At 47.7% G+C, this 70900-nt stretch overlaps 1 protein-coding gene across 2 annotated transcripts; it reads left to right on the top strand.

Moving 5' to 3' along the window:
- Positions 1-11761: 11761 nt before the first annotated feature.
- RFT1 (RFT1 homolog) lies at positions 11762-56420 on the top strand. 2 transcript variants are annotated; one of them, XR_450383.2, is made up of 14 exons: positions 11762-11887; positions 15519-15604; positions 17709-17825; positions 19259-19448; positions 20024-20125; positions 23530-23667; positions 30942-31020; positions 36162-36212; positions 36929-37059; positions 38224-38368; positions 43743-43848; positions 48751-49000; positions 49329-49613; positions 56339-56420. XR_450383.2 is itself a non-coding variant. In XM_007174777.2 (13 exons), exons 1-13 carry the CDS (start codon positions 11825-11827, stop codon positions 49494-49496), a joined length of 1626 nt encoding a protein of 541 aa, XP_007174839.2. In that variant the 5' UTR covers positions 11762-11824; the 3' UTR covers positions 49497-50674. The 2 variants fall into 2 exon arrangements, 1 of the variants encoding a protein (XP_007174839.2); XM_007174777.2 differs by lacking the exon at positions 56339-56420 and having other exon boundaries at positions 49329-50674.
- Positions 56421-70900: the final 14480 nt, after the last annotated feature.

Here is a 70900-nt window from a genome sequence, read left to right on the forward strand (position 1 = left end):
CAAAGAGGAAGATTAAAAAATATTACTCTCAAGAAAAAAAAAAAAAAAGAATTGGACTAGGGGAGTGGTTGAGGCCTCCTGGACTGTGGCACTTGTGACAGCTCCACCTGCCCCTAGAAGGTCACTTAGAAAATAGGTCTGGAGACCCAGCTGGGAGGAGCTGGCTCGCCTACCCTGGCCTCAGCTCCGATGTCACTCTGCAGAGGCCCTCCCTGACCACTCTGTTGAAGTAGGCCTCAGGATCACATCACCCTACTTTTCTGACTTCAAGGCACTTTTCAGGATGTGGAATTATCTTATCAACTTGGCTATTGGTTTACAGTCTACCTTTCCACCCTGGAGGAAAGCTTCTTGCGGCAGGGTCCTGGTCTGTATCTTAGAGACCAGTTTGATGCGTAGCTCTCAACAGGTACTCAGTAAACATTTGCTGGATGAATGGACCACAGAGGCAGAAGGTGTGTCTTGGTGGAGGCACAAGAAGACCACTGGACACAGAGGCGAAGGCCTGAGTCCCAAGCCCAGCTCTGCCCCCACCAGCTGTGTGACCCTGGGCTCCAGTTTCCCCATATGTACCATGAAGTCTTTGGGGAGAGGGGCTCCAAGTCCCTTTGGTTTCTGACATTCTGTGCCTCTGAGAGGTCCACAGAGCAGCCACTCTAGGAAGCTTCATTGGCTCCCAGGTAACAGGGAGTCCCCATGACAAATGCAGCCGGGTCTATTTTGAAATATGTTCTTGAACTGTCTGTGTCTGGGCTTTGAGTGACTAAGCCCAGAGAATTCTACCTTCCCTCGGGGCCACCACCATTAATAAGTGACCTGGGGCACCGACCGCAAGCACATGCACATGCACAAACTCATTTGCAAGGCAGAAATAGAGACACAGATGTAGAGAACAAACGTATGGACACCAAGGGGGGAAAGTGGCGGGGGGTGGGTGGTGGTGGGATGAATTGGGAGATTGGGATTGACATGTATACACTAATATGTATAAAATGGATAACTAATAAGAACCTGCTCTATAAAAAATAAATAAAATAAACAAACAAAAAAAACCATACACACAGACACACTCACTATCACACCTGCTTGTACACACTCACATATACTTGCTCACATGTTCACACCACGCGACACAGGTGAACACACACATGTGTACTCACATGTTCTCAGACACACACACAGATGCTTACACAATCACACATACACTCTGGTATGAACACATACAGGCAGTCACACACATTTGCACTCCTACACGCTCATACTCATTTGTACACTGTCACATGCACTCACTTGCACTCGCTTACACTTGCATGTAGACTCGCAATGCTTACATACTCATGTACGTGCTTGCACGTGCTCACAGACTTTGCCTGATACACAGGTGCACTCAGACACTCAACCTGCATCCACACACTCACAGATACACTCACACACATTCACACATACCCACTTCCATACCCACGTTTACTATCACACATGCTCAGTCATGCTTAAAGTCAGTCACGCACACATGCACACACTCACACACACACACACTCACACATGCACACATACCATTCTGTTGTACAAGCCCAACCCCCACCCATCTGCAGCTTGCCCCTCCAGAATCGCCCAGGCCTGGCCCCATCTGATGGCTGCTCTCTGCTCTCTTTTCCCTCTTGGTTCGATTTATTTTTCTTAGCCACAATGAGCATATTTGGAGAAGGATCTATTTTCACCCTATCTGGAAACGTACTTCCTTTCAGCCATGAGCTCGGCAGACCAGTGAGAAGGCGCCTGGCTGCCGTGGCACGGGCTGGGAGGGGTGAGGAGAAGCCGGGATGGAGACCAGAAAGTCCCAGAGACCAGACAGCTTCCTAGGATGGGGCTGCTGCAACCCCTCCTGGGGCTGCTGCCTCTGAAATTCTTTTTTGGGTAACCCTGAAATCAGGACAGCTCCTTCCCATAGAGGTAGCTGTGACTGGGAGAGTCTGGCTTGCCCCTTTCCTCCTTTCATATGACGTGGGGGTTCCACTGGCTCCTTATCACCTCTCTTTTCTAGGAGGAGTCGAGCGTTTGTAGATCATCTCGTCCCTCTCGTCCCAGATAACAAAAAAGTAACATGCGTTATATTGAGTGAACATTTCCTCTCCCCCAACCTGTGTAAACCCCTTTGCATGCATCATTTCATTTCAGCTTCAGAAGCACCTCAAGAGATTGCGTTGTTAGTCTTCCATTTCACAGATGAGAAAACTGAGGCTCAGAGACATCAAGGGACATGCCTAAAGCACACAGCCGTGTGGGGCAGAGTAGGCTCTTCTGTCTTCCTATTGCTCAGGCTCCAGCAGCCTCACTATCCCTAGCATTCACCCTGCAGAGCTGCCTGGAGATGACCAGGGACTGTGTGGGGGCCCTGGCTGGGTGGCCATGGGTTTAAATTGGGATTCCCTGAGGGTGCTTACCCAGAGGGTGCCTCCTCTGTTGGTGACCTGGGTGGCTGCCACATATCAGTCACACCGGTGTCAGGTGTGGCAGGGCAGCCTGTGGGCAAGGCAGGCCCCTGGGAGGGTGCATGGCACAGACAGCCTCTGAAACCTGAGGCCCTTGTCCAGTCTGTGCCTCCTCCCCTCTTGGATCAGAGTCCCTTCTATCGCACACATGCTCCAGTGTGACAGCTCTGGGAGGCAGAGCAAGGCAAGTCTTCATGTCCCAAGCAGAGTCCATGGCTCTGTGTGCCCCTTCCCATCCCAGTAAGTCAGCACACAGGAGGCGCTCCGTAAATGTTAGCTAAAATAAAAAGAATTTTTAAATGGCAAAGGATTTGAAGAGACATGTCTCCAAAAAAGATATACAAATAGCCAATAAGCACATGAAAAGATGCTCAACATCATTAGTCATTACGGAAATGCAAATCAAAACCACAATGAGATATCATTTCACACCCATGAGGATGGCTGTGATCAAAAACATGGACAATAATATGTATTGGTGAGGATGTGGGGAAATTGGAACCCTCATACACTGCCAGTGGGAATGTAAAATACTACAGCCACAGTGGAAAACAGGGTTACCACAAGACCCCAGCAATCCCACTCCTAGGTACATAACCAAGAGAACTGAAAACATGTCCACACAAATATCTGTACACAAATGTTCATAGCAGCATTACTCATAATAACCAAAAAGTGGAAACAACTCAAATGTTCATCAGCTAATGAATGGATAAACAAAATGTGATATACCCATAAAATGGAATACTATTCAGCCATAAAAAGGAATGAAGCAATGATACCTGCGACAACATGGATGACTCTACAAAACATTAATGCTAAGTGAAAGATTCTGGGTGCAAAATACCCCATTCTATATGATTCCATTTATAGGAAACGTCCAGAATAGGCAAATACAAAGAGACACAAAGTAGATGAGTCATTGCCAGGAGCTGAGGAGAAGGGGAAAAGGGGAGTGTCTGCTAATGAGTATGGAGTTTCTTTTGGGAGTGATGAAAATATTCTGGAATTAGACAGTGGTGATGGTTGGAGAACGCCCTCCAAGCGTGAATATGCTAACACCCACTGAATTGTACACCTTATTTTTTATTTTTATTTTTTAATATTATGATGTTGTATTTTATTTTGTTATTATTTTTTAAATTTGTATTGAAATAGAGTTGATTTACAATTAAGTTGTACACTTTAAAAGGGGTGAATTTTATGGTACAGAATTATGAAGATAAGTTATCTATTTTAAATTTTATTTATTTATTTATTTTCGGCTGTGTTGGGTCTTCGTTTCTGTGCAAGGACTTTCTCTAGTTGCGGCAAGTGGGGGCCACTCTTCATCACGGTGCGCGGGTCTCTCACTATCGCGGCCTTAAAATTAATTTAAGAAAAATGAGTGTAAGAAAAAAAAAGTCAAAATAATCTCTATGTGGGTGGAGGATGCAGGTCCAAATATTAAATGATTTTCCAAGGTCACAGGGAGAAACGATGTCAGCTCTATTGATGCAAATACAATGAAAATAACACTAATAGCTCCTATTCGTTGAGCATGCTCAGTCTATGTGCCTGGCAGTATGGAAGCCTCTGCATGCATTGTCTCATTTAACTCTCACCATAGCCCATGTGGCAGGTATTATTATTATCCCCATTTTACAGATGAGGAAACAGAGGCTTGGAGAAACGAAGTGTCTTACCTAAAAGACACTTGAACTTAGATCAGTCCATCTCCAAATGGTTGAGGAAAATGATTCTGTGAGACCTATTTTTTTAAAAATTGTTATTGCCTGTTTTGGTTTTTACAAGATACTTGCGTCCTCAATGCAAGAAAAAAGACACAAATGCAAGTTGGTGGTGCTGCTGCCGCTAGCAGGCTGTCAGGTCCAGGAAGGGCCTGCCCTGGTACCCGACTCCACTCTGGTCCCCAGGCTCGACCCCCACCTTCTTCATGAGCAGGTCCTGGCAAGTAGCCTTCGAGAAAACAGGCCCGGGAGAGCCTGGGGGCAACTCTCCATGCTGGACTGTTGTTCCATAGGGCGGCAAACACACCATGTGCTCAGGCTAGCGGCCTCCACTGGCTCTGGCCCAAATTCTTTGGGGTTTTGGATAAACAAAGTCTGCCCCGTTTCACCTCTATGTGACCCTTCTACGTGTGTAGCCCTGGGTCCCAAGAGCCAGGCCCCAGGGACAGCCCCTTCCTACCTAGCATGTGAGAAGAAGCCCTGGGTGTTTATGCCAGGTCCAGGCCAGGGGCAGGAATGTGCCAGGGGTGGGAATGTGCCAGGGGCATTTCCTCCCTGGGAGCTTTGTGAATTGCTGAGAAGCAGCTTGCAGAAAATGGTAAAGGGGGGCCTTTGAGGTCTGACAGTCTGAGCTCAATCCCAGCTCTGCTACCTATTGGCTGGGTAACCCTGAGCAAGTCAGTTTACTTTTCTAAACTTCAGTTTCTTCCTCTGTAAAATGGGGATAATAACTCAGATGATTATTATATAACTATTATAAGCCCACCATGTAAAATTTTGTTTTAAATAAATTTATTTATTTATTTATTTATTTTTGGCTGCGTTGGGTCTTCATTGCTGCATGCGGGCTTTCTCTAGTTGCGGCGAGCGGGGGCTACTCTCCACTGCAGTGCGTGGGCTTCTCATTGCGGTGGCTTCTCTTGCTGGGGAGCATGGGCTCCAGGTGTGCGGGCTTCAGTAGTTGTGGCACGTGGGCTCTAGAGCGCAGGCTCAGTAGTTGTGGCTCACAGGCTTAGCTGCTCCACGGCATGTGGGATCTTCCCGGACCAGGGCTCGAACCCGTGTCCCTTGCATTCGCAGGCGGTTTCTTAACCACTTTGCCACCAGGGAAGTCCCCCCACCATGTAAGATTGATGAGAGGGTTAATTGAGGTGATGCATGAAAAGTGGAGGCCTGACTCACAATGTTAACCATTTTTACACTTATGGGGGCCATGGACCCAGAATCAGAAAGTCCAGAGGCTGACTCCCTGAGGCAGCCTACATATGTGTATACCTGCGTGCACACACACCTTCATGTCCCCACACGTTCACTGGCTGCGTGCACTGCACGTGATCTTACATTCACATTTTCACATCCGTGCTCATACATAAACTCACAAGCATGTATGCATTCACGTGTGTGCGCACATACTCCCACACACAGACTTTGTCTGAAGGCAGATCCTGGCAAATAGACCTGCACACACATACAGATGCACGCTCACCTCCCCCCATGCATGTGAACACATGTGCCTGAATTTGTATTCATTCACGCATGCATGTCCACATCCATGAACTTGCTGTTCTTCTCAGGGCTACCAGCCCGGCACTGGCCACAGACCAGTGGGGGAGGACCTCCTGCACTCTAGGGCAGTCAAAGGCACTTCCTGGGTCCTCCAATGGGCTTGGCAAGTTTCCTCCTCTGTGTTCTCTCTGCCTGCATGTCCCTCTGTCTGACCAAGCCCTCTCTCCCTTCAAGGTGCAGCTCAAAAACGGTCCCTGCGGGAAAGCTTCCCTGATGCCCCCGCCAGAGAGCTCTGACCCCGACCCTGAGCTTCCCTTGCCTGTTTTTTTCCACCTCAGCCTGCCTGGTATCACAGTCGTGTTCTCTTGGAGAGGGACCCTGAGCTCTGAGAGGGCAGCGATTGTGACTCATTCACCCTTACCTTCCCTCCTAATGCCCAGCACAGGGTGGTGGCTCTGGAATAGACATTGTGTTGATATGAACTAGGCTGATGAGTGGACACTGCAGTATCTCTGCACAAATCAAAGCCCACAGGAGCCAGCAAGGCCAGGGCCCTGCGGCTGCTCACCCCCAACCCCTGGGCAGACCCTGGGACCCAGGGGCTGCACTGTGCACCCTTCCTGATACAAAATTTCCCCAAGGCCCTCGCGCAGGCACCGCCTCCAGTCCCTGCTGCCCTGACCACTGAACTGTGGCCCAATCCTGAGAGCAAGACCCCCTGATGCCTGGATGGGCCTGGGGGCAGATCTCAGGACTCAGTTTGCTTGCTTTAAGCAGACAGAATTTCCCAGCCCACTGAAAGAGGTAGATTTTCCAAGGTGCCTGAAGATCTGCCCTCAGGCTGTCCTTCTCAGAGCTTGGTCCACTGTGTCAGAACCACCCAGAGTGCAGGTTAATGCATATTCCTAGGCCCACCCCAGCCTTCCTAAATCAGAACTGCTGAAGTGGAGCCAAAAAATCAGCACTAACAATAAACAACCTGGTTTAGTCCTGGTTAAGGGTCTGAGAGTCACACTGCCCTGTGCAAATTCTGGCACCGTCATTTACTAGCCCTCAGGCAAGTCCCTTAACCCGCTAAGCCTCAGTCTCCTGGTCTGTAAAATGGGGATAATAATGGTGCCTACGTTGTGGGGCTGCTGTGGGAGTAAAATGAGATCATGAAAGTGAAGCGTGCAGCATAGTGCCTACACGGGCTCAGCAAATGTGGACTACTAGTAGCACAGCCAAATTCTCATGCCCGGGGACTTGTGAGTAAGGGACAGAGTCTTGAGTTTCTCTTGCAGGGGGGCATTGGTGGAGGTCCTCTGGGCAGCAGGAAGCCTTGGCAGGGCAGAGCTAGTGGCTGGTGTATAGGACCATGCCCAGCTCTTCTGCCTCCTCCCAGCTGAGGTCCAAGGTCCTGCTTCCCATATCTTCCATCCTGCCTCCCCACCCGCCAGCCACCTCCCTCCCTGCCCTGATGCCCCAGGAGTCTAACTGGCTTGGCAACAGCCCTGGCACTCCCTCCAGCTTTGTAATAAAATAGCCAGCTCAGGTCAGCTTTCCCTGGAAGGGAGGCTACCTGCCATGGAGAGCAGGGGGCGAGGGGGGCAGGGAAGCCCAGAGAAACAGCTCCTTCAATGACCACCAGTGATAGTCTAGTGTTCTCCCAGGGGTCACTTGCTCTCCAAACCAGGCAACCCCCAGGAAAGAACTCTTCTTATCATCATTAATCATTTTGTGTCTTGCCATGGGCTAATAAAACTCTTCCACCATTAAAATATTTTTTAAACTGAACTTAAAATTTCATTTATGTATGCATTCATTCATTCAATATTGAAATGCCCACTGCTTGTCAGGCACCGGGGCTCAATGGTGATCACCAGGATTGGCAAACTTTTTCTTTAAAAGGCCAGATAGTAAATATTTTCAGTTTTTCAGGCCAAACTATTCTGCTGTTCTAGTAAGACAGTAGCTATAGACAACAAGTAAACAAATGGATGGATGTGGTTGTGTTCCAGTAAAACTTTATTTGTGGGGAGGGGCAAGATAGGGGTGGAGATTAAGAGGTACAAACTACTATGTATGAAATAAATAAGCTACAAGGTTATATTAGAAAACAGGGAATATAGCCAATATTTTATAATAATTGTAAGTGGAATATAACCTTTAAAAATTGTGAATCACTATGTTGTACACCTGAAATTTACATAATGTCGTACATCAACAACTGTACTTCAATTTAAAAAAATAATAATTTGAAAATACAGTGGAAATGTACAATATGATTCCAATTTTCTTTTTTATTTTATAAAATTTATTTATTTAATTTATTTATTTTTGGCTGTGTTGGGTCTTTGCTGCGCGCAGGCTTTCTCTAGTTGCGGTGAGTGGGGGCTACTCTCCACTGCAGTGCGCGGGCTTCTCATTGCGGAGGCTTCTCTTGTTGTGGAGCATGGGCTCTAGGCGTGCGGGCCTCCATAGTTGTGGCACGAGGGCTCAGTAGTTGTGGCACATGGGCTCAGTTGCTCCACGGCATGTGGGATCTTCCTGGACCAGGGCTCGAACCCGTGTCCCCTGCATTGGCAGGTAGATTCTTAATCACTGCACCACCAGGGAAGCCCTGATTCCAATTTTCTAATTAAAAAAACCTTTGCTGTGGACCCTGAAATCTGAATTTCATGTAATTTTCATGTGTCATGAAATAGTCTTCTTTTGATTTTTTTCCCAACCTTTTAAAATTATAAAAATTATCCTTAGCTTGCAGGTGGTTTAAAACAGGCAATAGCCAGTGGGTCACAGCTCACCAGCCTGTGCTTAGCCCTCCACACAGGAGTGTGGCACACAGGAGTGTGCCAGGCCCTGTTGGTGCCAATACCTCTAACAGAGGCAAGGCCTTTGGAGAGGCTCAGCACAGAGGCAGGGGACAACTTCAAGCCCACTGCAGTTCAACCTCTGCAGCTCTCCCAGAGTCCTCATCTGTAATATCTACCTCATGAGCCGTTGAGAGGATGAAGGGGTTAGTACATGCATGTGCAGTGCTCACACGAGCACCTGACATGGAGTCAGTGGTCGGTGCTCACTGATTCTCATTACCGTTCCTTCTGTCCCACACACCCGTGCACCCAGCACGGCTCGGGCACAAAGTGTCTGCTCAATCTCTCCTTGCTAAATCCTACCCTCCAGAATGAGAGAAAAGGGCCCCTAACTCCCTGCCCAGAAGCCCCTTGGGGTCTGTACCCTGGACTCTGGGGAGGCTTTGCATCTTGGACTTAGCTTGGAGCATTTCCCTTTGGCTTCTTTGCCCCCAGTGAAACGATTCCCTAGTCACTCCCAGACCAGCCCACCTGGATGCCTAGGGTTAGAGTATGTTGACGTGAAGAGCTCTTGGTGACTTCCCTGGTGGTCCAGTGGTTAAGACTCCGTGATTCCAATGCGGGAGCGTGGGTTCGATCCCTGGTCGGGAAACTAAGATCCCACATGCCATGCAGAGCAGACAAAAAAAAAGAGCTCTTGGCTGTTTGCACTCCAAGGAGGAGCTGTGGAGGAGGCAGCTGCTTGGCCGGGGAAAGAGGGAGCCAGAGCCCACCTCACCTGCCAGCCCAAGGTCCATGGGGGTGGGCAGGCAGCCCAGGTCAAGGCCTTGGGCATCTCGGCCCACAGGCTGAATACCTCGACCCTCCAGCATTTTGCTCTCCTCCCCAAGTGGTTGCCTAATTTGCTTTGCCTTCCGGAACAGCACCCCTCCCTCCCCGTCTAAAAGCCTCTATTACCTTATCTTATTTCATTCTTTCATAGCACTTATCACTATGTGAAATTTTATTATTTATTTACTAGGGTTTTTTTTTTTTTTTCGATCTTCCTTCCACTAGAATTTAAGCTCCTGAAGGGCCAGACTTTTGTCTACTATAATCCTTACGATTGCCATCACAGGGCAGATAATATCCCCTATTTAATAGCTGAGCATATAGCGGTCACCTGGTTAGTGAGTAGCAGAATGAGGATTCAGGGTCAGGCCTGTCTGATAGTCAAAAGCTTACATTCTGAGCCCCTGCCATAAGACAGAATTTGATTAATCTGGCAAGATGGGAGTGGGGGACGTGCATAGGCCTTGAACCCCATAGTCTGTTTCCAGCAGTAGTAGCAGCAATAATAGGTCAGGAAGCATTCACGGGTGTCCTGGGGACTTTCTCTGCCACTGCTGCAGGAGGCAAAGCCAAATGGACTTCATTCCTGCCTCATTGGAACTCATGGGATGTTTAGACATAGCCTAGTCTCTTCACTGCAAAGCAGACTGTGCTAAGAGCTATAAAGGGTTACAAAGTGCTTTACAGGTGCTGTCTTTTTTTTTTTTAATAAATTTATTTATTTGTTTTTATTTTTGGCTGTGTTGGGTCTTCGTTGCTGTGCGCAGGCTTTCTCTAGTTGCGGCGAGCGGGGGCTACTCTTCGTTGCGGTGCGCGGGCCTCTCACTGTCGTGGCTTCTCTTGTTGCAGAGCACAGGTTCCAGGCGCGCGGGCTTCAGTAGTTGTGGCAGGCGGGCTCAGTAGTTGTGGCTCGTGGGCTCTAGAGCGCAGGCTCAGTAGTTGTGGCTTAGTTGCTCTACAGCATGTGAGATCCTCCCAGGCCAGGGATCAAACCCGTGTACCCTGCATTGGCAGGTGGATTCCTAACCACTGCACCACCAGGGAAGCCCTACAGGCGCTGCCTTTATCTGCTTAGGCTGCCATAATAGAATACCATAGGCTGGGTGGCTTAAACAACAGGAATTTATTTCTTGCAGTCCTGAAGGCTGGGAAGTCCAAGATAAAGTGGCCGATTCAGTTCTTAGTGAGAGCCCTCTTCCTGGTTTGCAGCCAGCTGCCTTCTTGCTGTATCCTCACATGGCAGGGAGAGAGTTCATCTCTCTGGTCTCTTCTTGTAAGGTCACTAACCCCATTCTTGAGGGCTCCACTCTCGTGACCTAATTACCTCCCAAAGGTCCCACCTCCAATTACCACCACGTTGGAAATTAGGGCTTCAACATATGAATTTGGGGAGGACACAAACATTCAGTCTTTAGCAGGTGCTGTTATACTCTCAAGTCAGAACACTGGGGCCTGGGAGGGTAGGCAGTGCCATTTGGAAAGGAAGGCACTTTGGGCAGAGTTGGCAGCAGAGCAAAGGCCAATTTGGGCCTTGTTGAGGAAATGTAAGGGATCCAAATGGCGAGAGCCTAGAATGTGTTGTGAAAGGGCAGTGAGAGTGTGAAAGGTGGTTGAAAGGTAGGTTGGGGTCAAATCACCGAGTGCCTAAAAGAGATAGATGGAGCTTCCTATGGCCCGCATAGTAGATGATAGGAGCATGGACAGAACAACAGCCGACTGTGTCGGGCACTTTACATTTTATGAAGCACTTTCCTACCATTCTTCTGCTCTGTCCTCACAATTGGTGGCATGCAGACAAGTGAGGCAAGTTTAGGATCAGGAGCCTGGGGTCCACTCCACCCAGGCACAAGTTATGTATATATGAACAAGTCACTTCACGTCTCCACGTCTCACCTTACTCATCTCTGACAACAGGTCCCAATTTTCAACGCTTGAGAAAGGATTACACAAAACCACGCATATGAAGATGCTGTATTCAATTTCTGGTCCTCAGTTCTTTCGTTGTAAAATTGGGACAATCCTGTCTACTCTAATTCAGGGGACCGTGTCCGTGATTTTGTAAGCGAAGGCCAAATGGCAAAAATCTTATTACGGAGGCCAGTGAATAGTTTGTTCCTTTTGACAGATGAGGCCAGGGAAGTTAGTGTTTCTTGGTTGGTGGGCTGGGAGCCTCAGAGAAGGGGCTTTGGCTACTTTAACAGCGCCTCTTAGTATGGTCACAGTATTTAACTTATTTGGAGCAGGGAGGCATACGCACAGAAAGCACACGTTCTCTCAAACGGCAGAGGCGATGCGGCGCAACCACGCTGACTCATCCGAACCCGGTCCACTTAAAGGGCCAGATCTTCCCGTGCCCCGCCTCCGCTGTACAAAATCGCCAATCAGCGAACGAGCCGCTCCGTGACGCTATCTTCTTGCGACAAAGCCGGCCGTCTGAGGCGTTTACTGGTGATGGACCCCGGGCGCTGAGGCTATGCGCCCCCGGGAGGTGCTGGGCCAGGCGGCCCGGCTGGCCTCTTCTGGTCTCCTCCTGCAGGTACTCTGCCGGGCCGGCCCCAGCCCGTTCCGCAGCCGGGTTTCACGGGGAGGTGGCCCTGGGGCCCTTGAGAGCCCATCCCGGGGCAGACCCAGCCCTGGCGTGAACCCCGCTACTACGGAGGGGTTCCGCTAGAGGCGGTGGCTGCGGCGGCGGCCGAGAGGGAACACCTGGACCCGGAGCTGGGAGCCTGCGTTCAGAATCCTGGCTGGGAAACTGCAAACAAACCACTTTCCTTTTGAGCATTATCTATCCCATATGGCAGTAGGGGAGGGTTAGATCAGGTGGCAGGGGTGCCTCTGGTGCTCTAGAATCTCATATTTTTTTAAGGCAAGGGTTTATTTTTTCCATGTCCCACTCCTTACCCTCAAACACTTTTTTTTTTAAATTTATTTATTTATTTTTATTTATGGCTGTGTTGGGTCTTCGTTTCTGTGCGGGGGCTTTCTCTAGTTGTGGCAAGCGGGGGCCACTCCTCATCGCCGTGCGCGGGCCTCTCACTATCGCGGCCTCTCTTGTTTCGGAGCACAGGCTCCAGATGCGCAGGCTCAGTAATTGTGGCCCACGGGCCCAGTTGCTCCGCGGCATGTGGGATCTTCCCAGACCAGAGCTCGAACCCGTGTCCCCTGCATTGGCAGGCAGACTCTCAACCACTACGCCACCAGGGAAGCCCCCTCAAACACTTTTTTCAAACTCTGACTCCCACTGAGTTCAGAAAGACAATATGGCATGGCGAAGAACAGGGACCTGGGCTCAGACAGGCCTGGACTGGAATCTTGGTTCTACCATGTCCTTGTTGCATGACCCAGGACAAGTGAATTCACTTGCTAAGCCTCAGCTCCTCCTCAGAAAATGGGGGTAATAATAGTACCTAGCTCATAAGGTTGCTGTGAGGCTAGGTTGGGGTTATTCAGATAATTGCACTTAACAGTAGTATGCTCTGGCTCTTAGTATGCACTCTTCCTTAAGGCAGTGTGACCTTGGACAAGTCACTTTCCCTTCTTGGCCCTAATTTTCACGTCAGATATGGTGCATGCCAGTTGATCCAAATGGTATTGTAAAGATTCTTTTAACCCTAGAACCTGGTCATTCTAAGTCACGTGGCTCAATTTCTCTATGTCTCACTCTCGACCCAGTCAATCCTTCCTCACAAAAGTCCTGAGTCTACCTTTCCCCTTGTTTTAGAGAGGCAGCATTTCACATAGAGGTTAGGAGAAAGCACCAGGCAGACTAGGGCTCAAGTTTGGGCCTTGCCACTTGCTAGATGCCTGCACTTGGGGAAAATCTCTTGACTTCTACAATCATCAGTTTTCCTCATCTTAAACGAGAACAATAATGCAGCCTCATGTCATTAGGGAGATTAGATGAAATGCCTAAGTGCCTGGCATATTATAAGTACTTAATAAATGTTAGCTAGTTTTATTATGGTAATATGAATTTTTAAAATGGTCACTGTAGGGGTGAAATGAGCCAATCTATGTAAGGCATGTAGAAGAATTCCTTGCACAAGATATGCACTTAATAAACATTAGCTAGTCATCTAACCCTAAATTAGATGAACCCTAAGTTACCTAGTTGTGTTTTTTTTTCTATTTCACAACATTAATAACTGTTTGAATTCAGTGCTTTAGCCACAGTGTTGATTGTTCAACCTTTGATGATACCTTACTACTGAGATTAGCTTCATTAAAAGAAAACAAGTCATAGCAGAAAACACACTAGACTAGGAGTCGGGTGGCCTTACCCATAAGGTCAAGCTGGGTCATTTGCTTGCCATGTGGGCAAATCCCTTTGCTCTGAGTTTACTTGCTTCCCTCCCGTGCATTCACCCAGTTGCTTTTAGGGGTCAGGTAATTAACAGATGTGAAAGAGCTTTTTTTTTTTTTAAACTGTTAAGTCCTTTACAAACGTTGCTAATAAGGGCCACTATACGGAGCAAATACTGGGGAGTGTGAGCAACCTCATAGCTTCATTAGCTCAAACCTTTATTCAAACCAATTAGGAGATATGGATATAGCCTAAGACATTAAGTTTCTTAGTGATAACTTTGAAGTTAACATAAATGTGTGCATGTGGTTTTTTTTTTTAAATAGCTACAATCTTTAGGTTTCTTGGAGTGTTTTAATTCAGTCTTGTGTGCTTTCTCAAATTACAATGCAGACACTTGAGGTAGCTTTGCAATTACATTGTGTTCTGAAAGAATTTAAGAGCTTATTCTCTGTAACTCTGAGCCAGCCATAGTGTATTAATGCCTTTCATTTGTATGCATTTTTCAAAAATGCTTTCACTTCCACGATGTCTTTTGATCCTTGTCATCAACTCTCTGTGATAGGTAGCCTCACTTGACAGGGATGAAAATTGAGGCTTACAGAAATTAGAAGATGATGGGTTTAGCTAAATGGTGAGTTGAGACTCTCAGCTGAGTACTTTTTCCATTAAGATCTGCATGAATTGGTTTCAAATCTAAAATGAATACAGAATTTGGTGTCTATGTATGTACCCGCATGTTTCTAAGGAGAAGCTACCAAGCTTTCATCAGACTTTCAAAAGATCACCTTTGACACCATAAAGGTTAACACTGTGATACCTTGTCTTTGGAGACCTTGCTGCTCTGTGACACTTCAGGGACAGTGTTAGACTGCAGTCTCCCTTTTTGGTCATACCTTCTCCCGGAGATTTTCAGACCACTGTGGTCCATTGGCATAGTTTGAATTTTCCAGATTGCAACTGTTCATGTGTAACTCTGAGAGTGCTTGACACAGAAGTGATCTGTCATTTGCTCTGGAGTGCCCTTGAGTTACATCTGTGTTGCTGCCAGGATGCAGAGGGGGTGTCACTTAGTGGGGCTTGCACCCCAGCCATCATCCCCATTTGGCAACCTCACTTAATTGCAACCTGTTTTTCTCTGTCTCATGGGAAGAATTCTTTGTTCAGGTGGTTTTCTTGAATTCACAGGCTTGAAAGTCTCAGGATATATCCTTTTCAAATGGCAATAGCTGGACTCTGTTTTCCTTTCCCCTCTATTGTATAATCTTATTGTAGTTTTTTGAAAGGCATTTCAGTTCCTCTCTGGAAAGTGGCAAATATTCAGTAAATAAACATAGCCTTTTCTGTTTTCTAATTGAGAAACCGAAGTTCAAAGATATTTAACGTCATTGTTGGATCCTTAGATATTACTAGGCAGAGAAGGAGAAATTAGATTCCGTGATTCCTGGTAAATCTGCTATATTCTGCAGACTCCCACTTGCTAAGCGTGTGCTCTTTCTAAACAGGCTGGAGGGAAGGCCAGTGTGAAGCACTAACTAGAATTCCCTTTCTGCTCCCTAGAGTGCCTGACTGAACTTGAAGAAATTCAGTGAATCTGTCAGGGCCTCCCTCTTCTCATCAGTAAATTAGGGAGACTTCCACACGCCTTCTTGGGTTCTTTGACCGTTGCACGAGAGTGCCGAGAGACCCCAAGGAATGAGATTTCAGAAGCAGTGCAGACAGGTTGAGCATTTTAAAGAGAATCTCTCTGGTAAAGCTGCTGTATGTCGTTACATTAAGAAGAGCAGCCATCTTGTGTTCATTTCAGCAAAGTAAACCTTCCCAATATAATTTATTCTTATGTATTTTTTCTCTTTTTCTGTAGGTGTTGTTTCGATTGATCACCTTTGTCTTAAATGCATTTATTCTTCGCTTCCTGTCAAAGGAAATCGTTGGCATAGTGAATGTCAGGTAAGAAGGGGTGTACCCTGGCATTGTCCACAATTCACATCCCTAGTCTGGTTTTCTTCAAACTGTGTACCTGTGTGTCACCCTTGGATTTTAGAAGCATGGACCTTTACCAGAAGCAGAGTGTTTCAGCCGTGGGCTGAAGAGAAGCGTTAGGCGATGTTGCTTTTAATGGACCCATGGTGTGTTTTCCATTAGGAGCCTCGAAATACACATTTCTCTGCCCGCTCTTCCGCTGTGCCTTAGAACCCAGGAGAGGAGTGGGAGTAATTCACTGCAAACTCCAACTCAGGTATAATCCTGTGTTCTCGTCCTGCTGACAACAAAGGAAGCAGGAATTCTGCAGATCGTGAGGATGTGCTTTGTAATTGCAGGGCTGGAACAGCCACCTTCCTTCCCTCCTCAGTGAATTTTATAATTGGAAAGTGGCAGTGGGATGAGAGCTGAGTCCTTGTCATTAGTTCCTTGGAGGCTCTTAGAAAGCCAACTTGCTTTGTCTTTTAGACTGTGTTTCTTCTACTCTCCTCCTGTCTGTTCAAGGACACCCACACATATTCTGTCTTCACAAATGACACAAAAGTATATGAAGTGATGTGAGTGCTCAGTATAGCTCAGCTTCCCAGGTGTGTCTTCATGTCCTAGTAAACAAGACATTATGTTCCAGACAGCATTTCACATCTAATATTTACCGAACATATGCTCTTGGCTCTGTTCTCAGAGCTTAGAGAAGGGTCTCAAACTTTGATGGGCAAAGGAATCATCTGGAGAGCGTTGCAATTGGTAGGACTGAGGAGGTGCCCGGGAATCTGCACTTTGACAAGTTTTTCAGGTGATTTTGAAATAGGGACCATACTTTAAGAAATGCTCTTTTTGGGACTTCCTTGGTGGCACAGTGGTTAAGAATTCGCCTGCCAATGCAGGGGACACAGGTTCGATCCCTGGTCTGGGAAGTTTCCACGTGCCACGGAGCAACGAAGCCCATGCGCCACAACTACTGAGCCTGTGCTCTAGAGCCCATGCGCCACAACTACTGAGCCTGCGCTCTAGAGCCTGCAAGCCACAACTACTGAGCCTGCGTGCCACAACTACTGAAGCCCGCCTGCCCTAGAGCCTGTGCTCCACAGCAAGAGAAGCCCCTGCAATGAGAAGCCCGCGCACCACAACGAAGAGTAGCCCCTGCTCGCCACAACTAGAGGAAGCCTGCACGCAGCAACGAAGACCCAACGCAGCCAAAAATAAATAAATAAATAAATTTATTAAAAAAAATAAGAAATGCTCTTGTAACAGCAGGAAGGAAGAGGGCCAAGGCCTCTTAGGTACTCAGACTTTAAAGCAGTTTGGGCCTCTCCCCACTGGCTTCCCCCAGATTTGCAGATCCCTGCATTGACAGCCCTTGTCTGGCCTGTCCACTTGCTTAAGGTATAGTTCAGTCTCATTGGGACAGAAGCACTGGGTCACAGAATGGTCCCTGGACAACCTCAGGTACCTTAGCCCTGGGCCATCCTCCTTCTGGCTTCATCCAATCAACTGCCTGTTGAGGAAGGGGAACTGTAGCTACTCTTTGCTAAGGTGCAGGAGGGTCCACCTAGGTAAGCCCGCCAGGGGGAACGTGGGCAAGCCTTGCCTATCTGGGTTGCAGCAGCCCCAGTAGTGGTTGCCAGCCTCATTGCCTGTGTTGAGATTCTCCACTCAATAGAGCCTCAGCTTCTTTCATAGGGGTCATTAGGTCACCAGTCTCAGGGTGGCCAAGAGGCCCTCTTGCTGTGTGGGGTCATATCTTGTCCTTTTTTCCTCCTTATGGTCAGAGCCGCATCTCTGTATAGACACAAAAGGCTGCAGGCTTTGGGGGCCTCTGTGGCAGTTTCTGTCCTAGGCATAACTCTCTGTAGGCACATGCTCATATGTCCCTTGTTTGGTTCCTAACTCTCCTACTGTATGGATCAGATTAGCTGGGGAGGGGGCTTCTGTAAGAAACCATTGCCCCCCGCCAATCACCACCAGTGATTTATGACCAAGACTTTTCCTCCTCCCGATTGCTGGCAAAATCCCAGAAGTTGTCTCTATGAAAAAACTAGATGTCATGCTGATTTCTGCTTTTCCTTTACAGGCTAACACTGCTTTACTCTACCACCATCTTCCTGGCCAGAGAGGCCTTCCGCAGAGCATGTCTGAGTGGCAGCACCCGGCGGGACTGGAGCCAGACCCTCAACCTCCTGTGGCTAACGTGAGTTGTGCTTTGGCCAGAGACGGTTTCACGGAGGCAAGTGTGATAAGTGTGAGAAATTAAACAGCAACACTTGCCTAAAGCTGAATAGTTTCCAGCTTGGGTTTTGCAGTGGGCTTCTGGGCCCTTGGTGTGGGACAGGAAGGGGAGAACATCTGTGTGAAGGAGCATCCCTGGCTGTTTTCTCTCTGGATGGCCAGGAGCCAGGAGGAAGCTCCGGGTAGGGGTTTCTGTGCCACGTTTCTAACCCCACTTCTACCCCCTTTGGAGGCTGTTTCTGCTATTTTGATTCCCACTGGGCCTGTGCCATCTTTCTTATTCCTAACCTTTTTCCTTAGAGTGTTTTCTGCGCTTTTAACAGCCACTTATTATTTTTTGAAAGCCTTTTTAGGGTTTCTTTGTATCTCTCCTCAATTTTGTTATGTTGATTTCAGTTCTGAGCCTTTTAGAATATTCTTGAGGACCAAGTACATCAGCTAAAAATTGTAATGGCTTTTCTGCAGTTCGATCCCTGCCGGGAGGGCTAGTGATTAAAATGGTTTCCCAGTCCTGCCCTTGCATAACTCCTTATTACCTCATGGAGATAGATGACTGTCGTAAGGGCTGGTAGGTGTTTATTTTATTAGAGGAATGACTGTTAGCCACCCAGTCATATTGAAGTGCTCTCTGGTCACACCTGAAGGGATACTGTGCACTGGACTACCAGTTACTTGAGGTACAAGGACCAGCTGTATACCGTCCTTCAGTTATTCTAGTGCAAACAGCAGGCACTTCTGGGAGTTTTACTTACGAGTCATTGTAACACAGTGGATAGGAGTGCAGACTTTGGAGTTAGATCAGGATTGGGTCCTACTTCTGCCCTGAATAGCTGTCTATGACCTTGGCCAAATTACCCAATACTTGTCAGCCTTAGTTTCCTTATCTTTTAATTAATTAATTAATTAATTAATTAATTTTTGGCTGTGTTGGGTCTTCGTTTCTGTGCGAGGGCTTTCTCTAGTTGCGGCAAGCGGGGGCCACTCTTCATCGCGGTGCGCGGGCCTCTCACTGTCGCGGCCTCTCTTGTTGCGGAGCACAGGCTCCAGACGCGCAGGCTCAGTAGTTGTGGCTCATGGGCCCAGTTGCTCCACGGCATGTGGGATCTTCCCAGACCAGGGCTCGAGCCCATGTCCTCTGCATTGGCAGGCAGATTCTCAACCACTGTGCCACCAGGGAAGCCCCCTCATCTTTTAAATGGGGGTAATGACAGAGTATCATTGTGAGGAATCAGTGAGATAAAGGGGGTGAATCATATGCCTGGCACGTAGTAAGTGCCTGAATAAGTGGTAGCTATTTTTATTATGACTATATTTCTTTTCTGTTCAATGTTACTATTTTAATATATTTTTATTTTTATATTTAGCATATTAAGAGACATTTTTTCCCTTTTCTAGAGTCCCTTTGGGTGTGTTTTGGTCTGTGTTCCTGGGCTGGGCCTGGCTACAGTTGCTCGCAGTGCCCGATCCTGACGTCATCCCCCACTATGGAACTGGAGTGGTGTTGTTTGGGTTCTCGGCAGTGGTGGAACTTCTGGGAGAGCCCTTCCGGGTCTTGGCACAAGCACATATGTTTGTCAAGCTCAAGGTCAGTGTGCCTTCTGCTGTGAATGAGAAATGAGAAGAATAGGAGAAAGAGTGGTTTTTAAAAAATGCTTTTATAGGAGAGAATGGTCTTTTCAGATTTGCATCTAAAAAAATATTTGGAAAAAGGTAACATGATCAGTTCAGTTCATTCACTTGAGATTTGTCAGATGGGTTTGGTTGAAGTTTACCTCTGCTACACTATTAATGAAGAACAGGTTTTGTTAATAGGGAAGTTATTAGTGTAAATAAGAATTTAAAAGGACTTTTTCAGATTTTTCTAGTGATTCTATTTAGTTGTATACGAATATTAACTTTTCATCTTTTAAGATATATTATTTGATACATACAAAAGAATATAGTGTGTAACATATATGTAAATCTTAAAGCATGATAATATACTGCAGGTCCATGAACCTACCACCCAACCCAAGAAGTAGAACATAATTAATACTGTGTCCAACCATATGCCCCACCCCTACCACCAGGGTAACCACTATCCCAGATTTTCTGGGATTCCTTTGCATCTTTAGTTTTTAATAATGTTTGTAAAGTGTACCCTTTACCATGGGTTTGCAGGTGATTGCTGAGAGCCTGTCAGTAATCCTCAAGAGCGTCCTGACAGCTTTTCTCGTGCTGTGTTTGCCTCACTGGGGACTGTATATTTTCTCTTTGGCCCAGGTAAGAGTTATGACTTTTAACTTTTGTATAATCTCTGTTTCTCCATATGTTTTTTACTTCTTGTTTCTGTTACTCTGTGATTTACATTTGCAGTATTCATGCATGTGGAGAAGGCTGGAAGCTCTAGAAAGATGGTCTTGGCACTGCTTCTCCTCTGGCTGCCATGTCCATCCCGCTGCATACACTGACACCACTGGTGTTTGTGGGGACCTGGTGAGGGCCACATCCGGCCTTGTTGGCAGACATAAAAGCTCCTTTATACATTCTGTGGGCAAGCCCAGCCCGTATCAAACTGATCTTTGATTGTCTGACAATCCTATGGAGGAGAGAAAAAGCAGTAAGGGGGTGGAGTGGGAATCAAATTGCATGTGTGTTATTTTCCCTGGATTTCAATCAGTTGTTTTCAGAATAGCAGGAAACTCTGCCAAGCCTGTTTTAAACTTAGATTGAAATCTCTCATAATTCAGAGGGTGTGAATCAAGCCATAGGAGGTACGTTTTCACTTTTAGCAATTTTGGCTTCAATTCCATCTCATTTTCTAGTTCTAGTTCATATTTCTAGTTCTATTAAAAATGTAACTACAGTACTAATGCTAATTTAAAAAATGAAAAAAGATCATATAGTTATCAGACCATCTCATAGTACAAACTACTTTGTAATTTTTCTTAATGTATTGGAAGACAAGTTAAAATTCTTAGTAATGATTTATGTGAAAATGTTTCCCATGTCCTAGGCAAAAACTACAAATATTTCTGTGAAACACAGAAGAGCTAGATTTAAAATTATAGATTAAGAATGAGAATTGCTTCCTAAAAGCAGCTAGCTACAATTGCATATTTTAGAGAAGTTATCTCTGATTATTTTTGCCATGTTTTATTAGATCTAGAACTACAGTTCTCAACATTCATCATTGTTTGTGATCGGCTCTCCCTAATAGGATAGGAGGGCAGTAGAGATGCCCAGTTATTGGTTGACTCTTCTTGGGAAAGTTACTTGCATTATGACTTTCTCGTTGTCGTAGTTCCCACCCAGGATACGTCATAGATCATAGGTCAGCTAGGCCAATTCTGAGTTTATTGACATCCTTATCATAAGATTTCTGAGAGCTCTTCTCTGGTACATTCTCTGTCAGTCTCTGTGGGAGAGGTCTAAGAGCCAACAGCACCTCATATCAGCAGGTGAGCCCCACCTATGGCGCTAGGATTCCCCTTTCTCCAGCCTGCCTTCAGGTTCCTCCTTGAACTGCCCCTCTCCTCATGGCATCATAGCTCAAATAAAAGAGTCACTCTAGAATATATAAAGAAATCTTACATCTCAACAACAAAAAGACACACCATCCCAAAAGTGGGTCAAGGACTTGAATAGATATTTTTCCAAAGAAGATACACAAATAAATAGCCAATAAGCACATGAAAAGATGCTCAACATCATTAGTCATTAGGCAAATGTAAATCAAAACCGCAATGAGATACCACTTTACAGCAGTTAGGATGGCAATTATCCAAAAGATAGAAAATAACAAACGTTGGTGAAGATATGGAGAAATTGGAACACTCATACATTGCTGGTGGGAATGTAATATGGTGCAGCTGCTGTGGAAAACAATTTGGCAGTTCCTCAAAAAGTTAAATGTAGAAGTGCCATACGATCCAGCAATTCCACTCCTAGGTATATACCCAAAAGAACTGAAGATGGGTGTTGAACAAAATTTTGTACATGGATGTTCATAGTAATACTATTCACAATAGCCAAAAGGTGGAAACAACCCAAATGTTCATCAGTTGATGAATGGATAAACAAAATGTGGTATATCTATACAATAGAATATTATTCAGCATAAAAATGAAGTGCTGATACAACATGGATGAACCTTGAAAACATGATACTAAGTGAAAGAAGCCAGACACAAAAGGCCACCTGTTATATGTTTCCATTAATATGTAATGTCCAGAATAGGCGAGTCTGTAGAGACAGAAAGCAGGTTAGTGGTTGCCAGGGGCTGGGGGAATGGAGAGTGACTGCTTAATGGGTCCAGAATTTCCTTTTGGAGTAATGAAAAATGTTCTGGAATTAGATAATGGTGGTTATTGTACAACATTGTGAATGTACTAAAAGCCACTGTCATTATGTGCTTTAAAATGGTTAAAATGGTCAATTTATGTGACTATTTCCTCAATTAGAAAAAGGGGAAGGGATCATGTAGTTAGGATACTCTGTAAAGAGGTTGTTGCTCTTCCCCAGGCTCTGGTCAGCAGGAAGATGGAGAGAGGCAGGGAAGGGGCTAGAAAAGGGTGCTTGTTACAGAGGATGTTGGCATCAGGTGGTGTGGCTCCCCACAGCGCTGCTTGTGTCTTAAAGGGTTTGAGGCATGAAAGAAGGAGAGTGGATGGCGAGCCTGTCCTCAGGCATGGATGGGTGTGGAGAGCAGAGGAGCCTACACCTGCTAAACCCAGACTGCTCTTAGTGCGTTTACTAAAGGAGCAGCCTTGGTGTTTCCAGATGGAAAGTGGGGCCTGGAGGTCCCAGTACTTCTTAAGCTAGTGTGCACTGTTCTCAGGGGGAGAGGGGATAAGGGAGCTTATGAAAAGGGGCTCTTTAGGTTTTTTTTTTTCCTTGCGATGCCACGCAGCTTGTGGTATCCTATTGTAGTTCCCTGACCAGGGGTCGAACCTGGGTGCCCGGCATTGGAAGTGCAGAGTCCTGACCACTGGACTTCTAGGGAATTCCTGAAAAGGGTCTCTTTGGATACTCCTCCCCAACCTGCAGACAAAACCCCAGGCTGCTCCTCATGGCCAGAAGACATCTTTTTGTCCTAGATGGGAAGAGGAAGGGGTGGAGCCTCTTAGCACCCCGTCCCTCCCCATCCTGTAGTAGCTCTTGCCCTGCCCATGCGCTGGGCAGAGAGGAGAGCCAGCAGCTCAATTCTGCTTTTTAATCGTAATGTCACAGGTTTCTGGGGTTCATGGAAAATCCCCAGCCCTAGATGATGGACAAGTCCCTCGATACTAGCACAGCTGGGACACATGGATTCTCACGGTGTTCTGTCTAGGTGGGAGAGCCATCCCTTTGTCCAAATACGAATCTTTGGAGAACGTATCTGACATTGCTGTGGTGGTTGTCCTAGTGGATGTCTGTCACGGAACTTATGTTCTGCCTGCCTGGAAGAACTTCTGTTCTCCCAGTCAGGTGAAGTGTTGTGACACCTTCCCTAGAGATGCTGCAATGGAGCTGGGTCATACTGAGTAGTGCTGTTTTCCAGAGGGTGAGGCATTGCTCCATAGAAAGTACAGTTAATTAAGACAGTTCTATTTCTTGAGTGGCCTTTGAGGTCAAATCTGTAGGTGTATCTTAATTATGCTTACATTAAAACAGTGTAATTTAAACCCATTATTTTCTTTTTTCAGCTTTTCTATACTGCAGTTCTCGTGCTCTGCTATGTTATTTATTTCACAAAGTTACTGGGCTCCCCAGAATCAGCCAAGCAACAAGTTCTTCCTGTCTCCAGAATGACAGATATGTTACCCAATATTACGAGAAGTAGAGTAAGTAATGTATTTTGTCTGTTATCATTTTAATCACAGATGCTAGTTATCCTTGAGGGAAAGAAATGACAACCTTATTGCTTATTGTTATAATAATAAAGATAATTTGATAACTCATGTCTATGGAGTGCTTGTTATGTGCTCAGCCAGGGTTTCTAAATCTTGTCACTATTGACAATTTGGGCCAGATAATTTTTGTTGTGGGAGCTGTCCTTTGCATTGTAGGATGTTTAGCAGCGTTCTTGATCTTTACCCACTAGATACCAGGAGGTACCACCCCTGAGTTGTAACAACCAAAAATATCTCCAGACACTGTGGAGTGTCCCCCAGGGGACAGAATTGCCCCCAGTTGAAAATCACTCTGCCAGCCCCTGTGCTGGATGATTTACATACCTTATTTAATGCTTATAACAACTCTTTGGGGCTGACATTATTATTTCTATTTTAGCGTTGAGGAACTGAGGCTTAGCAACTAAATTACCTGCCCAAGGTGAGGGTCAGAGTGATGGACAGGAGCTGGAGTGGCATGAATCCCAGCAGAGCACAGGGCTCTCACCACTGTGCTCACTCTCTCTGTTCTGCTGCGTCTCTTGGTTTTTCCCGGGACTGACCTCCAGCACAGATAGTCTGGAGGGTGCTGACAAAGCAGGGAGGGCCCCTGCAGAGTTCCTTCGCCTAGTGTCAGGCTGCTCTCTCAGGTGATCCGCTTCCCCACGTAGACCATTGAGGATTCCAGAGGCTGATGTGTGATAGTAAGGCATAATCTCTTTTTACTCAACCCTTCAACTTTCAGTCCATTTGACTTTTATCTCCTGACTCTTGTGGGGTCAGTGCTAGTGTCTCTAGCCCAGGAGCCGTGCATGTGATGTCTTACCACATCGCCTCTGCACTGATGCTCTGTGACCTGCTCCATCTGGGCTGATGCACTTTCCCTTTTTCTCGTACTTATTTGCTTTCTGGATGTGGTGCACTTAGTTGAGGTAAGGCTTCAGCTGGACTTCTCCTTATAGCTCTTTTGTGATTACTTGAAAATGTAATAAAGTATTTGGGACTTAAGTCTCAGAACTTAAGGAATCTTGTTATGCAACTTTTCAAGAAAAACGAGAAATTATGTAGCAAAGCCAGGTATGTTCTTATTTGTTAGATGAGAGTTCTCCATTCTGATCAACTAGATCTTACCTTTAACCTAAATCAACATGACAGTTTTTGGATACCATGGTGCCTTATCTTCAGGCCTAACAGATCAGGACTCCAGATCACTTCTCTTGCCTGGAGCTTCTGCTCCCTGCCCATTGAGCGGGTCTGAGAGTGCAGAAAAGTCCCCCTCCCTGAGCGCTCCCCAGGGCCCACCTGTACCAAGCCTGGCCAGCTTTTCATACTGGACCAGCGCCTGCACCCAGCAGTATTTTGGAAAGGAGCGTTTTTACTGTTAATACAGGCAAAGAGAGAGAGGGTAAGGAAAAGAGTCTGACAAGTGTGTACTTAACCCTGTGACGGACTCAGAACTCCAACCTTCAGTTTCCTTATCTGTCAAATGGGCATAATAAGAATACCTCCTTCCTAAGGTGGTTGTGAGAGCCAGATGAGATGGGGCATATAAGGTGCTTAACACTGTGGCCTGGCATGAGTGCACCTCCATACGTGACAGCCCACACCATCACCAGCATCTCGCTGCTGCTCTGAGAGCAGGAGTAGCTCCACTCGAGCATCCTAGCCAGGCAGACACTGATGACATTGCTGAGAGCTCAGCAGTTTCACCTGGCAGTCTGTCCGGAAAGTACCCATGCTCATGTTGTCAGGACAGAAGTCTTGACCTTAAGAAGGTTGAGTGTACCTGTCACACACGATGGTGGCCGCGTTCCTGCTGACAGAACACAGCCCCTGCTGGGTGTTCTCTGGGATACAGACACGTAGGAAGGTGACTGCTTAGCCTCAGGGAGCTTCCTATGCATTTGGGAGGCAGTAGATACAGATCTGAAGCCTGCAGGACTCTCTCCAGACCTCAGGGTCCTCACTTTTAAGGTGAGATTGTTGGTCTACACAACCCCTTAAAGACTTACAGAATTCTGTGAAAGTATTTGAACTTTGACAAAGAGCCGTTTATAATAACTGCCATTGACTACACACTTACTCTGTGCCCGGCCTTAGGCTAAGTACTGTACTTGGACTTCTGTCCTTAATCCTCTTAGTAACCCTATGAGGTAAATACTATTGTCTCCCATTTTACAGGTGAGAAAACGGAGGTTCAGAGACATTAAGTGACCAACCCCAAATCACACAGCTGGCTTTGGACCCACTTCTCTCTAACTTCTGTCTGTGGAAAAACCTTAGTCTGTGTGTTTAACCTTTATGCTATGAAGCCTTCCAAAAGAAATTGGCTTATTGCCAAAAGTAATTATTTATTTACTTAAAGATTGGGAGATTCCAGGTAGAACAATTCATTATTCAAGTTTACTTTTTTAAAGAGAAAAGAAACGAGCCAAATCTGAATGCAGTGGATGACTACACCAGCGACATGCCTAACTCGACTCTCCAGAGCAGCTTTCTGCCCTGGGGGCTCCCTCCTACGAAACTGGTCAAAAAATTGCATTCACAATCAACTTGACCAAATTGGGAGATATCTTGCCTCCTCTTATAGAATTCCATCTTCTTTTTTTTTTTTTTTAATTAATTAATTAATTTTTGGCTGCATTGGGTCTTCGTTGTGTGTGGGCTTTCTCTAGTTGCAGTGAGCGGGGGCTACTCTTCGTTGTGGTGCGTGGGCTTCTCATTGGGGTGGCTTCTCTTGTTGCGGAGCACGGGCTCTAGGCGCGCTTGCTTCAGTAGTTGTGGCTCACAGGCTCTAGAGCAGAGGCTCAGTAGTTGTGGCTCACGGTCTCTGGAGCGCAGGCTCAGTAGTTGTGGCGCACGGGCTTAGTTGCTCTGTGGCATGTGGGATCTTCCCGGACAAGGGCTCGAAACCATGTCCCCTGCATTGGCAGGCGGATTCTAAACCACTGCACCACCAGGGAAGTCCAGAATTCCATCTTCTTTAATGTTACTTATTTAGCCTTAAAATAATGACATCTCAAATAACGGCTGCCTTTTACATCTTTTCTATTCTTTGACACTTCTGAGTGATTTAATATGAGAGATCAGCTAATAGTCAAGTAAAGCTGAGGAATTTAACACAGCAAGCATGTACTAAGCAGTATCCTGTCTTAAGCACTGTACCAGGTGCCCTGAGCGGGGTCCCTGTGCTCAGAACTTGCACTGTGGTGGGGAGATAACATGTGTACTCTACTAACTACACTGTGTGTCTAGTGTTAACAAGATAGAAGCACAGAGAAAGAACTGATGAATTCCATCTGCAAGCGTCAAGGAAGGCTTCATGGAGGAAGCTGCTTTTGAGCCGGGCCTTGACGCCTGGGTGGGCAGAGGCGAATGTGCACGTGTGGTAGAAATGAGCATTCGTGGCTGTAGGAAGGAAGAACATTTGCTCAGGGCCTGTTATGTGCCCATCACTGTGTTGGAATTGGGATTGCAGAGATGACTGGGTCCTTAGGTTTGTTGGACAGCTGGGGAGGGGAGAGGTGAGGAAGCAAAAGGGGGAAGGAGGTGATGGCGTGCTGGTCTAGAGCCGGGTAATAATGCCCTCAGTGCTGCCGAGTGCAATTCAAGGGCAGTGGAGCCTAATGAAAGGTTTTTGAACAGTACCATGGTCTAATTGCTTGTGTTGAGAAACTTACCATCTGTTACAGATTTATCATTTCTAGTTTTCTCTCATTCAATGCTCATACCAGCTCCAGGAGATAGGACTTCTTATCCCACTTTGTAGGTGAGAAAACTGAGGCTTAGCAAAGTTAAGTATTTTGCCCATGGCCTTCGTAGTCCATAAGTCAGGAGCTGTAGGGAATTCCCTGGAGGTCCAGTGGTTAGGACTCTGCATTTCCACTGCAGGGGGCATGGGTTTGATCCCTAGTTGGGGAACTAAGATCCCACATGCCGCCGTGGCCCAGCCAAAAAGAAAAAGAAAAAAAGGGTAAGGAATGGGACTTCCCCAGTCTCACCCCTGGGTCCAGTGGGTGAGACTCCATGCTCCCAATGCAGGGGACCTGGGTTCAATCCCTGGTTGGGGAACTAGATCTCTCATGCATGCCGCAACTCAGAAGAAGCCGTCATGCCACAACGAAGATCCCTTGTGCTGCAACTAAGACCCAACGCAGCCAAAATAAACAACAGCAACAAAAAGTAAGGAGCTGTAGTTTGAGCCCCAGTCTCTGAGCTTGACTCCAAAGCCTGAGCCCTACCATGAGGAGAGAAAAGGTTGGAAGAAGATCAGGAGGAGGCAGTGGCAATCATCTATCACTTTTCAAGTGATGAGGACAGTGGAGGGTGGGTGGAAGCGGGAGCATGGACGAAGCCAGGGCAGTCGATAGCCCTGGAGCGAGAGGGAGAGGAAAGAGTGCTGTGTGGGATGTGGAGGTGATGGAGGGCAGGGGACAGGACCATGGCCCTGGTGACTCTTGTCAGTGTGGTAAAGATGCAGCTGGTTGGACCATTCTGAGTCAGAAGAGTTTAGGAAGTGGAAGAGTGACTCAGGTTAAAGCACGATGAGCCCCTGAGTTCTGATTCCAGACTTTCTCTGGAGGTACTGCCCATCACCTTTCCCCATCCGTACCTCAGGTTCTCCATCAGTACCGGGAGGCAGTGGAATGGCTTGTTGGTCACGGGATTCTGAAGAAATTCACAGCCTGTAGACCAGCTCAGCAGCTCAGCAATACCAACCTAGCTCTTGGGGAAGAGGCCTCTTTTGACCTTCCCAAGTGACAAATCCATTCAGAACAGAATGATAAAAGCCCGAAGAGTGCTTCTTTTTCTACCACTTAGCAGGTGCCTCTGAGAAGAAACCCAATCTCTGATCAGACTTCCTGCCTCTGTGTCCTTAATGAGCATTTTGGAGTTAGTAAGCAGTGTGGCCATTCCTTCCAAACCATGGGTCCATTTAAATTGAAGGCATTAGGAGAAAGGAATGCTCAAGTATAAGCTTGAAGATCAGATGCACTGTCATGATTTCACTCTCCTAAAGAACTTTTTTTTTTTTTTAGAAACTTTTTTTTTTTTTAATTTTTATTTATTTATTTATATTTATTTTTGGCTGTGTTGGGTCTTCGTTTCTGTGCGAGGGCTTTCTCTAGTTGCGGCGAGCGGGGGCCACTCATCATCGCGGTGCGCGGGCCTCACTGCGGCGGCCTCTCTTGTTGCGGAGCACAGGCTTCAGATGCGCAGGCTCAGTAGTTGCGGCTCACGGGCCCAGTTGCTCCGCGGCATGTGGGATCTTCCCAGACCAGGGCTCGAACCCGTGTCCCCTGCATTGGCAGGCAGATTCTCAACCACTGCGCCACCAGGGAAGCCCTAAAGAACTTTTTATTTATTTTTTTTTAAAGAGCTCAGCCACCTTCCCAAATCAATTCATAGCCTAACAGCAAGTAGGCTTCACAAAAGCCTTGTGGGCCCGCTGTAACTGTTCATTTCCTTTGGAAAGAGCACAGTTACTGCTTTGCAGATCACACCCCTCGCCCCCTCCAGAGGACCACCTGGCATGGAGGGGGCAGACTGTGAGAGAGAGAAGGTGCTGTACCCAGGCTCCCCTGAAGCCAACTATGGGCAGGATCAGTGTACGAGGATGACATGGTCCACAGTGCCCCCTAGTGGTATAGGGAGGTCTGGCGCTCTTTGTTCTGGGGAAAGGAAATGCCCAATTTCCTTCTCACTGAGGAAAATTTCCTCCTGGACTAGAGCTACCCCTGGCATTCAGCTCCAGGTCCAATGATGCACTGAAGTCAGTGTGGTTTGGCAGGATTCAGAACTGTCCTCCAAATCCGGAAGAAAGGTTCTGAAACCAAAGGGTGAGGAGATTCGAGGACTGGAAATGACCCTTGCTTTCAAAGGGTACTCTGGACTTGCCCTGTCCTAAATGGTAATGTGGACAGGGCAATGTGGCTACAGAGCGTTTGGAATTGAGATGAGCTGTAAGTGCACTCAATACACACTGGATTTCAAAGAATTAATATAAAAATATGAAATGCTTCTAGTATTTCTTTTCATGTTGCAATGATCGTATTTGGGGTCAAATCAAATATATTAAAATGAATTTCACCTGTTTCTTTTTACTGTTCACTGTAGGCTGCTAGAAAATTTAAAATCATATATATGGCATACATTATATTTCTACACAGATGGGCTTTGGGCCAAGAGCAGGGGCCCATGTGACTGGGACAGGTTCTACGCCTGCCTTTGGGCCAGCTTCCATAGCTAAAGTCGACCTTTTAGAGAGGTGAGGTGGGCTTGGCCTTGTGATTCACCCCTTTCCTCCTAAATAGCCCCCTGAAATCCCACCTTTCAAAAGTCATCAACTGAGTTAATAAGAACTTTCCAAAATGCAGGTACCCTGAGAATAAGAACCTAACACCTAAACTGAATATTCTGGAATCCCAGGATGCCTTCATGTTTGAGGAGGGGCCCCTAGAAGGAACTGGGAGGAAGTAGAAAAAAAGAAGTCATGTCCAGCTAGCTTGCCCCTCTCCTGCATTTTGTGGTCAGCTCTCTGGCTTTGAGGCTACCTGTCTCTTACAGGTTGACCTCTGCCCTTCCTAAGCATTTTCTTCCTTCTTACCCTCCTTGTCCCTAGGAAATGGGCGGTTTGGTGCTCCCCCTGAGAGTTTTAGAAGAGCCATAGCAGAAGTTTGTTTTTTGTTTTTGTTTTCCTTTTCTCTGTCATTCCAATTCTATGTGGTTTAACTGACCTGGAAGGCCTTACTTTCTTTTGAAATATACAAGCCAAGCTCATATGCTTTCTGTAAAGGGACCCTGGCTGGCTAAATAGAGCACTAAGATGTACATTGAGCAGACTTTGCCCTGCAGCTTGGCATGCTTCAGACGTCTTTTAAGGAAAGAACTGACTGTGAGCTGTGTGTGTTCCATGTGGTCAGCTTACTCTCTGGGCAGCAGCAAGGGGACAGCACAATTCTTCAGGGGTCTCAGTGAATGAATCTTGGGCAGGCCCTACAGGGAGGCTCTTCCACCCAGAGACTTTGTCTTCACATTTAGGAATGTAAGTTCTTTGCCAGTATTTGTTGGATGTCTTCTGTGTGCTTAGCAGTAAATGAAAAATTAGTGGGGACTATCCAAATTGGGATTTAGAGACCAAACTGAGTTTGCCTCTCATGTAGTATTATTGTATTCTTAGACTTGGAATACCTGGAGTTTTTGTTTTGTTTTGTTTTTTCTTCTAGGCTTTTGTAAATTGGGAAGAGGCTAAATTGACTTGGAGTTTCTTCAAACAGTCTTTCTTGAAACAGATTTTGACAGAAGGTAAGTAAAAGGTCTCTCTGAGCAGTCAGGAAGCCGAAGTATCAGCCAGGGGATTCCATAGAACTGCTGATTGCCTAGATGCAGACCACCTGCTGCCTAGAGCCCCCAGGGCAGAGGACCCTCAGAAGTGGGAGTTTTTTAAACAAGGAGAGGAAAACTAACATTTATTTAATTTGATACTTCAGTTGTCTAATTTAAATCTCCCCACAGCCTTGTAAGAAAGATATTGTCCCCATTTATTATGGATGAGGAAACTGAGGGTCAGTGAGGTTACATAACTTCTGCAGGAATGAGGAGCAATTTAATTTGAATCCAAGTCTAACTCCAGAACCCATGTTAACAGCGTTTAAACAAATGTATTATAAAAATATTATATCAATTACAGAAAGTTTGGAAAATACAGGAAACTATCTGTAATCTCATTTTCCTAACTTTTTATACTCTTCTTTTTCTGCACTTTTTAAGAACCAGGTTTTTCTCATTTTATTTTCTTTAACAATAAAATTCACCTGTGGGATAGTTTGGTCGGCCTTCCAACTTCTCGGGACTTTCTAGTTTAACAGTGAGAGAGCTCTGAAGCAGAGGGCAAGCCAGGAGCTGAAAGTATATGTAATTTTTCTATATATATGTATTGGTTTATTTATACCCAGCTTTAGTTCAAAGAATGAGATTGGAGGGGGCTATAAGCTGCTGAAGGTAGTAGTTTCTCTCTATAAATTTCGTGTGTCTGTACATCTATATATCTATTACTGAACGTGTTTCTAAATCTTTTCAAAAATTATCTTTTAATTATGAAAATAATATAACCCCATTACAAGAATTTTGGAAAATAGAAAAGTTTCCTATAATTCTAGTATTCTAATACAAACATCATTATTATTATCTTGTTGTTTTTCCTTTTCCACCTTCTTTATTTTATTCATTATGCTTCCAAAGGGAAGTAACTCCCCCTAAGCCTCACTTTCCGCATATGTGAGTTAAAGGATAGGACCAGGAGGCGCCTGAGGGCTCCCTGAACTTTGCGAATGGATGTTTCTAGCCTGAGCCCATAACGCTGCCATTACAGAAGTGAAACTGTTCATAGGACTTCTGGAGGAAGTAAAGGTCAGAAGCCTTCAGAGAGCTGAGTGAAGGTGCCTTAATGCTAAGTTTCTTGAGAGCAGCGAGTGTGCTGTTCACCACTGTCTCCGTGGCACCCTGCTAGGCCTGGCACATGATAGGTATTCAGCAAGTTTTTTTGATAAAGAAAGGTACTGTAGTGAAATTGTATATTGTGATAGTTCCCATTATTGTTAGAACAGGCAAAACAATGGAGGGAGTTTGGGGAAGGGGTGTTACTTAAATGCACTTTTTTTTCCTCCTGAAGTTTAAAGGACAGTTTGAATGAGTTGAGGAATGGTCCTAAGTTGGTTGCAAGCAGTGGCCCTAAGTTGGTTGTCTGGACTGCAGTGCCTAGACGTGTTTGCAGTGGCAGGTATCAGCCACACACTCAAGCCTCCCAAGCTGGGTCTGCTCCATGGTTGGGCCATCCTGACCTGGCTGGCAGAGGGCCCTTAGGGACTTTCCAGGGCCTCCCTCTCTGTGGCTGTGAAGTAAGGAAGGGGCTTGACAAGGACACCCAGATTCTTCTTCTCTAAAAACTACAGCTCTAAAAAATTTGAAATCATTTATTGTTATAGCAAAAATGTGTGTGTGTGTATGTGTGAGTGTATATAGTATATGTGTGTGTATGTGTGTGTGTGTATGTGTGAGTGTATATAGTATATGTGTATGTATGTGTGTGTATGTGAGTGTATATAGTATATGTGTATGTATGTGTGTGTATGTGTGAGTGTATATAGTATATGTGTATGTATGTGTGAGTGTATGTGTGTGTATATAGTATATGTGTATGTGTGTGTATGTGTGTGTATATAGTGTATGTGTATGTGTGTGTATGTGTGAGTGTATATAGTATATGTGTATGTGTGTGTGTATGTGTGTATATAGTATGTGTGTATGTGTGAGTGTATATAGTATATGTGTGTGTATGTGTGAGTGTATATAGTATATGTGTATCTGTGAGTGTATATAGTATATGTGTATGTGTGTGTATATAGTATATGTGTATGTGTGTGTATATAGTATATGTGTATGTGTGTGTGTATCTGTGAGTGTATATAGTATATGTGTATGTGTGTATGTGTGAGTGTATATAGTATATGTGTATGTGTGTGTATGTGTGTATATAGTATATGTGTATGTGTATATGTGTGAGTGTATATAGTATATGTGTATGTATGTGTGTGTATGTGTGTGTATATAGTATATGTGTATGTGTGAGTGTATATAGTATATGTGTATGTGTGTGTGTATCTGTGAGTGTATATAGTATATGTGTATGTGTGTGTATGTGTGAGTGTATATAGTATATGTGTGTGTATGTGTGTGTATATAGTATATGTGTATGTGTGAGTGTATATAGTATATGTGTATGTATGTGTGAGTGTATGTGTGAGTGTATATAGTATATGTGTGTGTGTATGTGTGAGTGTATATAGTATATGTGTGTGTGTGTATGTGTGTGTATGTGTGTATATAGTATATGTGTATGTATGTGTGTATATATAAATGCTATTACTTTCTGCCCCCACATTTCCTAAACACTGTGTGTCAGGTGCTGAGAATACACAGATGAATGAGGAACAGGCCGTGGCCTCAAGGAGCTCATTCTCTCCCCAGAGACACAGGCATTTGTGTGGTTAACTCTGATACAGGGCTGTGAGGGGCTGTACTTGGAAGTGCCAGCTCATTCGCCAGACATCTCTTGAGTGCTGTTTAATTTCCTGGAGCTCTGCTAGGCAGCCAGGGGCACGGAGATGACTGAGACATGGTTCCTGCCCTCAGGGAGCTCACAGAACGTGGGAGGGAGAGGCCTTTTGTGCCAGAACCCAAGGAAGTCCCTGAAGAAAAGTCATTGCAGGTGGTGAGAATACCAACAGCTGAGGCTGGGAACACCGGCCCAGCCTGACTCAGAGCAGCTGGAGGGGCTAAAACCTCCATGTAGGGTGTAGCAGAGGATAACAGTGTGATGGTGGGAGGTGGGGGTGAGGTTGGTGAAGGGAGGCCAAAAAGATAGCTTGGGGTAAGTTTATAAAAGGCCTCAGGGGCTTCCCTGGTGGCGCAGTGGTTAAGAATCTGCCTGCCAATGCAGGGGACATGGGTTCAAGCCCTGGTCCGGGAAGATCCCACGTACCACAGAGCAACTAAGCCCGTGCGCCACAACTACTGAGCCTGCGCTCTAGAACCCACGAGCCACAACTGCTGAGCCTGTGCGCCACAACTACTGAAGCCCGCGCGCCTAGAGCCCATGCTCTGCAATAAGAGAAGCCATCGCAGTGAGAAGCCCACGCACTGCAACAGAATAGCCCCCACTCGCCGCAACTAGAGAAAGCCCGCTCGCAGCAACGAAGACCGAACGCAGCCAAAAATAAATAAATAAAATAAATAAATATATAAAAAATAATAATAATAAAAAAATAAAAGACCTCAAATGCAGAATCAAGGCGCTTGGACTTTTTGCAAACACTACAGAGCCATTCAAAGTTGTGAAAGCAGGGATTGACTTAAGATCTGTATTTGCAAAAGCTGGAACTGTTAGTGGTGAGGATGGATCAGAGCAGAGCAGAGATATAGATGGGAACTAGTGCAGTCCCTGAGGGCCCGTGCATGGGAAGACTTGCAGAGGTCCCTGCCACAAATGCAGTGGCTGGGAGATTGTAGGCAGGGAAGGGCTTGAAGAGGGACTTAAGATCACATTGCTTCTCGTCTCTTAATATTGCTTTCCTCTTTGAGCAAGTTGCTAGGAGGTGAGAGTTGGCCCTTCAGAGCTATGGACACTCTTCAGTGCCCCACCTCCATAGTGGTCAGTACTTTCCACTCACAGATAATAAGAACATTCATGGAAGTTGGGGGTGGGGAATAGGGCTCTGGGCTGGTGTCTTCACCTTGAAAGCATTAGACTGTCTTGAATTGTGAACTTGGGCTCCAGGGAACTGCCAGCCTCCACAGAGCTTTATCCACCCAGAGAGGAAACTTTTGATGAGTCTGTGCACTTAATCATGGACCTTTCATTTCACAGAATTTATGCTCAGATTATCTGACCTCCCTGAAAACTTGAGATAATCATTTTCATCATTAACATTTTAGTAACTCCTCATACTTTTTAAAAAACTTATCAGACTGGTTTTATTGATTTTTGTTTTTTTGTTTTTTTGTTTTTTTTTTTTAAAGGCTGAGTTTCTTTTTTTATTTATTTATTTTATTTATATTTATTTATTTTTGGCTGTGTTGGGTCTTTGTTTCTGTGCGAGGGCTTTCTCTAGTTGCGGCAAGCGGGGGCCACTCTTCATCGCTGTGCGTGGGCCTCTCACTATCGCGGCCTCTCTTGTTGCGGAGCACAGGCTCCAGACGCACAGGCTCAGTAGTTGTGGCTCACGGGCCCAGTTGCTCCGCGGCATGTGGGATCTTCCCAGACCAGGGCTTGAACCCGTGTCCCCTGCATTGGCAGGCAGACTCTCAACCACTGCGCCACCAGGGAAGCCCCTGTTTTTTTGTTTTTATTTATTTATTTATTTATTTATTTATTTATGGCTGTGTTGGGTCCTCGTTTCTGTGTGAGGGCTTTCTCCAGTTGCGGCAAGTGGGGGCCACTCTTCATCGCGGTGCGTGGGCCTCTCACTATCGCGGCCTCTCCTGTTGCGGAGCACAGGCTCCAGACGCGCAGGCTCAGTAGTTGTGGCTCACGGGCCTAGTCGCTCCGCGGCATGTGGGATCTTCCCAGACCAGGGCTCGAACCCGTGTCCCCTGCATTGGCAGGCAGACTCTCAACCACTGCGCCACCAGGGTAACCCCTGTTTTGTTTTTAATTTAACTGGTTTGGAAATTTGTTGTCAGTAAAGCCCCCTGCACTTTCCAAATTGTTATTATTTTGAGATTATTTGAAATCAACATTAGGACAAGGAACATGTCTTCAACTGATTACTTAATTTTTCTTCTTTGAGAGTATTTACCAACTGGAAGAGATGATAGACGATAAAAGAAAAGGAAAGAAGAAAATACTGTACATTTGAAATGCTAATTAGTTTGCTTTCCATTTACAGGCGAGCGATATGTGATGACATTTTTGAACGTGTTAAATTTTGGGGATCAGGGTAAGATGAAATTCTGTATTGTTTTAATTAAAGATGAACTATTAGTAGATACTTTCTCATATTTTTCTCTGCAGTTTGATACATTTAATGAAAAAATGAACCTGAAGATTATTTTTTAAAAAAAGATTATAAGAAATGAATCCTGAAGATTAAAAATTGTAGGTCTTTATAAATATATATTTGACTATCCCCTCTCATGTGACATGGGTGGCAAGTTCTCTTTTGAGATTCTCTGCCCTTACCCTGCTTTCTGCAGAGCTCTGGTGCTCATTTTGGGGGCCAAAGGGTGCTAAGGGAAAAGGGAGCTCATTGCAGTCACAAAGATTTGCTCCATGTTTGTGTGGCTAGATAGGTCTTAATATTTTTTTCACACTTATTTTTGAATATAATCCCAAAGTAGTGGAAATAAAAAGAAAAAAAATCAACTTGGCATTAATGACTTTTATAAAAAAATGCTGGTGATGGAAATGTTCTGTATCTTGACTGTAACCATGTCAGTTGTGATATTGTGCTATAGTTTTGCAAGAATTTACAGTTTGGGGAACTGGGTAAAGGGTACGTGGATCTCTCTTTTCTTTCTTACAACTCCATGTGAATCTATAATTATCTCAAAAACTTTAATTAAAAAAATTAAATTAGAAAAAATTTTAATGGTGCTATAAAAATTCAAATAGAAAAGCCAATACGATTGTTATTTCTTCCTTTTTGTTTTGTAGGCGTGTATGATATAGTGAATAATCTTGGCTCCCTTGTGGCAAGATTAATTTTCCAGCCAATAGAAGAGAGTTTTTATATATTCTTTGCTAAGGTGCTGGAGAGAGAAAAGGATGCCACACTTCAGAAGGAGGTAGTCTTGGTTCTCACGTCACCATCTCCCAAGTGAAATCTCTGTCTATGCGCAGGATAAACAGACAGAAACGTGGAGCTATCTGTTCCCCTCTGTTAGATCTGAAATTTTCTTCTCGTTTTCATTCTTCTATCACATTCTGAATGATGGCAGGACCCTGAGCTCACTTCTTCTTTCACAGCCTCTCCTTTTCCCCCTGACCAGCCCTTCTTTTTCACCCTTTGTCCTTCTTTGTGACCTTATTCTTGTCCCAGCCCTCTCAGAACTCTCTGCGGCTGTCCCCAGTGCAGCGAGCGCAGACCTCCTTCCATGGTCTAGTCTTAGGTGTAAGAATGAGGTTGCCTCCCCCATCCTCAGATTCTCAAGTACAAAAGATGAGCCGAAGGATGCAGAGACCGGGTCAAGGCTAACTGAGGGTGCAGGGAGGGAAAGCATGCGGGCATTTGGTCTCGCTCACCAACATGCGGGTTTAAGGTCTCACTCACTTAAACAACTTAAGAAGTTGTTTAGCTTCTTAAGGACTGTGACATGCCCAGAGCTCCATTCTGACTCTGAGAATCGATATACTCCGGCCAGTAAAAACAGAAGAGATTTTAATCCTGGAGTATTTGGTTGTAGAAACTTCCCTTTTCCTAGAACCATTGAAAATGTCTGTCTTAGAATTAGAAGCAAGCTAAGTCGGCCTCTTACATCTCTTAGAAGACATTTTGCAAAATGCAGTTTATGCACAGTATTTCAAAATGAGCTAATCTGGTTCTCAGACTGATTTAGGAATGTTTTCCTAAGTGTAGATTCCAGGAACATCAGGGTTTGGAGTTGTTTGTCAGGAGAAGCACGCTGACAAAGCTAGCTAGCAATGTAAAAACTCATCCATTTAAGAATAAATGTCAGAGGGGGAAGTGAGTGTTTCCTAGGCAACATTTGAGATAGTTTATCCTAAATGAGTTAAAAACTAACCCTCCCCTGCACTGCCTAAGGAGGTACACTTTGTCTTTTTCCCTCCATTCTAATTGACATAGAAACAAACCCAGGCTACAGAAAAGCAGTGATGGCCCTCAGCAGTTGAAAGAGTGATCTGTAAAACAGCAAAGGGAGAAAGTCAGATGTGAAGTTTTTCTTTAGCTCATGATTCATCCCACTTCCTTCCCTCTCCCCCGGCCCAAGGAGGATGTTGCTGTGGCCGCTGCGGTTTTGGAGTCCCTGCTAAAGCTGGCCCTGCTCACTGGCCTGACCATCTCTGTTTTCGGCTTTGCCTATTCTCAGCTGGCTTTGGACATCTATGGAGGGGCCATGCTTAGCTCAGGATCAGGTATGCACAAGAGGTTTTTCCAGATCTGTTCTAATTTCCAAACCGAAATATTTAGAAGAGTCTTACAAAATTCAAACACACGACTGACATGTGTGTCAGTGTAGGGAAAATTGCCGGTAGCTGGGGCACCTGAGGTCAAACCAGCTCAGGGTGCAGTTGGAGCTTTGGCACCAGGTCGATCAGTCCCGCAACCTCACTTGGAGCAGTTGTTAATGAATCCTTGGCTCCTCTCAGCCCTAAAATGTGTTTTGCCGATTGCTTCCCTGTGCTCCCTCTGGGGTAAGCGAGGAAGGCAGAGAGCAGGCTCTGATGAGTCTCCGCTTGGTACTAAACACATCTGAAGACAGTAAATGCCACATAAATCTCACGGCCTGATGCATAAAAGCCTCCGAAGGATAACCCAGAGCCATTTGCAGAGAATGAAATTGATCTCGGCAAATAAAGTGGTATATTTAATCCAGTGACTCTTGGGTTTTGAAGGAGAAAAGTATTGAATGTGTCTAACTTTGAAACACTTGGTGCCCAGGCCACTGGGTGTCTCACAGCATCGCTGGGCCCTGGGAACTTCACCAGTTTCAAAATGTGCTGGGTCATGGGGTGGCAATCCATTTGGAGTGTTTCATCTTGGGTTTAGCAAAGATGTTTTTAATTCCTCAGGTCACTAGACAAGAACCCTGAAGACTTCTTTCTGCTGCCCTATCTCAAATGTAAAGGGCCTTCTCCAGTGCCATTTTACAAGGTCACTGGCATGTTTTAGTCTCCACTATAATGGGCCCAAACTTTTAGTATTAGGGGAAGAAGGGCCGAGTTTCTGCTTGACAGCAAAGGTTGTTAAGTTTGGAGAAACACCTGCCATGAAACCAATGACGTGGTTTGCTGCTGCCTGGGTCAGGCAACTGCAGGGAGGCCCGCATTAGGAAGCCATTAGCAAGTCAGTGTGCAGAGAGCGAGACAGGCTATTTCACAGCAGCTCTGCCCCTTTGGAAAGGTAGTTACCAAGGAGCAGCCTTTGTAATGCAACCACAGGACAATGCCACGAGGAAAGGGCTGTCCCATCCATGTAATGTTCACTTGCTGGATTCGTTAATCATAGAAGATATATCAACAAACCATTGTCATTGTGTGGTCCTTTTACTCAAGTGAGATGCTGGTACCAGTCTTGAGTATTTAAAAGGGTCAGTGTTAGTTGATTTCTAAGGTAATAAATTCTATCTCTGATGGTTTATGTCAGAGTCATTAATACTTTTATTTATTTTTTATTTTTAATTTATGTATTATTATTTCTTATTTTTGGCTGCATTGGGTCTTCATTGCTGCACGCAGGCTTTCTCTAGCTGCGGCGAGTGGGGGCTACTCTTCGTTGCAGTGCGCGGGCTTCTCACTGCGGTGGCTTCTCTTGTTGCGGAGCACGGGCTCTAGGCACGCGGGCTTCAGTAGTTGTGGCTTGAGGGCTCAGTAGTTGTGGCTCACGGTCTCTGGAGCGCAGGCTCAATAGTTGTGGCGCACGGGCTTAGTTGCTCTGTGGCACATGGGATCTTCCCGGACCAGGGCTCGAACCCGTGTCCCCTGCATTGGCAGGCGGATTCTCAACCACTGCGCCACCAGGGAAGCCCCAGAGTCGTTAATAATTTTAGACTCAAAAAAGGTATCCTCTCTGTCTCATCTTCAGAGAGAGAAGAGTCTTGAGAGTGGTCTGGTTTCTCAGTCTCTGAAAAGGATGTGTGGTTTGGTGTAGCCGCTGCAGGATCTTTAGGACCCTTGTCGTCTCTTGCCTGGCTCAGGCCTCCATCAGCATCCCTGTCCTGGCAAGGTCTTCCAGCATTTGTCTCCTCATTGCAACTGCTTCTCATTTTGACCAAACTTCCAGTTCTCTGTGCCTCTGGGAGGGTCATTTTGTCTCCCCAGGGTGCCTGTCGGCTTTCCTTCCCTTGTCTGCACTCCACCCATCTTCTCCTTGCCCTACTCCTGACTCTTCGGACTAGTGCTGCATATCCGAATGCCTTTCCTGTGCCAGAAAACATTAACACTGCTGCTCTCCGCCCCCCACCATAGTCTTTTTTGTTCCCTTAAAACTACCTCACAAAACTTGACTTTCTCCAGAAAGTCTTACTGAATCAGAAAAGAATGGGAACTTTCCATGCCTCAGCCCAACCACTTAGTTTTGAAAGTGGACCTTGCAATGCTGCTGTCCTCCATTGCCCCAGTTGCGTGTTGGTCTTTTTCCTCACCTGTGAAGTGGACTCACCTATGACCTGAAGTGGCCTCTCAGAGGCCTCTGTGCTGCTGTCTCCAAATGTAGGACTTGGACACACCACAGGCAGGCTTTCGTGGGGCACTGTGGTTTTGCTTTGCATTACTTGGCCCTAGCCCTGTATATAATTAGGGGCTTTGGAAGTGCTCTGAGACTTTTCTCAGAAGTCTTTCTCATACCTAGCTTTTCCATCCTAAAGAAAAATACATTCAGTGAACTTCCCTGAGATTTCTCACATTTATCTCTTAGGTGCTTCTCTCTTGCCCTTTCTTTTACTTTTTTTTGTCTGGAGAAGGAAGGATTTATTATTTGCAGCAAGTAAGGAGAACACTTGCTTTCCCAAAGCAGTGTCTTCTCTTTTATTTTTTAAAATCTTTTTTTCTTCTCAATCCCCTAATATTACTTTCCTAGGGCTGCGATAACAATGTATCACAAACTGTTCAACAGAAATTGATTGTCTCACAGTTCTGGAGGGAAGAAGTCTGAAATCCAGGTATCAGCAGGGCTGTGCTCTCTCTGACATCTCCAGAGTAAGCATCCTTCCTTGCCTCTTCTAGCTAATGGTGTTGGCTGGCAATCCTTGGCTTGGAAATGCGTTAACTCCTATCACGTGGCTGTCTTCTCCCTGTGTGTCTTCACATTGTCTTCCCTCTGTGAGTGTCTGTCTCTGTGTCCAAATTTCCCTTTTTTATAAGGACACCAGTCATAATGGATTAGGGCCCACCCTAATGACCTCATTTTAACTTGGTTATCTTTATAAAGACCCTGTTTCCAAATAGATCATACTCTAATAGATCCAGATAAATCTATTAGACTTCAAATTACTTCAGATTACTTTTGAAGGGGATATATAATTCAAGCAATACTACCACTCACTTCAATCCATAGTTTAAGGTTCCTTCCACAAATTCCCCAATTCCAACCTCTTTCCCCAAAATTGACTCAAAGCGCTTCTACTTGAATCACCGTTTCATGCAGGAGTTTTGTGTCCTCCACATTGCAAAGCAGCTCACTATCTACCTTCAGATAGACTCACACATGCCGTCGGCTTTCAGTTACCAAGTGAGAGGTACAGGTTAGGAGAGGAGCCCCGCTCCTCTCTGCCAGAGAGAGAAGGATGGAGAGAAGCAGGAAGCACACTGAGCATAGCCTCGAGCCACTGCAGGGCAGAACCTGGTCCCTGCCTCCTTTGCTGGAGTCATCCCACAGCTGGGGTGGGGGCCAGGCTACTTTCTGCAGCGACTTGGAGAATGAAATGCAACAGGATACGGTACAATGTGAACCCAAGAGAGGGCCATCAGGGCTGCCCTGTTAGTAGTCCTTTTGTCCTTTTTGATGGCCGTAAAACTATTTAGGGTCCCCATGACACAGGGATGTTTCATATTAAGCAGCTTTCATACACCATGAATAAGTTTCAGATTCCGAGACTCTGGAACTCCCCCCACCTTTCCCTTTTCTTTTAACAGTTAAGTTTTTTCGTTATTGAGGTCTAATTTGCATAAATTAAAATGCTGTCCTCTTAAGAGCACAGTTTGGGGGCTTCCCTGGTGGCGCAGTGGTTAAGAATCCGCCTGCCAACGCAAGGGACATAGGTTCGAGCCCTGGTCTGGGAAGATCCCACATGCCGTGGAGCAACTAAGCCCGTGTGCCACAACTACTGAGCACACGTGCCACAACTACTGAAACCCGCGCGCCTAGAGCCTGTGCTCTGCAACAAGAGAAGCCACCGCAGTGAGAAGCATGCGCACCGCAACGAAGAGTAGCCCCCGCTCGCTGCAACTAGAGAAAGCCCGTGTGCAGCAACGAAGACCCAATGCAGCCAAAAATAAATAAATAAAAATTTTAAAAATGCGTTAAAAAGAAAAAGAGCACAGTTTGATGAGTTTTGACAAATATCTACACCCATGTAACCAACATCCAGATTAAGATACAGAACATTTCTCTTACCCCAGAATGTTCTCTTAGGACGCTTTCCAGTCAACTGCCCCCCTCCAACTCAGAGACAAGCACTTCTCTGATTTCTGTTACCATAGATTAGTATTGCTTTTAAAAAGAATTTCATATAAATGAAATCATACAGCATGGGCACTTTCATGTTCGGCTTCTTTCCCTCAATATAATGTTTTTGAGATTCATCCATGTTTTTACATGCATCAGTAGTTTTTTTTCTCCTTGACTGCTGAGAAGTATTTCTTTGTGTGGCCGGCCCATAGTTTGTTTATCCCTTCTCCTGTCGATGGTCACTTTGGGCTGTTAGGAATAAAACTGCCATGGATGTTTTTGTACACGTTTTTGTGAACACATGCATTTGTTTCTGTTGGTTGTACACCTAGGAGTAGAATTGCTGGATCATAGGTTAAGTACATGTTTATTTTTTTAGAAACTGCTTAGCTGCCTCTCAGTAATGACCCTCTTAAAAGAGGGGATCAGGGAATTCCCTCGTGGTCCAGTGGTTAGGACTTGGCACTTTCACTGCTGAGGGCCCAGGTTCAATCCCTGGTTGGGAACTTATGTCCTGCAAGCTGCGCAGCTCGGCCAGGGGGAAAAAAAAAAGAGGGGATCCATTTCGTTTTAAGGCTCCCGATTTTTTTTAGCAGATCTTCCCAAAGCTTGTTAGTTAGCTGTAGAACCACATCACTTTGTTTTAGGAGAAAATAACTTTGCAGGCTCTGATTCTCCCTGCAGAGTTGTGGGTGTTCTATCTGTGTAGTTTCCTGCTGCTCCTGAGCCCTGGGCTTCTTCAGGGCCTCCTCAACTGAGTTTCTCTTAGCATGCAGGGCCACTAGTGTCCCCAGGTGCTCAAACTAGCAGGCTTCTTCATGCTGATTTAAAAAGTGAGATTTGCTTGCTGGCTAGATAAGCTTTTAGTTGTTAGGCAAGAGATCTGTACATTTATTCCTAATTGTCCTTTTGTTTTTAGCTGTTTATTTTAGTCAGTACTGTAGAATGCTGGGAGTCCTTCCAGATAGTTAAGACCATAGGCTCAAGCATGCATCTGCCCACTGATGACATCAGCAGGGCTCATGACCCAGCTCTGGTGTTCTCTGACCAACCAGCCGAAGTGAGGGAGCCCGTGGGCCTCCCGTTTGGGCTCTGGAGTCTCGGTGGGTTGTTTCCTTACAGGTCCTGTCCTGCTGCGTGCCTATTGTCTTTACGTCCTCCTGCTTGCCATCAATGGAGTGACCGAGTGTTTCACATTTGCTGCCATGAGCAAAGAGGAGGTCGACAGGTAGGTAACCTTAAAGACGCACCTCTAATTATGGCCTTCAGCCAAAATGAAGTAACTTCTTTCTTTTCATTCTGAACATGCATTTACAGAAGGCTCTTTTAGAACCAGGAGTGTGGTGCCTTCCTCAGGCACCATGCAGTAAGTCCTCCCCGCGGTAGGGCTGGGGGCAGCAACTGCTCCTCGCTTCCCTTTGTGAAGGGAGAAGCCTGGGCCCTGAAGGGTTGTGTTAGTCCAGGTTGGCAGAGGCAGGCACCAGACAAGGTCCACTCCTCCACCCACCTCCTTGCCCAGTGCTGCGATGGGTTACCAAGGAGCTTCTTCAAGATGCAGATCTATAGAATCTGATTTGTAGGTCTTGCAGAATCTCAGGGATCTGTGACACCTCTCCTCAGAGAAAGGCCCAAGTGCACATACAAGTTTTGCCACATTTTTTCCCATCCATTGACCCCCAGGTCAGGACCTCTGCCCTGGAATTTCAAGCAGTAGTTTTTAACACTGGTTATGAGTCACAGTGCCCCATGGAGCTTGTTAGAAATGCAGATTCCTGTCCACTCTACTCCCACCACTCTCTCTCCTACCACGCCTACAGAATCGGCAGGCCCTGAGCATGTGAATGTTTTTTTAAAACTCCTCAATGATTCTGACGTGAACTCCTGGTAAGAGCCTCTGACCCACACCTAGGATCATTGATCTCTTGTGTCCCAGATGCCAAAATTAGCAAGGTGGTATCTGAAGACATCACTGCAGAGTGCAGTTGAGGAGAAGGATACAACTGATAGGGACAAAGAAGAGAGAGGAAGAAGAAGAGAGAAGGGGTGGGTGTAGGTAATGGGGTGAGTGGCCCTTGTTATCCCTTTGCCCCTTGAGGTCTGGGTCCCTCGGGGGTTTCATGCTGCCTCTGTAGTGCCCTGAGTGCTGTTGAAACCCCTCAGAGTCCCGGTGCGGGGGTAGGATGGGAAAAAGGTACTCAGAGAGTCGGCGAACCCTTCCTCTCATTCAGAGCAGCCTCTGTCTGCTTCCCACTGGGGCCTGTCTCACAGAGGCTTGGTGACCTTGTATGCTACACCGTAGTTGAGAACTGGAGTCTAGGGCAGTGGTCGCAGCCCAGACTGCTCAGAAGTTCTGGCCCCCTCCCATACCAGCTGAACTGGAATTTTAGGAACTTAGGCCAAGGAGTCTTTTATTACTCAGCTCCAGGAGATTGCTGATGATAGATAGCGAGGGTCTTAGGAACCGCTGGCTCAGACCAGCTTTCAAAGTGAAAACTGCATTGAACACTGTGACCCAGTGCATATTTGGGTGTGACTGAAAGGAAGCTTCCATGAAGCAACAAGTACCCCAGTTACGCACAGGACACACTGATGGTTTTTAATTCTGTTCTATTTCATTCTTTAAACTGCCATGTCATGACCCACTAAATTGATTTCCCAGCCTACTTTTAGGTCACAACCCATAGTTTTCAAATGGTGGTCTAGACATGGTTTTTACTTCAGACAGTTAAATTTATACCTATAAACCGCTTTGAGTGTATCTTTTTTTTTTTTTTTTAGTGGATAAAATGTTCTCTAAGTTTAATTTTGAAGTACTGTGTTTCTACTTGAAAGGTGCTTCTAACATGAAATAATTTAAAAATATAATTTAAAACATACTAAATAAGGCACTGAGCTGTAGTGGAAAGAGTTCTGGACTGAGAATCTATCTCTTTGAAAGGAATTCTGTTATAACAATTTCAGCATTAGTGTTGAGGGGGAGAATCAACACTAAGCCTGATTAAAACATTAAGAATACATATCTTGCAACAAATCATGGGGGAATATAGACAGTGGCCGGTTGCTTTGGTTTCTCTTACATTGCATTGACCCAAAAAAAGCAACTTTGTAAGTTATTTGTAGTAATGGGATCAGGACAGTATATTAAAATCTGGAAAATTGTTTTCATGGTATTAGTAGTCAACAAAGAGAAAAGACAGGGCCTTGTTCTCATCTGAAGTAACTCACTTCCCCCAAGAGTAAAATGTGTGTGCGTTTAAGCATGGTCTCCATGTTTGTATTAAACATAGCAGCCCCCTTTCTGTCTGGGCCCCTGGCCCCAACCCTCAGTCCTGTCTGAACACAGGGAGCACCTGGGCTCATCACAGACCCCAGCATTTTTTCCCTCTCTATGAATTTAGCCAGACATAAAACGGTAGTAAGAATTTTTATAGTAGAATTGAGCAGCTTAGTTAAGTGTTATGATTGATTTACCTTGTACATTTCAGATTCTGAATTGAAAAATATATACTGATGAAATCATGGCTTTTAGTTAACTACCTACAGGTTAATCAGTGTTTTTCTAAATAAAAATAGGGGATTTGGTTGGATGTGAAATATTAGAATGTCCATTGAACTGCAGGTTGCTTTTTTGTTAATAACCTCATAATATGTATAGCATAAAATTGATGGCTTTTACATTATGCTCCACTGAAGGATTTTTGTTGTGTTTTGTTAAGGATATCTCATTTTCTTTTGTTCATCTGACAAATACTTTTTGAGCATCTACTCTCTAACAGGTATTTCTTTAAGCTCCAGGAATTCAGCAATGAACAAAAGAGAAGAGATCCCTGCTCTCCTGGAGCTGACAGTGGGGAAGGCAGGTAGCAAACAAGTAAATAAGCAAGAAAATATTGTGCTTTGCAGAGAACTAAAACAGGGTTATGTAGTGAGACTGGGGGCCTTTTTAGATTGGGGGGCCCCTCCAAGGAGGTGGCATTTAGGCTGAGGCCTGGATGACCAAGAAGAGTCTACTATGCAAAGATGGGGCCGAACCTTCCAGGCAGAGGGGGCAGTGATGCAGAGGCCCAAGACTGACAGCTCCTTTTTCTGACTTGTTGGCCCTTGAGTGCCCAATGTGGAGTGGGACTCCGTAACTGTTGAATGAAGGACGAGTGCACACAAGACTGGCACCATCCTTTGCATGGTTGCCAAGGCTACAACGTATGGCTGTGCCTTGATGTTTTCAACCAGCACCCACTGGGGGATGCTTCAGTTGCTGCTGCAGTCATCTATCTTTTGATAAGCCTGATTAAATAACTTCCTGTCTATGTTAACCAAGCCTTAGAAAATAGTCATTGTCACTAATTTTCCATTGATTTAAAAAGTGGCATTTTAATTTTATCTTTAAAATTCTCATTTTTTCCTGTAGTGGATAATGTCTTTAAGGCTGTAGATTTATGAGTTCTGGAAAGTTCAGTAGCTGCAGAGCCCTCTTCTAGTGAAAAACAGTGGACTCCGTCATCATCAGCACCTCCCGAATGGCTACGTTAAAGAAGCCACACCATGGAACTTGTCCCTGCTTGAATTAGCATGAATTGCCTACCGGTTTCATTCATTGTTTCCATTCTACTTGGGGCTGGGTGAGGATGACTTTGAAAGTTTGTGAACCTATGGCCTAAACTCCAAGCATTGGTCTTAATAAACCTTTCTGAGATCATTTCTGAAAAAAAACTGAACAGATTACACATCTCTGCTTCTTTTTGGAAAAGAGGTCAGAGTACTGGCCCAGCCTCAGTGGCCTGTTATAAAGTTGGCCATTCTGATCATTGATTAGCAGTTAGTGAAGAAACTTCCCCTTTGAAGATGTGGGCTCTTGTAGTTCCGTTACTCATTAAAAGAAACTCTCAACTAAGAAGCAAATGAATTCCCTCTCTGGAATTCTGGATGAAAGCATACCTCCCCTGTTGGAGTACAGTGTGTGTGTGTGTGTGTGTGTGCGCGCGCGTGCACGGATGTGTGTTCTTGCTATCCTCTCTGATGAATTATATCTCCCATAGCACCTTGGGCTTGGTCAGCCCAAGGACCAGAACCTGGGCATTTGGAGGCCACAGTGGCTTTCTTACCACCCCTCCCTCCTGTACAGAACCTGAGTGGTGGCCTCTGAGGTTTCCTAACCCAGCTGACACAGCTTGGGGATCTAAGGAGTTTGGTTCCCTCAACAACTATACACTTAGAATGCCTGCCGTGTGCTAGGCAGAAACGAGATGCTGGAGAATTTTGTTCATGGATGTACCACAAGCCTTTTGGAAGACTGTGGCAGCTATTTTATCTCTGCTGAGACTCAGTTGAGAACTGAAAACTGAAGATAACTAAGTGACGTGCTGCTCTGGAATCATAGAAGTGAAAGGAGCAGTATAATCCCTCCAGTCATAGAACCCACAGAGCTCTGGAGATGTAGAGAGCAGAGGAGGGATGTATAAGAGTCTGGGAAACCCTGAAGGTGGTCCAGGCCTTGCTCCCTCTTTCCATTTCATTATGGAAGCTGGTCACTTGCTTTGAGTGAGATCCACTGGCCAAGGTTATGGGGCTTCTGCATTTTGCAAGGGAAGCGGTGTGAGGTGCTAAAGTTTAGGGGCCAGGGGTCAGGTTGGGGTGTCAGCTCATTCCTTAGGCAAATTACTTAGCCTCTCTCTGCCTGGTTTCCTCGTCCGTAAAACGGATCCAAGCTCCACAGGGAAAGGGCCGTGTGTTCATCCACCAGTGCATCCCCAGCACCCCTCACAGTACCTGTCAGAGTGCCTATTCACATGTAATTGTTACCCGTGTCATATTGTTGTGTCTCACGTTAAAGACAGGCTGAAAAGGATTTTTATGTGTTCTGATCACAGTGTCACTTAAACTAACCAGTTATTATCCTTAAACACCATAAATATGTTGAGTTGTTCATTTTCCTACTCTTCTATTCAGGGGTGAAAGGGACAGTGACATATCCATGTTGTCCACTTAGCATTCGATGTTGTGAAAATCAGCTGGATCACGGGAACTTGAAGGTGCTTTCTGTGAATTCATGTTCACAGCCACTTTCTTTGCAGCAGCCCTGTCTTGGGACCAGGTACCCACTGCCCTGCATTGCTTGCCTCCCTCTTCCCAGGTACAATTTCACAATGCTGGCCCTCTCATCTTCGTTCCTGCTGTTAGCCTATCTCCTGACCCATTGGTGTGGCAGCGTGGGCTTCATCTTGGCCAACTGCTTCAACATGGGCATTCGGATCACACACAGCCTTTGCTTCATCCACCACTACTACCGGAAGAGCCCCCACAAGCCCCTGGCCGGCCTGTTCCTGTCGCCAGTCCTCCTCGGGGCATTTGCCCTCAGTGGTGGCATTACTGCTGTTTCCAAGGTGAGGCGCCCCGCAGCCTTCACACCACATGATTTTGCAGCATGTCCACTGTCCCTCATTCCAGGCATCCCGTTCCTGCTCTACCTGACCCAGCTGGACAAGTACTTGCTTCCTCTTACCCGTTCCCCTAAGCTTCTGGGACAGCATCTTATGATAGAAATGACTGATCAGTGGTACCCGTGGGAACAGAGTAGACCCTAGTACATAGCTGTCATGCCTTTACCTGACTGGAAGCTGGAGCGGTAGGGCCTCCACTCCCCCTGGCTTGCCCCAGAGAAAGGAGGTACGGCTGGGGGCCCAGGGCAGTGACAGTGGTTTCTTTCTGCAGGTGTTCCTCTGCTGTGAGCGGGGCTGGCCAGCCAAGCTGTTGCACGTCGCTGTGGGGGCCCTCTGTTTGGGAGCGACTCTTGGGACAGCGTTCCTCACAGAGACCAAGCTGATCCACTTTCTTAGGACTCAGTTAGGTGTGTCGAGACTCACTGACAAAACGACGTGACCTCGCGGAAGCCTTGTGGCACCTGGACCAGCTGTGGGGCAGTTTTGTGGGTGGAACATGTTTTCTATGCAGAAGAGCCCAGTTAGGGGTCTGTAGTGGAGCGAGACCAACACACAGGTGAGTCATCAGAGCGAACCACCAGACCAAACACTTACTGTCCATTTGAGGTTTCAGACAGCAAGGAGGAGTTCCATTTTTAAGGGAAGACCAAAAAGCTTTTAAAATAGATACAATTATTTTTTTCACCATTTTGTTGTAATCAGCATTTTTCTTTTTGAATAACGTGTTAATTCTTTTTGGTTGAGATTGACCTTCAGAACTACATGTTCCAACAAACTCTATCTTGGATGATAATAGTTAATAATCTTCTGGCCCAGAAGGAGAGATGTAGCCACTTTACCCTCCACAGGAATATTTAACATATTCCATAAAAGCTGGAAGGAGACTTGATGTTATGTGATGTTGTGCACCAAACAAGAACAAGTTGACCCTGGAGTTGTGGCTTTCCCCACGTCAACACTGTGGCCTGGTTGTTTAGCAAAGGAGAAATGTTGCTCAATGAGAAATCCAAGAAATGAAGACACAGTCTTTCAGATCACATTTCCCACAGTTAGCCAGGCAGAGTCACGTCTCTCCCCTTCATGGCTGTCCCCCACTCCCACTCCCACCCCCAGGCCAGCACATGTCTTCCCACAGCAGGGGAAAGCCGGCTCACAACCTCTGGCCTGGCCACTTGAGAGAGGAGGGCTTTGAAGGACACTGTGATCCTTCGTGATCTACTCTGAAGGGAACACCGCTTTGCAGTTGGCTGTAACTTCTCATGAGGAGATTGCACAGATGACAACTAAAGTTGAATAGAGGTGTCTTTTTTCCCATCAGAATGAAATAGGGTAAATTCTATATGGCATGTGTCACTGAATCACACCCTTCCCCCGCTGACCTGTTACTTCCAGCACTGGTCAGTACACCGGAATTCCAGCCCCAGGACAAGACTGGCAGGCCTGCGGATCTGGTCCTTCAGGCTACAATGTGAGCCCAGGCTAAGGCTTGCCTCCCTGCCCTGCACCCAGCAGGTGCTGTTCTCAGGCAGCAAAGCATTCTTCTTCTTTCATTAATGTATTACTATATTAACTGATGTAATTAATGTATTAATTAATTAGATGTGATTGACCTTTGGAGCTACATGCACAGACTATATCTTGGGTGGTAATAGCTAGTAATCATCTAGCGCCGACGTCCCCAAACTTTCTATGTTTACACCCAGAGAGCAGGGAACCTTGTATCAGATGGCAGTTTGACTGAAATGCACACATTTAAATCCACTGGCCCAGAGCCAAAGCCAAGAGGCCAAGGATTAAGACCCACCAGTGGACCAAGACTAGGACCCAGTCACCTGGACACCTTTTTATCTATTCAAGGAGAGAATGCTTTGTGTTAATTGCAGGGAAAGTAGCTAAATGCAAGGTGTCACTGAACAATCAGAGGCCCTCCAGAATCATGGGCTTGGTCATGTTTTGTAAGGCAGGGTCAGCCTACCTCAGAAGAACTGATTGCCCCGTGGGGTAGGGTGGGTGGCACACACAGAAGGCAGCCCCCCGCCCCCAAGTACTTTTTTTTTTTAAATTTATTTATTTATTTATTTATGGCTGAGTTGGGTCTTTGTTGCTGCACGTGGACTTTCTCTAGTTGCAGCGAGCGGGGGCTACTCTTCGTTGCGGTGCTCAGGCTTCTCATTATGGTAGCTTCTCTTTTTTTTTAATAAATTTTATTTATTTATTTATTTATTTATTTATTTATTTATTTATTTTGGCTGTGTTGGGTCTTTGTTGCTGCGCACAGGCTTTCTCTAGTTGTGGCGAGCGGGAGCTACTCTTCGTTGCGGTGTGCAGGCTTCTCATTGCGGTGGCTTCTCTTGTTGCGGAGCACGGGCTCTAGGCACATGGGCTTCAGTAGCTGTGGCACGTGAGCTTAGTAGTTGTAGCACCCAGGCCCTAGAGCACAGGCTCAGTAGTTGTGGCACACAGGTTTAGTTGCTCCGCGGCATGTGGGATCTTCCCAGACCAGGGCTCGAACCCACGTCCCCTGCATTGGCAGGCGGATTCTTAACCACTGCGCCACCAGGAAGGGCCCCCCAAGTACTTTTTTTTGTCTTTTGAATGCACAGAGATGGGCCTCCAGCCCTCACAAGTTCCTTCTCTGCTGCCGTTGACCACCCTTCTCTCCCCTAGAACCCTGTCACCCAACCCCTGCCCACTTGACCCCAGACTCAAAGTGTGGTCCTCGCACTGCCTGCCTCAGAATCACCTGGATTGCAAGTTATAAATGTAGGTTTCCAGGATCCATTCCAGACCTTTGGCCTCTGCGTCTCTGGGGCAGGACTTTGGGACCAGCTTTTTTGGCAAACTGAGGTTGGCACACCCCATTATCCTCACCAGCGTCAGTGCCCAGGGCCAGTTGTGCTCGTGTTCGCAGTGTCCATTCCCAGCTCTAGGAAGACAGCTGCCATTGCCTGAGCAGCAATGCTGACGCCCCACCTCCTCGGGAGCAGGAACACCATGGCTCCCACTCTGTTCTCCAGCTTGGAGAGCCTCTGTGTCTGACAGCAAGGGCTCATGCTCATCTCGTCCCCATGCGGCCGGGCTCTGCTATCAGCACGGGGCTGCCACAGTCAGGGCCAGCGCCTCTTGAGAGATGGCCAGCTGGGACGGCCACCGGGGACTGCTTCCTGTGGCCTGCTTCCCTGTTTATAGAAAGAGGAGTCCCCGTGGCCCAGGGTTTTGGGAAGTGGGTGTTGTCCCATTACTAACGCCTGCTTCCCGGGCTCCAGCACTTGGGCAGCAGGCCCTTTGCAGCCCATGGCCTCTGCCTCTGTCACCGCTGCTCCCTGGAGCACAGCTGGGCCCGACCACTCGCTCTGGGGCTTTCCCCCTGTTCCCCTAGAGCCACACCTGTGCCTCAGGGTGCTTGCATACATGGGTGCTGAGCTGCCCCACGTTACCCAAGAAGGGTTTTGGGGGGGGAATCACACTTGAGGCTTTAAGTGCCACTCAAAATATAGTGAGGCTACTTCTCCATGGAAACAAGTCTCTAAAGCACATGCATTTATGAAACAAAGAAGCTTTTGTTGGTGAGGATAACAGCATTTCTTCTTTCTGTGCTGCTCTGGCCACATGTGTGTTGGTGTCTTCAGGTTTGGCCTGTCAGGTCCCTCCGTGAGGGGATGCTGCTGTGCTACTTAATGCTTCCTCAGCTGTGACTTCTGGCTCAGGAGATGCTGTATACTCTGCCCCACTCCCTGCCACTTACCACCTAATTCACCAGGGCACCTCCTCCCTCCTGTCTTTTTTTAAAACCATGTATTCATATTGCTAGTTTCATGTCAATTTCCCCATTTTAAAATGAATAAATTATTTTCTTCACATCTCTGTGAAGATGTTTCATACTACTTCTGCTTCCAAAAAGGAAACAAAAACTCTTAAATTTCAAAAGGAAAGTGGGCAAGTACCTTGAGTACGTGAATCATTTTTATTCCTCATCAGAACGCTTCTCCTACGTTGACGTTACTGGACCGTGATTCTGACTTTGAAAGAGGGGCTGGATTCCTGGCCCCTGCGATGGAGCTTTCTGTGTCCCAGACTGACAGGCCTGGCAGTTTATTCACTGCCTTTCCCTTCCACCCAAAGTAGTGCTTCCCATTGTTGATAGCATTTTCTCTTTCCTATCTTCTCTGTCTGGCCTGTCCTTGTCTTGGTCATGTTTTTAAAATATGCAGCCATTTTTGGCAGGTCAGAACTAATATCAGGGCAGGGAGGACAAGTGTGTGATTTTAGGCCTGTGGGTTTTAGGGAGTCCAGGGTACCCCTTCACCTTTATATCTTCCTCATTTGGGTGCTTGACTCGTGTATTTTATTTGGAAATGAGACTTCTGAGCCAATCACATGCAGGTGGAAAGTGATTTGTTTTACTGCTGTTTACCTGAGTGAATGTCCTTAATGTTGTAAATATTTTATTGATATTTGTTAATTAACTTTTCTTTTTTTAAGCAGGGTTTTTTATTTTTATTTATTTTTGGCTGTGTTGGGTCTTCATTGTTGCGCGCGGGCTTTCTCTAGTTGAGGCGAGCGGGGGCTACTCTTCGTGGCGGTGCACAGGCTTCTCATTGCGGTGGCTTCTCTTGTTGTGGAACGCGGGCTCTAGGCGCGAGGGCTTCAGTAGTTGTGGCTCGCGGCTCTAGAGCGCGGGCTCAGTAGTTGTGGCGCATGGGCTTTGTTGCTCTGTGGCATGTGGGATCTTCCCAGGCCAGGGCTCGAACCCGTGTCCCCTGCATTGGCAGGCTGATTCTTAACCAGTGTACCACCAGGGAAGCCCAAATTTCTTTTTTTTAAGATTTTTTTTTTTAATTCTATTTTATTTTACTTTATTTTATTTATTTATTTTTGGCCACGCTGTGCGGCATGTGGGATCATAGTTCCCCGACCAGGGATGAAACCCACGCCCCCTGCAGTGGAAGTGCAGAGTCTTAACCACTGGGCCACTGGGGAAGTCCCTAATTAACTTTCAAGGGTAGCAAGAAAGGTGTTTTATTTGAAGAGTTTGGGGGGAAAGGAAGACTCATTGATTTGCATCATCAGTCCGACCCCAATTACTGTGGCACAATCATTCCCCCTACTTAGTGTCATTCCTTCTTAACCAGAACCATCTGGGTGTATCAGAGTGAAATAGGGAAAATGGGCTCCTAATGTAGTTCAGCCTCCTTTAGGGGCCTAATGAAGGAAGTCTTATAAATACTTCTTAATTATCCTCCAGATTAATTAGCCGAAGTTGCTAGGTGCCCCTGTCCCAAAGTGCAGTCAACTCTTGGCCTGTCAGCTTCTCCATCCTTCTGGGGTAGTATGGCTTAGAGGGAAAGTGCTAGAGGTGAGCTGTAGGGAGTTAAGTCTTTCCCTTCACGAACGGGGTCCTCACCAGAGTAGGTGCACCCAGAACCCTGTCAAGGCTGCAGCACGCTCATGGAGACCCCTCCCCATGGCTTGTCAAACCTGTTACAGTACACCCTGTCCCACATTGAGCGTAACAGATACGTAAGTATGCAGGAGTTGTGGTTGGCTAACTCTCCTGGTGATATGTTCTGTAGACATTTGAACATCAGCTTTGAAGCTTTGTGTTTGGATCCAGTAAGTTTTTTTCCATCTCAGTCATTTCTGTAGGTTCCTGAAGAGTTGAAGGGCCCTGGATTCTGCGCCTATGAGGCTGAATAAACAGAGGGCCCCAAGGGGCTTGAGAAGGAGGAGAGGGGGTGCCTGGATGGCTGCCTCACCATGAGGCCAGCAGGTGCTGGGTGCTGGGGCAGCTTCCGGTTTCTCTGCTCCTCCTGGCTTCACACTGGGGTGATACCCACCTGTCCTGGGGCCCAGATGGTGGGCAGTCAGGCTGGTGGGCAATGAGAGGAGGAGTTCCCAGAAATAGGTGCTGCTCTCGGGTAGAGGTCCACGTTCTTCCAATGATGAGACAGTCTCTTTCTTTCTTTCTTTTTTTAATATTTATTTATTTATTTGGTTGCACTGGGTCTTAGTTGCGGCTCACTGGCTCCTTAGTTGCAGCAGGTGGGCTCCTTAGTTGTGGCATGTGAACTTTTAGTTGCGGCATGCATGTGGGATCTAGTTCCCTGACCAGGGATCGAACCCGGGCCCCCTGCATTGGGAGCATGGAGTCTTAACCACTGCGCCACCAGGGAAGTCCCGAGACAGTCTCTTTCACCACCTTTTATCTCCTGCCTGCAGTCTCTCCCCTCGGGTTTAAGCTCTGTTCTGGACGCAGAGCCCCTGAGGAGAAATGGAACTGGCCCAGGTTAGCTACTGTGGGCCATGGGTCATAAGGGAGCCAGTGGAGGGGCCACCCTCGGGGCAGCTGAGTGCCCAGTTCAATCAGCTCTCACTGGGTAGGGGCTGGGCAGGGTGGCATGGTTCATCCGGACTTGCCCCTTCAGCCTCAGAGGAGCTGCCCAAGGGCTTGTGATGTAACACCCAACTTGTGAGGGAATGTTCTAGTCCACCATTTACTTGTCTCATTACCTCCCTCCATCCAAAAATGTGTCCCTGTTGGCTCTACTGTCACAGTGCTGCCCTGGTCTGACCAATGCACTTGGCAGAGGCCACCTGGGTTCAGAGTGCTCAGTGGGAAGGGGACCTGAAAACCTGGCAACTCTCAGTCCTTTAATCTCATCCGCATCACAAACTGGGGCCTTGGAACGGGGCTCTGATGCTGTCAGCGCAGTAAACAGTGACTAATTAAGACACGACTGCATTAGTCACGTTGGAGGTGACAACTGAGCAGCATGTTTCGGGTTCGTGTCTGAGAGATCCTGACACACTTTTCAATTATGTGGAACTAATAGTGTGTGGCTTCCACGCAGCCGTGTCGGGCAGGAGAGAAGGGGAGTCTGAAATGAAAGCCTGACTCACTGTGGCTCTTCACTCGCTTCTCTGCACTGCTTTTTGAAAATCACAAAAGTTGACACCAGGGAGCGTGGCATCAGGGAGACCAGAGGGCATCTTTCAGAAGGAGAGTTATGAGACAGCTCCGGGTGACACAGGAGCCTCGGTCCTTTCGGGAGGTGTGTGTTGTGAACCCCAGCGTTGACTAGCCCCAGCTTCCCCTGGGCTCGGGGCACATTCTCGTCCAGCCCTCATCAGGGACTGGCACGGCCAGGCAGGGAGAACCATGAGGACCCAGGAGAACCAAAACCCTTACCCGTGAGGGAAACGGCAATGTTTTCCCCCACATGTAATCCCAACCAAACTAGGGAATGTTGCTAAAATATCTTTCCTTTTTGTTTCCCCCAGGGCATTAACACAACAATTTTATGAACAAACCAGATTAGCACAGCGCATTTTTATGTTCTTGAGCTAAGCTGAAGATTCCTTTCTTCCTCATGTGGCTTGTGAAATCCCTAAGTGGCATCTCTCCAATGACAAGATGATGTTCTTGCAGGTGTGCAGATGTCCAGCTCTGGGGGGCAATAGAAAGGATAGAGCTACTTGCATTTTTTTTCTTTTTTCTTTAGTAAGCGGGAGTGACATCATACGGGGCTGATGGCAAGATGCCCAAGCACACTGGCCACTCATCCTTGCCTCTTTTCAGCTCTCCCTGCAGCAACCCTACAAACACATGGCTGAGAGCCAGGCTCTGGGGGAAGACCCCAGAGGTGTCCTGCCCGCGGCGTTCCTTCCGTGTGCACCAGCACCAGGGAAGTCCGCTTGCGTCCATGGTTGCCTTCTGAAGTACACGAACAGAGTTTTGCTTTCTGAGCGGCCCATGGTGTCACATACATGGTTATACTCCAGCCTGGCTGCCCTTTTCTAACTCAATGGATGACCTTGAACAAGCCTCCCTCGCTCTACCACCTGTGGCGCACTGAGCACGTGCCAGGTACCATCTACCTTTGGGCTCCATTCCTCCCTCAGGTTAACAAGGGCTGGATTTGAGCTGTAGTGATAACATTGAGCCTGAGGAGATGGACGGGCCATCCAGCTCCTACTCCAACTGGAGCAGCACCCTTTTTATCTGTTTTGAAAATTAGGGGTTAGTCTAAGAATTTGTTTGAAAAAAAGGTTCTTTCTGTTAAAAACAAAAACAAAAAACCCCACGTTTTTTGAAATCCACGATTTTGAATGTTTTAAACCTCCTCGCTGACCTTCCATGACTTTTTCTCCCACAATTCCTCTCCCACCTCAGTCTTTATCTCATCTTAAAGAATTTAAGGTAATTGTTTTGCACAGGCATTAGCACGCATAAGAAGTATTTGGGAGAAACAAATCTGGCCAAAAATTATGTTGCGTTACAAAGAAAAAGTTGTCTGTACCCCATGGTCCCCTGTCTGTTGGTGGCCTTGACCCCAGGTGACACCACCAAGGAGTGGGAAGGTAGCTAACTTTGGCCACTCCATCACTTTGTAATCATAGGCAGGAGATGTTGCCTCTCTGTGCCTCAGTTTCCTCATCTGTCAGTAGCCCACCTTGCATAGACCAGGGAGGATGGAAGGAGAACAGAGGTAGGACAGGCAAATGCAGCTCTGAAAGCCTTGGAGAAAACAACCCATAGCAAGACTCCCTACATGTCCTGTGTGCACACCTCCCTGCCCGCTTTCTCTTCTGCTCCTCACCCTCGGCCAGTCCTCTCCTGATGCTGTCCACCCCACCCCCTCCCCAGCCCAAGCTCTGTTCTCCCCACCCTCGCTCCTATTAACCCACTCAAGGCCTGTTTACGGCTGGGCCAGCAAAGGAGCGAGAAGTGAGGACATTACAAATACTGGTGATTTAACCACTTTTCTTTAGCCCTGTCACCCCCAGAAGGCACTAAACCCCAAACATGTGGCATTAGTAAACACAAGACCCATCCCTTTTCCCCCGCTTCTGCCTGGTCTGGTTCTTTGGGTGCCCTCGGGAGCCCAGCACCACCTGCTATCCAGTCTCCAACCTCTCACCTCTCCACCCCCTGGGCCCTCGCCCCCATCAGGTTCAGTTGCTCATGCCCTTGACCCCATCACGCTCCTTTCCCTTTCTTCCAACAGCCCTATTTTCATTCTCCCTTGAGAATTAGGAAGGCAGGTTGTGTGTGGGTTCCAGAGAGGGTCTTGGAGGCAGACCCATCCCCACTTCAACCTTGAGCAAGGTCGTTAATCTCTTTGAGCCTCAGTTTACGCGTCTAAAACTGGGCATTAGAGCACTTGCCTCATAGGATGTGGCAAGGATTCCATGAGAGGATGGAGGGGCACTGAGCAGGGGGTGCCCTGCACCAGCCCGTTTGCTCTGTGAGTGGAATTATAAATCTGCTGAACAGAGAGGAACTGTGGCCCCTGGGAACATTTGTTTCACGCCTGCCTGCTCCCTCCTTCCCACCTAAACCCAGTCCACAGACATGCATGTGGTTGAGTCTTTTTCCCTTCAGTAGCAACATTTCTTTCCCCTTTTCTTGGAGGCAGTGCCGCAGGTGAAGAGGAAACGAAAGATCCTTCTCAGCCCAGCTTGCCCGGAGGAGCTTAGAAGGTGAGGACGTGGGTAACGGAGACTGCCCGAGGCCTTCTGACTCTTGGCCAACTCAGGTAGGCAAGCCTGGGGAAGCAAAGCCACAGCTTCCAGGGAGAGCCAGCAAATGACCTCTTTCAGGCTCAGCCTGAGTGGCCCCCCAGAGCAAGAGGGGATGCTTCCAAAGCTTGTTAAATGATTTTCAGCAATTTCAGAAATTACCTCAACTGGTAGTTTAAATTTCCCTGTAGCCTTAGATTAAAGCAGAAAGAAGAAAGACCCCAGGTGATAGAAGAGAATGTGGCTTTGTCCAAGGAGGGCCAGCTGCTGTCGGCAGCTTCTGAAGAAAATGGAAGGGTCTGCGATGGTCCTGCCATGTGGGTGGGCGGCCATGGGCACTGGCTCCCCTGACCTCAGCTTTAGGCCTGGGCCATGGTGGCTGTGAGGACACTCCCGAAACTACCCCCGCCGCCAGCCTCGGTCTCCAGTTTGCCAGTGTCCTCACCTTGAACCCACTCATCAAAGCTGATCTGAAACTTGTTGAGTTCTTCCTCCTCACCCTAAAAAAGACAACAAAAAACAACCATTGCCTCTGCCATCAGCCTCTCAGACTTAACCTCTATAAACTTCTATTTCGTTTGTTGTTTTTCCTTCTCTGGACTGGGATAAAGGATGCCAGGTTCAGACCAACCAGCTTTCCCCTTCCAGAAGCAGCTGAGAGGAAGAGAAAGGCCAGAACCTAGGGTGCCCAGAGGGTTCTGTCTTGAGTGCTGCTATTAAGGTGGGATTTTCCTAAGAAAGGAAGTGTGTTCTGCCCACAGTTAGGACTCAAGGAGAGCAGGGAGACACCAGACATGTCTGGGTCTGGCACCGCTCCTTGGGGAAGGAGTAAGGCTGTTGACCTTTGGTGTCTGGGTCATATCTGAGCAGTGGGGGTCCATCAGGCCTTCCTCTTGCTCCTCTTCAAGAGGAGCTGTGACCTGGGTGTGCCACAGAGCCCGGTGCTCCAGGCCTCCCCACTCCCATCAGCTTCTGTGGGCCACTCCCCCGACTCTGCAAGGTTTCTGGTTGTCTTTGCAGCTTGGGAGATGATGTTTTAGCTCCAGGGACCGGCTGTTGATACAGATAATCAACAGAGCCAGGGAGCCTGAAAATCACGCTCTAATTCCAGGCCTGCCGCTGTCTGTTCGTAAGATCCTCTTCTCCATCTACAAAAGGTTCTGATCCCTACTCACTGTTGCTCTAGGACCATGGTGGGGGCCAAGAAAAAGTCACCATGCAGCACTATTTGGGGCTGAGTGGAGAGTGGGAAAGCAGGTGGGCCTGTGTGCTCCGAGGCTGGAGCCTGGGCCTGCGTTCAGACAGGGGAGCTAGACCAGAGCAGAAATCATCACAGAGTCTAAAATATCTCCGGGTATTGTTCTTCCTGGTAGCAAATGATCTTATCTCTAACAGCATTATGTATTTTAGGTATTTCTTATTTTAACTTATAAGTTGTAAATTATGAAGTATCCTGGGCAGCCAAGTGCCCTGTAGACAGTTAGAAACACCCCATCCCGTCCATGGCCTCTTTTTACTTTGCATGTGGTGCACACATCTTGCCATGTATACACTGCCCTCTACATTGTTCTTTTTTACTACACGGTGTACCAGTTAAGTTGTCCCCAGTTTTCCCTACAATTGTAAACCACGTGGTAGAGAATATCTTGACACAGAGACCTCTTCTGCATTTTGCCCACTGATGGAGCCTGAGAGCGCTCTTGCTGTATCAGAGCAGGGCCCTGCTTCTCGGCCCCAGCCTCACCCCAGAGGAAGCCCCGGGATGGAAGGAAGACTCTCCAGGTCACACTGTGTTAATGACCAGCCAGCCTGGAGCCCAGACCCAGGACCTGCTAGCCAGTGGGCCATACCCCTCCTTTCACATGAAAGAGGCTTTGCACAATGCCAGGCACCCAGGCCATGCTCAGCGGTAACTGTGAGATCATGGCAGCCTGTCACTGGGTCATTCAGCCGACTGTCTTTCCCACTGCAGAAGCCGGGACACTCCTGGAGGAGCAGTGGACCTTGGTGCCTCTGGTGAGCACAAGCCAGCAACGAGGACCCGACCCTCCAGGCTCCACTGCCTCCTTGGCTGCAGGTGGAGTGTGTCTGGCACAGGGAACTGCTTCCCAAGGCGTCAGGAAAGTCACTGATACCCCAGGCCTCCCCCTGGAGAATCTAACTAATCTGCCTGGCTGGATGGGGAACTTGGGAACTAAAGCTACCAGTAAACAGAAAGGAAGTGAAACCACCCTCTGCTCCTGCTCCTCCCTCGGGGTGACGTGATCTCCTCAGGGAAGTGGCTTTGGGCCTTGTTTCCCTGCCCAGAGGCATAGGGTGCAGCCGGTTAGGCTCGAGGCCTTATTTGTGCAGCCTTCCTGGGCGCTTGGTGAGCCACCGGCCCATAGGTGGAGTCCATGGTCTTGACAAGGTCGCTCCAAGCTCTCAGAGCTGAGTGTGGATCCCTGCTAGGCTGTCTCCCAACTCTGCCACCCTGGACGAGTTACTCTACCTCTCCAGCCTCAGCCTGCTTTCTATCTAAACTCTACCTATTTTTATTTTCAGTTTTTCTTTTGATCAAAAAAACACATGTACATAGTTTTAAAAGATAACCCCCAAAGGGCAGGTTCTGCTCCCCTCCAAGCTTCCTTCTCCTTGGCCCATTGTTTTAGTTCTTTTCGTCATTCCTTCTTCTGTTTCCCTTCATATTTCTAAGTAATTTGCATATAATGCTATTTCTTGATTGTTTCCACTTTAGAATATTGACCTCCTCGTATGGAAAAATGAGCTCTGATGGCCACCTCCCTGCACACTTGCCTTCCCATCCTCCCAGTGTTATGATTTGGGGTAAATTGATATTCATGTTCACATGGTTAAAACTACAGAAACATTGTTCTCTGCTAAACCAAGTAGTATCCTATTTCCTTTCTACTACAATCCTCAGGCTATTAATGGTCTCGTTATTTCATTTGCTTTTTTAAAAATACTTTATGCTGTCCCCTACAAAATTATAAAACGCTGAGCAAACACTATAAAGCTCTTGGCAACATGACTAACCTCAGCAAGTATCACGGAGTCTGTGTTTTCCCTGGAGACTTTGCTCGGGGAGCCCCTCACCCCCCCTCCTCCACTCTCACGGTCCCATCTGTGGGCCCCTCCCTTCCCCAGAGGGAGAAGGCTCAGAGAAGTTAAGGAACTTTGCCCAACATCATAGCAGTAGTAAGATGGGGGCAGAGATGCGGGCCTAGCCCAAGAGATGCAGTTACAGTCAAGAGCTGCCACCCCCTCACCAGAGGATGCTGCAGCCCTGTGGGGCGGCGACCATGTAAACAGGACCACGTGGTGGGTTTAACCTGCAGCAGGATTGCATGTGGTGGGAATTCCCTGGCAGTCCAGTGGTTAGGACGCTCATGGCACTTTCACTTCCATGGGCCCTGGTTCAATCCCTGGTCGGGGAACTAAGATCGCACAAGCTAAGCAGTGCAGCCGAAAAATAAAAGGATTGAACGTGGGGCAGAGGCCTCAGCCTGACTGCAGAGGGCAGAGGCGGGTCTCCCTGCTCATCCTGAGTGACCCTTCCTGGTAAGTTCCCCCGCATCCACGTCCGTCCCTGTCCCAGGCAGATTTGAGAACAGCCTGAGCCACAAGTCTGCCCGACAGCCAGGTCCACACGTTCCTCTGACTGCCCATGGCTACCTCCCGTTGAACAGGCTGAACCAGCCCTCACCCAACTGCCAGGCTGACATGTGCCTCCCAGGGCCACTGGCAACCCCCTTATCACAGAGAGGCCACTCTCCCACCACCCCAGGTCTCCTTCACTGGGGGACTGAGCTCTGACCCCACCCCCCATGCTCTGCACTGGAGGCGACTCCTTTCCTTTGCTGGTCACAGTCAGCTAAGGTGAGCTCCTGGGAAAGCGTGGTTCCGAGGGCCCCAGGGGGCCTGGTCATCCAGTTGTTCACACACAGGCAATTCCCAGCCAAGGCCGCCGAGTCCCTAAAGGCAGCGCACACCCCTGAAGGGGACAGAGAGCCCTCTGAGTCCAGAACTCTTGCTGGAAACCCCTGTGCCTCACACGGAAGAGGCCTGTGCATGGTCTGGGGCCTCTGATGACCACCATCCACCCGCCCCTGAAGCTGCACACCAGAGTGTTGTCAGACGGAGGCCAGACCGGCAGGGGATGCTGCCACTGGGCCAGGACCGCCCCTGGGACACAGGAGCTGGTGCAGGACATGTCTCGCTGGCCTCAGCCATCAGGAAGCAAGGAGTGGGCATCAGAGGTACTTGGGAAACGGAAGATGCATAGATCTCTCCAAGCAGCCACATGCCTTCTAAACAGACAGCTCACCACGATTTAATCGGCAGCTCAAATTCAATCTGCTAAGTAGGGAAGAAGAAAGTGTGTGGTTGTCATGGCAACACCAAATTGCCCAGGACTGTTGGTCTCTCAGGTAGGAAAGGGAGGGGAGCAGAGCCCAGCCTCTGTTTCCCTGATGGGGATGTTCTGGGGAACAGGGGCCAGGCTGGACACACCTTTCTTCCCACCACCCCAGCTTGCGGCTGAGGGCCTGAGCTGTGTGGTGTGGTGTAAAGGGGGCTGGCTGGCTCAGGGCCCTCACCCTGGGGTCTGGGGCCCAGGTTGCTCAGCCATGCATGTTCCAGCCCCACATCAGAGCAACTGGGACTTGGACCCCCCTTTTCCTCTTAGCCCCCAAATCCTATGACTTCCTAGCAGTGCTGTGCCCGCAGGCCTGGTCATGGGCATGTGCACAGCTGGCCTTGCTGGCCTATCCTCTGAGTCCAGTCTGAATGACCAAGGGAACAACAGCCTCACCCAGAGAGTGCCAACCAGAGCCACCCGAAGGAAGGTGTGGGGCTGATCCTTCCACTCACAAGTACACCGCACTGCCAGCCTGGCCTCCTTCTCTCCATCAGGAATGGGATGAAGCCATCTGATGGGTTGCCCCCTGTAATCTATGCCAAGCTGGGCCCAGGCCTGGGTGGGGGTGAGTGGTAGAGGAAGGGGCTGCTCAAGTGGAGGAGTTAAGCACTAGGAGCTTCGCCTGCCCTCATACCCACCTCCAAGGCCCTGCTGATCAGCTTCATGTCTATCTCTGTGGTCCCAGGGCCTGGTCTTAGGAGGTCCATGGACACTTAACGCATGAATGAATGAGTGAATAAATGAATGAATGAGTGGATGACGTATGGAGTGAGGACTGGGAGCAGAGGAACTGGAGAGGCCAGGTTGGGATGAGGAGCTTGGGGGAAGGCCTCAAAGGGAGGTGTTTGTCAGGCTCCCCATCCTCCAGTCTGCCCAGACCTGGGGCAGCTCCCATCTTCCAGAGGGACCACTGAGGCCCCTGGCAGATGTGACCCTGTCACTTGATCCCCCCTCAGAGAAGCAGGGACCCCAGGGCCCTTCCCCCAAGGCCCTCCTCACCTGGTGCCTGATGGGGACTGCCTCCGTGGGACCCCACAGACCTGACTGCTTTTGCTACACGGTCTGTGGGTTCTCCCGCTGTCTAATTAGTGCTAATTGGGAGCAGGAAGTGTGTGCGTGAGTGGGGATTCGTGGGGGTATGTGTGCCTGGAGCTCGGATGTCCTTGTCAGAACCTAGAGGCTTCTTGGGACGGGCCCTTGCCCAGAGCCACGGGGTCTCTGTGGGGCCTGGGTGGGACTGACTGGGCATCGTGTGCGCTGAGTGCTTCTCTGCAGAGGCCTGTGCTGTCACTGGCCACCTCCTACCCTGGGCGCCAGCTGCCCCAGGGCCAGGCAGGCCCACTTTGTTCATGTGAATCCTCAGCGCCTGGCACAGAGCCACAGCTCTTTGCATTTCAGACTCCAGGAATGAAGGGAAGAGGCCTCCGGGGCTGGCAGGAGAGACATGGAGGGCCTGGGGGAATGACCCGGTCCCAGGCTCAGCTCATGGTTCGGTAAAGGCAAGGAAAGACTTGCTTATCTGATGGGTTCACACTTGTGCCTCCCTTGAGGGACAGAGGATGCAGAGGCTCTCCCTAGAGAGGAGGGACTTCCCCTTAGTTTTCCCTCCTTCCCCAGGTCCCCGCCTCCTTTCACTTGGGGCACAGATGGGGGTGTCCAGAAGCAAAGCAGCTTTTGTGTCAAGCCCTAGGCTAAGTTCTCAGCTCCTGTGGTGCTCCCCCCATCCATAGGCACTGGTCACAGCCTGATGACAGGCTGCAATGGGGGAAGCAGGGGTGCGGGCATGTGGGGAGCCTGGGCAGAAGCATGTGCCCCATTCCAGAGCTAAGGCTCTCCCTGCTTCCTGTATTGCTTGTATTGACCATGGTCCGTGAGTACCCTCATCCTGGGCACAGTCAGGCCTCCCTCTTAGTGGACCCAGACCCTGTGACCCTAGGACCCTAGGACCACCAAGAGCCCGGAAGCAGAGCCCTCAGGGCTCAAAGGTGCTCAGAGATTAAGATAGCTGAGCCAGCTCCTAGGACCAGCCTCAGTTTCAGCCACTGTAAAACAGACTTGTTCCTGTGAAGCCGGCACTGGAGAAGGTAGAGCGGGCAGTGGGTTCCTCTGAGGCCTGGGATCCAAGAGGAGAGGCCTGACCGCCGGCGGCCACTAGAGGGCAGGACCCTCCCGTGTGTTTCCTCCAAAGTGCTGGTGAGCAGGGTGGTGGCAGACAATGGCAAGGCAGGCCCTGGACACAGTTGCCAAATGCTGAATGGCTGCTAGTCAGGTCCAGCAGAGGCTGGGGCACTGACCAGAAGTCCACCTGGGCCCTACACCCCACAAGCCCTCGCTGAGCCTTTAGGCTTTCCCCTCCTGAGCCTGCTCAGCGCCTCGCCTCCCCTTCTTAGAATATCAGCGGCAGAGGAGCAATTGGAACTGGCTCTTCAGCCTCCTCTGGGGACACTGAGGACACTGAGGCAGGTAGGAACTCAGCTGGCCACACCCGATGCGTTGGCTTGGAGTAGACCAAGGGCTGACCGTGACCCAGGCACTCACAAAGACTCCATGGGGTCAGAGTTGTTGGGGTCATGCTGCTTTGGCAGATGAGGAAACTGAGGCTCAGAGGGGCTTTTGTCTGCCCGAGGTACACCAGCAATGGTGGTACAGGGATTCCAGCCCGGGCAGGGGGACGGCAGAGCCTGTGTTTGAGCTACCACACAACGTTGCCATCACACATGCAGAGACACCCTCCCATGACCCTCCCAGACATGAATGCATGTGTGCCCACAGGGCCCTGGTAGCTAGCTGCAGCAAGCACGGGGTGTCTCTGCACCCTGCCTCTCCCAGCCAGAGGCTTCTGCCTCATCCGGGCCTGGCCGGTAGCGAGGCCCAGGAGCGCTGCCTCCCGGGTACAGGCTCCTTGAGGATGCCCACCCCACCCCTGGACAGGAGGAGCTGTGTGAGAAGCTGTCCATGCTGTGACCACGCCTCCTTCATGGCCCCTTGGCACTAGTGGGGAAGTGGGTGCCAACTAAGGGAGCAGATGGTGGCCCCGTCTGCCTCTTGAGGCTGTCCTTGCAGCCACGGGAGTCAAGGACCTGCGTTTGAGCCCTTGCTTGGCCTTGTTCCTCCAACCAGGCTTGGAGCTCTTTGCCCAGGGCGGGGAGTGGGGAGTTCCTGACCCAGGCCGCCCTACTTCTGCCCTTTCCCAGAGAGGGCGGAGGCCATGGAGCTGCTGGGCATTATATTTCCGGTGAGGGCCTGAGCAGTTAGAGGCTGAGTCCAGCTGTCCCAATACTGCCTTGGAGCAGTAGAGAATGAGGGTGTCTTGGGGGCCTGTTTCTGGAGCTCTGGTCTGAACTGAGCTGTAGCTCATACAGCTGATTTGCATGGAGATCTCCCACTGGGGCTGCTGGGCTGAAGTGGTGGGCCCTGTTAAGGGCTGGGGTCTGGTAGGGGAGGTAGCCCTGTTGCCAGATCTTTCTCTATGGCCCAGTTGGCCTCCTGGTGTGTTGAGACCTGTGAGCATCAGGCACGCCTGGGAGGGCAGCTCCGCAGGCAGGCCCGAACAGGGTACTTGGGGGAGCCCTGTCTTCCAGCCAAGTATCTGGGGAACAAACCCCACAGACTTCAGAGTGCACCTCCAATAGTGCTAGGGTCCTGTCAACAGCTCCGGTGACCATAGGATTCAGTGCACCCATTTTAAACAGATGGGGAGCCCCAGACTCCGGCCACACCACCCCTTCACCAATAGCTTCTTCACTGGTCTCCTTGACTTCAGTTCTCTCTTTTCCTTCCTTGTTTTCAATTAAAACAATTTTTTTAACTTTTAAAATTAGTTTTTATTACATAAGAAGTACATGAAAACATCCTCATTTTTAAAATGTAATACAGTAAGATTAAATTGAAAGGCTCCCTTGGCCTTGTTCCTCACAAGCTCAGAGTTCACAAGGGTTAGGAGTTTGATATTTCTCTGTAAAATGAGAATAATTATACTTCTGCTACCCAAGCAACAGATTTATTGTATAAAAAAAAAGAAAGTGCTGTAGGAGCGTGTGTGTTTAACACATACAGATGATTTATCAAATGTCCTGTGACTGTGAAATGCTTGTGTCCCAGTGGCAGTGCTCAGCTGTGCTAATGCCCTGGCCCTGCAGGCAGCCCATCCCATGATGACACTGCCACCCACGCCCTGACTTCCTATCTCTGTCCCCTTATTTTGGCTTCAAGACTCAATCCTTTTCCTTTAAAAGCTCACATCTCAAACTATTTTCAGAGTTTATTTTCTCCTTTCTCCCAACCCCTCCACAATAAGATTTGGGTTGGGATGGGGACAGGTAGGGACGTGGGGGAAGCCAAGCAGGGCAGGAAATGTCTAGCAGAACACCCCTCCCAGACTGTAGACCCAGGTGCTTCTGCACAGCCTGTGCATCTGGCAAAGCCTGTGCTCCTGTGGACACGCAGCACCCCCAAACCAGCCATGTCCCCCTCCCCCTCCTCAGTCATTGTAATTGCAGCAGAGGACGTGCACTATATAGATGTCCCATGGGCTTATCTGTTCCTCTGTTCCTGGACGTCTAGGCCATTTCCAGTGGGGTGCTATTCCAGACTGCCAGAACAGACACCCCTGTGCACGTCTCCTGTGGGGTCTTTCAGAGATGCTGAGAAGTGAACTCGCTGAGCTGAGAGGCAGGTGCTAAATCACCCTCCAGGGACTTCCCTGGCGGTCCAGTGGTTAAAAGATTCCACGCTCCCAATGCAGGAGGCATGGGTTCGATCCCTGGTTGGGGTACAAAGATTCAGCATGCCACACAGTGAGCCTAAAAAAAAAGAAAAAAAAAAAATCACCCTCCAAACTCTTGAGCTCACACCCAGGATCAGAGGACTTGTTGCACTTTGTTCCACTAACACTTTGCCAAAACATATCCTTTCAATGTGAATTTCTTTCATTACTCATCTTATATGTTACTTATTAATTAATTAATTAATTTATATTGTATATATTTAAGATGTATAACTTTACATCTTAAAGGCAGGAGCTGTCTGGTGAGGCCTCTCCTGAAGCAGAGCCCTGACCTCAGCTCCTTCTCCAAGGCCGGGAGACTTGGAGACTGAGGTCAGCGGCCTGCTGGGCCCTCTCCTCCAGGCTGGATCTGAACTACACCCTGGCCCCAGGTTTCTTCCTGACATCTGACAGCAGGGCTGGCTGGAGGTGTAGCTGACATACATGGTCCCTGCTCAGGCTCAATCTAACTAGGGGGGAACTGCCCCAAAGCAACTCACTTAGAAAAGATTGACCTTTCCTGGACTTCTCACTCTGAATGAGCAAATCCCAATCTGTCTCGGCCTTCACTTTCTGCTTCTAGAAAATGGGGTGAAGGAGGACCCAGAATAGGAGATTAAGAAGCAACGGACAGGCAGGTGCTCTGGGCAGCGGGAAGATAGGGTCCGGGCCCTGGGAGCTCAGTGTGGATTCTAGCATCTGCCAGGCCAGGTGCTGGGAGAGGTTGAAGTGTCAAGTTTGGGGCTCTCCTGGGCCTGTCTCAGATGTTTCTCCCAGCCCTTCCTGAGCTCACCGTGCCTTTTCTATGCCCACTCCCCCCGCATCCCACCAAACAGCACTGAGGATTTGCTGGCCAGTAGCCACCAAGAGCTCCAGGGAAATAGAGAGCAAGCCCATTTGATGATGGAAATGGGCTTTCAATAAAGCCCATTCCTGGGATGCCCTGGGCTTGCTTCCCTCTGACCAAAGGAGACCCCACCTGGGAGAGGGTGAGGAGAGGGTAGGGAGAGAGGGAGTGCAGGGGGAAGGGGCCGGCCTGGGCTTTCTGCCTGGCTGCAGTGCTTTGGGGTTATGTTGAGTGTCTGGGTGGACGATCACAGGCAGGTGACTTTTCTCTGAGCTCCTGTGTCATCATCTGTAAAGTAGGCAGAATACTACCTGCCACACAGTGTTGTGGTGAGAATTGAATGAATCCACACATGGACAGACCATCTAGCCAAGGGCTGCGCACATGTGAAGTGGATCACAAGCAATCGCTGATCAGACATTGCCCAGTGTTTAGTGGACACCCAATAAATAGTGACTGTTATCACGGCGGCAATAGTTTATGTGCCCATGGCCGCAGGCACCTGTGCACGTCTGTAAGTCCACGCCTGTTGCCGGGGATCCTCCCGGGACATGTGTGAATGAGTGTGTGTGTGGTATGTGTTTCCGCATGTGGACAACCATGTCTTGCCACAGGTGTGGGTGTGGGCCCCCTGGGGTCATTTCTTCTGCAGAACCAGTGCTCAGAAGGTAACAAGTAGGGGACAGTCTGAGGAAGTGCTGATGCTTGGATGGAAAAAGGAGTGGACAGGCTGAGCATGGGGAGAAGACAGGGCAGGAAAAAACAAAGATGAGATTAGTCTATATTGGGTGCAGTGGCTAAGGTCTGTTAAGGTCAATCCCTGTCACCCTCTGCACCAGGGCTACCCCTTAGGAGAGGCTTGGTCTGGGCCCTTCCTTCCCAGCAAGGTTGGCTACAGCTGACCTTATGCCCCACCCCAGCCAGGCAGTCCTGGGGCCTCAGAAAAGCCCAGAGTCTAGTGGTGACAGGTGGCCCAGCTGACTTGAGGGCATGATGTGGCCTGTCCAGTTGTGATCTGCCTCCAAGCCCTCCATGCTGTAAACTGCCACTTACATGTGTATGATCTCATTCACCAGCCAGTGCACTCGACATTCGGTTGAGACCAGAACCAGGAAGATCAATTCCCAGCCAGGCTCCTGCAGGATGGGTTGGATGAAGGGAGCGCTAGGGCGCACACACAGGGCCTCTGCCTGCTTCTCTGCAGCACCCTCCCCCAGAGGCTCCTCATTTCGGAGTGCATCCTAGAGGCTTATTTTTCCTATCGAGGAATAAGTTACAGTCAGTAAAAAGCACTAATCAGGACTGTACAACCCGATAACTCTCATGCAGATGGACACCCATGTAACCATGACCAGAGCAAGGTTCATCACCCCAGAAAATTTCCTGTGTGCCATCCCAGTCTCTAGCACCTACCCAGGAAGTAATTGCTACTCTGACCTCCATCATCAGAAATTAGTTTTGCTGTCCTAGAACATCAAGTAAATGTAGTCATACAGCATTTTTTTTACGTCCAGCATTTTTTAAATGTAGTCATACAGCATTCTTTTTTACGTCCAGCTTCTTTTGGTCAGAATGATGTCTTTTAGATTTGCCCATGTTGCTTTGTCTAACATTTGTTCATTCCTTTTTATCACTGAGTAGTATTCCATTGTATAAATATACCACAATTTACCTATTCTTCTGTTGACAGGCCTCTGGGTTGTTCCAGTTTTCAGCTATTATGAATAAAGCTGCTCTGAATATTCTTGTGCAAGTCTCTGTGTGTGGGTGTGTTTTTACTTCTCTTGGGTAAATTTAACCTAAGAGTGGAGAAACTGGATCACAGGGTAAGTGTGTGTTTAATTTTATAGGAAACTGACAATAGCAATGAATGTGAATTCCAGTTGTTCTTCATCCTTGGAAGTCCCTCTGTTCCAGACCTTCGGTTGCCTCAAAGAGCCCACCCCATTTCCCATCTGGAAGTGAGCCTGGCTACTAGAGGTGGCAGGCATCCTCCAGGAACCCAGAGTCCTGCTACAATGGAGGATCTGGCTGATGTGGGAGACTACAAGTTGGGCACCACAGAAGACCTTTACTTGCATGCTTTTACTTAATCCTCTGGTTGCTGGGATCCCACCAAGAACAGTGCACAAGACATTTGCTGTCTGCAGAGAGCCTGCCCCCACCTGCCAAGTCTGCTTCTCCCCAGCAGTGCCTCCTGGCTGTCATATTGAATCTATCAGAGGACCCAGCACAAAGGTGCTGGGAGGGTCTATAGAGTCTCTCCTCCTCCCCTACCTGCACAGAGGA

This window comes from Balaenoptera acutorostrata, chromosome 10 (assembly GCF_949987535.1).
Source record: "Balaenoptera acutorostrata chromosome 10, mBalAcu1.1, whole genome shotgun sequence".
In the NCBI taxonomy this organism is placed as follows: Eukaryota; Metazoa; Chordata; class Mammalia; order Artiodactyla; family Balaenopteridae; genus Balaenoptera; species Balaenoptera acutorostrata.

What these genes read in the sequence shown, in the direction of transcription:
- RFT1 (XM_007174777.2), top strand. Translation starts at nt 11,825, where the DNA reads ATGCGCCCCCGGGAGGTGCTGGGCCAGGCGGCCCGGCTGGCCTCTTCT. An exon ending in CTTCTGGTCTCCTCCTGCAG is followed by an intron (nt 11,888 to 15,518) that starts GTACTCTGCCGG and finishes CTTTTTCTGTAG; the next exon opens with GTGTTGTTTCGATTGATCAC. An exon ending in CATGCTTAGCTCAGGATCAG is followed by an intron (nt 38,369 to 43,742) that starts GTATGCACAAGA and finishes GTTTCCTTACAG; the next exon opens with GTCCTGTCCTGCTGCGTGCC.